Source organism: Strix uralensis, chromosome 2 (assembly GCF_047716275.1).
Source record: "Strix uralensis isolate ZFMK-TIS-50842 chromosome 2, bStrUra1, whole genome shotgun sequence".
NCBI classification, from domain to species: domain Eukaryota; kingdom Metazoa; phylum Chordata; class Aves; order Strigiformes; family Strigidae; genus Strix; species Strix uralensis.
In genome coordinates this window covers 70367675-70431779 of record NC_133973.1, presented here as the reverse complement: position 1 = coordinate 70431779, position 64105 = coordinate 70367675, and the positions used below count along the sequence as shown (strand labels likewise).

The 64105-nt window shown below is 39.0% G+C and overlaps 2 protein-coding genes across 6 annotated transcripts in view; one reads left to right on the top strand and one right to left on the bottom strand.

Annotated features, from left to right (window-relative positions):
- The first annotated feature begins 4633 nt into the window (after window positions 1-4633).
- On the top strand, window positions 4634-53579 carry TFDP1 (transcription factor Dp-1). 4 transcript variants are annotated; one of them, XM_074859187.1, is made up of 12 exons: window positions 4634-4843; window positions 6374-6458; window positions 18945-19011; window positions 35215-35321; window positions 39574-39695; window positions 41034-41199; window positions 41391-41537; window positions 45017-45085; window positions 46432-46583; window positions 47329-47495; window positions 48083-48164; window positions 52231-53579. In XM_074859187.1, the coding sequence occupies exons 2-12, from the start codon at window positions 6447-6449 to the stop codon at window positions 52376-52378; spliced, it is 1239 nt and encodes a 412-aa protein (XP_074715288.1). In that variant the 5' UTR covers window positions 4634-4843; window positions 6374-6446; the 3' UTR covers window positions 52379-53579. The 4 variants fall into 4 exon arrangements, with proteins under 4 accessions (XP_074715288.1, XP_074715291.1, XP_074715287.1 ...); XM_074859190.1 differs by lacking the exon at window positions 4634-4843 and adding an exon at window positions 5366-5505 and having other exon boundaries at window positions 41394-41537; XM_074859186.1 differs by lacking the exon at window positions 4634-4843 and adding an exon at window positions 5366-5505.
- Window positions 53580-63045: 9466 nt separating this feature from the next.
- The window catches only part of ATP4B (ATPase H+/K+ transporting subunit beta), a 6813-nt gene continuing 5753 nt past the window's right edge, over window positions 63046-64105 (bottom strand). The window contains exons 5-7 of one of the 2 annotated variants that reach the window (XM_074860972.1): window positions 64023-64079; window positions 63376-63468; window positions 63046-63207 (exon numbers count right to left, since the gene is read on the bottom strand). In XM_074860972.1, coding sequence (XP_074717073.1) covers window positions 63046-63207; window positions 63376-63468; window positions 64023-64079 — 312 coding nt within the window. The remainder of the gene's footprint in view (window positions 63208-63375; window positions 63469-64022; window positions 64080-64105) is intronic. The other variant, XM_074860973.1, reaches the window with a different exon arrangement.

The window sequence follows — 64105 nt, the reverse complement described above, 5'->3', positions numbered from 1 at the left end:
TGAAAGAGAAACAGGAGCCTCATCTGAGTATCAATGTTCTGTGCCTCTTTGTTGACGTAGACTTGGCTTGCCTGATTGAATATTAGATGTAAGTTCAAATTACTAATCTTACTGGACATACGATAAGTTTGTTTACAATCTGTTGTTTGAGATTGTCTCATAGAAATCTGGAGGTATATTGAGATACTGTAAATGTTACCTGAAATGCAAATGATGGCTCCATACATAATTCCATGTCAAAATGGGGTAGTCTCATGATACAATCTCAGGATAGAAACAACAGACCTTATTCCTGAATGATCAGTCATGCCTGTATGGAAAATGGGGAGAATATTTCACAATTAGTCTACTTAGATATAATTGTAGCTTTTTGGGAACCTTATGCTTGTACTCTGGAATACTCTCTGTCTGTGCCAAGTAGATAAAAGTAAAGCAGACATCCGGAAGCCCTGAAAGGAAAATCTACTGATTTGTTGAAGGTTTGTTGAAAAACAGGTGATCTTTTCTGGAAATTTTTGTTTCAGCTTGTTGGACAGTGGTTCTGTCTCATTTATTTATTTAATGATCAGCATCATTTGAATACAGAAGAGCTGATACAGGGCAGAAGCTTCATAAATGATGATAGGCTATTTCTGTGGTGAAGCTGAGCTTGAGGAGGTGGAAAAGAAGGGTTTGCTCTGTGCTTGAGTAAGCAACTCATTCAGTGTACCTGTTTTGGGGTTGGGTTTTTTTAGCTTGGTTTGTTTCAGGTGTGGGTGTAACTGGTTGCTTGTTTTGTGTGGCTTCCTGAAAATTTGAGTTCTTGCATGTTACCCCTTAATTGCTAACTTCAGTCATTGTTCCATATGAGGGTGAAGGAACAAAAACAGTTTAGAAGCTGGTAGTGTGGGCTGTGTTTATACTCGGCAAGTTATTTCCCTGTCCCCAGGGTCAGATTGGTATATATGGACCCACAACCACCCTACATATGGCACATCATATATAGAGCAGGCTGCTTCCATTCCTCGGTAGGAATATACCTAGTGGGAGCTGTGAGGAAGGTTCTTGCAACTGTGACTGACACGGGTCTAGGACGGCTCAAGGAACGCTGTCATGGGGCCTGGTCCATGGGGCTACGTAGCTTTTTAAAAGCTGTAAGAATTAGTATTTCCTATAATCCTTGAAGATGAGGAGAAAACACCCTCACAATACCTTGTATTTGACTTGTTTTACGGTTGGGGATCCTCCGCTTTGCGGGCAGAGGGGTGTGTGGGGGTGCCTAGCGTGACAGAGTAGTGCTGTATGATGGTGCTTGATGGAGGGTGTGAGAAGCCTTAGCGTGGTCTTGCTGTCTGTTGGAGTGAACCCAGGAACAATCTAACCACAAAAGCACTCCTGGGGTTTGTCTAGGGGAGGAATCTGTAGTGCTGCTCTGTAAACGATCCTGGCAGTGCTCCAGCGTGTGGGCAGTGCCAGAGGTAGAGGAAACTGGACCCCTGAGTGACGGGAGGCAAGCCGCGCTGACAGTGTTTAACATCTTTGTGGGAAACAGCAATAGCTTGTAAGGAGCAGCCAGTACCAAACCTCCACTATTAAGATGATCTGACAGTGAGGGAGGCAACAAAACTACTGAAGCAAGAAGGAAGAGCAGCAAAGTATCCCAAGGGCTGGGAGATGTGTGGCCCACCCTGCCTGAAAGGAAACAAAAGGTAGAAGGGGAAGGCACCCCTCTACCAGCTTCACTGGGTAGCCCAGGAGATGAGCTGCTTTGGGTCTCCCGCTGCCTCTGGCAGTGATGAGCACTGCCAGGTGGGAAGAACTTACTGGCAGGAAGGACAGAAGACTAGGGAAACCTCCTGATCCCCAGAGACCGAACAAATGGGACAGTGGTGTGACCAGATTGGCTTAGGGACAGCTGATCCCACCTTGAGGGACAAAATGGAGATCAGGGAATGGCAACACTTTCAAGGCTACGGTACCAAGCTGTATTTTTTATTTCCTAAAACCGAGCAGAAATTTGGGAATTGGAGATGCTACCTCCCAACAAGGCCTAATGCTGACAAGCTTGTCAGCTGGTATTAGCCCTTTATTTAAGCCAGGACCTTGCACAGGTCCCTCTCTTAAGATGTCATGGCCTCCAGTTCTGAAGGATGCAGGTCAAAATACATCCACATGCATGTCCTCTGGCATCTGTCATAGGTTTCTGTCTAGAGACTAGATGACCTCTTGAAACAGTTTCCTTGTGTCTGTCACATAGTTCTGCCACACTGATGCTGTTTAAAGTTGTGATCCGTTCTCCTTTTCAAGCACACTTAAAAGGGGCAGGCAGGCCACAGAAAACAGCTGTGAACTGGAATAGCCTTTCACTGCTACAAACACAAAGTCCTAAAGCTTTAAAATGCCTGAGAAAGGCATGCTCCGAGATTAGAGAAATGCTGAAGGTTTTTCCACTGGTACAAATACTTCAAATTAGTTGTCAACAACCCTCTCCTAAAGAAAGAAAAACCACACCTGGGACTGGATATGGTTGGGCAGTTAGTAATGTGTCAAAATAAATGCTAGCAAACCAGGACACCCCCTCTTGTTCGTGCTTGTTCAGTTGTCTTGCAAGCAGCTCGAGGCAGAGGTGTGCTTACTGGGAAGCACGAGCAACGCAGCAACATTATGTGACAAGTGTAAATAGAAGAATCTGAGTAACTAAAAAAGGTGGTCTTCAGTCACTGTTTCTTTACTGACTAGGGTCAAGAAAGCATCACTTCTGATGTTTGCAGAGCAGTTGTGTAGGTTGCAAAAGCAGGTAGTGGCGTGAGGTTCATATTCTGTCCTTTGATTGCCACTGCACCTCCATTCTGAAAGCTGGTATAGTTATCTTAGTCCCTATGAATCACAGCTGCTAATGAAGTGTTTTCTAATTTTTTTATTCATAAGTTTGTCAATTTTGCTTTGTACTAGAGAAGGTAGAAGGTTTCAACCCGAGACTTTTTCAAAATTCAACTAGTCTCTTAGGTAGAACTTAAAACAGCAGAGGAAATGCTTTCTATCTTAGCGCAGTCGTTTAATTCTACCTTTTTAAAAGCACACTTGCTTTTTTTTGTAGTCCCTTCTTCACCCTGGGACAGATGTACCCTGTTGAGGGTGCATTCCAGGAACTCCTGGTAGTTGGGATAACAGAACAGTTTTTTCTACGAGTATTAATGTAAGAAGGGGGGTGTGGGCAGGGACTTGAGGTATACAGACAGTTTAAACCCACAGGCATAGCATATGTCACTTGGAGGGTGTAGAGCAGCACCATCAACTAGAGGAGATGTCTTTTAGAAAGCATTTTTTCTGCAGCTGTCTTGGGGTGTTTCATGTTTTTTTCGGTGTGGAAGTTCTTGCCTCTTTCTCAAAAGTTACAAACAGTTCTAAACATATTTTCATTATCATGTTCTTTCTTTGATGTCTACTGCCATCAAGCTTAGTCAAGAGGAATGAGGAAAGGGGGTGATAATGGTCATTATCAGAGCAGGCTCCTGCATGAGCAGCCATAGAACCCCAGAGCAGCAACCAGGGGGTTACTGAGAATGAAAAACTTCAAAGATTGCTCTTTATCAAGAAAATGAAGGTAGCTAGTGTATCCTCATTATTATGAAACACACAAAAAATAAATTGAGTAAGGTATGAAAGTAATCTTGTCAGCTGATGAAATGCCTCTTGTCCGTCATCTGTGTTAGATTGTTCCGCTGTTTCTACATAGCAGCTCTGCTGGTCCTGTCTTCTGTTCCCAACTAGTCGTCCTTCCCAGGCATGACCAGGCAGGGGCAAGGTTTTAGAGAAAGAATGAACCTTTTACTTCCTGCTCCCCTCCTGATCGTGTTACGAACAACCTTGTACCATGCAGGCTTGGTATCGCATGCACCACTGCCTGTAGCTTCCCCCCCATCAAATAGTCTTATATCCACTCCTACAGGCAACACAGCTTTTAAGGTTTTTAATGTGCTGCAGTCTTCACCGTTATGGCTACGCCTTTATAGCCCCCAGTCTGGCTGCTGAAAGTTTTTTGCCAAGAATTACATCATTCTCATGTTATTACATCACATAACCCTAGCTAGCATGTACCCTTGCAGTGGCTGCCCACAGCTGGCACATGGGGCATGCAGAGGGTTCACAGGCTGGAGGTGTCAGCATGAGTGCTGAATTACCGGGTGTAGGTATGGCCTAGTTCAAGGTTGAGAGCAGCAGCCGCCTAACGGAAAACTTTCACTCCTACTTCTATGAAATCCTAATTTTAGCCACGATCGCTGTAAGCGAACTTGCTCAAGTAAAGTCCGGACAAAACGCGATGAGGAAGCACCAGCAGGATGTTGCGGCAACAAACCGCACCACCCTTGCCCCGCTGCCACCCGCGCCCCCAGAAACCCGCTCAGGGGCAGGGGTGGCCGGGGCTCCCTCCTCGGCCATGAGGCAGGCTGGCCCGCCGGAGGCTGGGGGAGGCTGCCCGGCCCGGCGCGGCCCTCCCCGCGCCGGCGGGGCCGAGGCGCGGGCCGTGTCCCGCAGCGATAAGGACACGGCGGAGCCCGGCGCTTTCCCGCCCCCTCACAGCGCCGTGTGGGAGGCGGCTCGCGCCCGCCCGCCCGCGCGCGCGCGCCGGCGACCACGTGCTCGGCGGCCGGGGCCGAAGAGCAATCTCGCGCCGATGCTTCCCGCGCGCCCGCCGCGAGCGCCGCAGGGCGGGGAGTCGGAAGGCGCGAAAATCCCGCGCATGCTCCCTGCACCCGTGGAGCGGCGGGCGGTTGGCTTAGCCGCTCCGCGTGTGCCCGTGCAAGGCACGCTACACCCCCGTGACGTCAGCGCGCAGCGTCACGGCGGTGGGACGCACAAAAGTGTAAGTTTCAATTTTTTTTTTTTTCCTGCCGACGGGGGGGAGGGGAAAAAAAAAAAAAAGAGCGGAGGGAACGGCGGGGTCGCGCGCGCGGTGCCCGGCGGGGGGCCGCTGTGTTCGCGCCTTCCCTCCCCCCCGCCGCCCCCTTCCCCCCCTCCCCGCGGGCAGCCCCTCGGCGGCGGGGGCGCGGGCCGGGCGCGCCGGCGGGCAGGTGTGCGGGCGGGGGGCCGGGAGCCCGCCGGGCTGGTGACCGGCGGGGGCAGAGGCGGGCTGGGAAGTGACAGCCCGCCGGGGAGAGACCCCGCTGCCCTCCGCCCCCCCATTACCCTGCACCCCACTCCCCCCCGCCCCGGAGCGCGGGCAGCGGGGCGGTCCCTGCCGGCCCCCCCTTCGCTCCCCCCCCCCCCCCCGCCCCGCCCGAGCTGCCGTTGGGGCCGTTGGGCTCCCGCCGCCTCCCCCCGCGCCCGCTCCCTCCTCCCCTGCCCCCTCCCGCCGGGCTCGCCAGGCCCGCGCGCGCCGCCGCCGCACATGTGCAGTCGGGCGCCTCCGCAGCAGCGCGGCGGCAGCGGCGGCGGGCGGGGGGTGCTCCCGCTCCGCGCTCCGGGTCCCTGTCTGGGGGCGGCGGCGGGGGATGGAGCCGGTTCTCTCTGCCTTCGGCCGCTCAGGTGCGGGCAGCCCCGGGCCGACCTGCAGCGGGAGGAGGATGGGGAGCATCGGGGCGGCGGACGGGGGGGGGGGGGCGCTGCCGCCGGCGGGGTGAGGAGGATGGGGACGGGGACGGGGTGGCCCCCTCCCCCCACCGGCCGCGGTGCAGCCGCCTGGCGCGCGCGGGCGCGTCCCCCCTTCCTCGTGCCCCCGCCGCCTCTGAGGCGATTAGCGCGGCCCCTCGCTGCCGAGGGGAGGCGGCGCGGGGCTTAGGGCTTTGCCCGGGCGGTGAGGCCCTGGTCGGGGGGCGCGGTGGGGGAGGCGGGCGGGCGGGCGGGCGCTGGTTGCCCGAGGCGCGGTGGCGACGGCCAGTCTCTGCCTCTTGGTGCAGCCGCGGCCCGTCCGCCTGCGAGGAGGAGGTGGAGGAGGAGGAGAGGGGGGTTGCAAGGCCCTGGGGGGAGCTGGCCCCCGGGGCCTACTTGTGCCTGCTGCTGGAAAGGGGGGTGGGGAGGAGGAGGAGGCCGAGGCCGAGGCAGTGATCGCTTCCCCCGCCGCTCCTGCCCGCGCCCTGCTCTGCGGTGTTGCAAGGGGCGCAGCTGGACAGGGACCGGCCCAGCGCGGCTGCCCCGCCGGGATCGGGTACGGGCTGGGGGAAGGGCGCTCCTGCCAGGGGAGAGCTCACCCCCGCTCTCGGAAAGGGAGTATTGCCCACACGTGAGCGGGCGGGGGGTTGTTAGGGGGTGGATTGGTGATGACAGGAAACTTTTTCCTCTTTAAAACCGTTTTTTAAAAAACTAAATTGGTTTTGGTCGTGGTCAGTAATTTCAATTGTAAAAACTTTCCCTCCTTTCATTTTTATAGCTGATGTTGTCTTTACTTGCTTTCTAGAAAATAGCGTCATTGTCTCTGTGTCCTGCAGCCGTCAAGATTTTAAGAGGACTGATTTCTAGTCTTTGGTAACATGGCAAAAGATGTAAGTATATTTGTAGCACATCATATGTGGAAGCGTAGCTCATAGAATATCTTTGTTTTTATTAACAAAAGCAAACCAGGTCATGCTTTATAATAGCTGTCATTAATGAATATATGAAACTTACTTTATCTACGTTTTACATCAAGCCTAGGCTATGTTTTCCTGTAGATGTAACAGCATAAACCAGCTTCAGATCTGCAGCCATTTTTTTTTCGGAGTAATTATTCTTAAGAATTCACTACGCTCATCAAAGCACTTGGGCTGTTGGCATTACATGCATTCATATTGAACACTAAAACAGCTTGGTTTTGAACTGGATTTTAAAAACCCCAGCAAATAGTGTTCAGGTGATGGGGTTGTCGTTGGCTACTGCTGTCAGCTAGCATTGCCTTCCTTGTGTTCAAGGAGGTGTCATGTATTCAAGGGAGTGAAGATGGTTCTGTCTCCGTATGTGATCATTGTTTTGTCTCTGTCTACCAAAAGATGCTAGTTAGTGTCTGTAAAAACAGACTTTGGGGACTTAAATCATAACTTCTGTACCACTGATGTTAATGGCTTTGATTCTGTGGTCTACCGCTTGAACCATGTTTGCTCTTTACCTGTTCCAGTACTTTAAAAAAACAATAAAATTAAGCAGGTTCTACCTTTAAGATGTAATTCATTGTTAATACCTAAAATAATTGGCTTTTGCATTTCCTTATTGAAAATAAGACAAGATACTACTCCGTATTCAAGATAAGGAAAAGTGATACAATTCAAATTATTAAACAGCAGGTTACAGTCTAATGTGGACTGTTGTAACTTTCAAATATTGAGGATTTCCATGAAATAGTGATTGGTTGAACAGATTAATCTTGTAGAGAATTTTAGTAATTCAAAAGCAAGTGAAAAACATCTTAATGTGCGGAGAAGCAACCAGAAATACATAGTCACTCAAAGCTTGCCTGGAAGAGATAAGGGTGGCCAAGTACGTTATAGATAGCAGAGTTCAGGGAATGAAAGGCTGTATAAGCGGGAAGAAAATGAAAGAGGAATGTTAGACTAAGATGAAATTGAAACAGTTCAACGTAATTGAGATACTAAAGTACATTTGTGTAATACTAGCTTTTGGGAGAGAGATCAACCAAGTGAAGAAGTGCTAGCACCTGGAAATACAGGTGAATATCCTAGAGGGTCTAGGAGAGCAGAATGAGAGTAAGACATTTAATAAAGAAACTGTGTTTTTTGAAATTTATTCTAGAAAAGAGAGTAGTTAAGGGAGGAATAACATACATGATAATAAACTTCAGAAATGGAAGAAGATGCTCCAGATAGGAAAAGAAATTGCTTTCAGTATCTTTATTACAAGAATTAATAAGCTGAATTTGGAAAAATTAAAATCTAGGTCAGGTTTTAGGTAAAATTGTAAGTGTACTTGAGCACCGGAACAGGGTAGCTAGAAAGGGTATGAAATCTTAATTGAAGGATTGTCTAACCTGTTCTTAAAAACCTCTACACATACTTAATCCTGCCTCAGGGAAGAAAGATGAACTGCTTACCTTTTTGCAGACTATTACATACCCACCATTACATGATGTCTAAAACGTGTAGTGAATGCTGGGAAATTTCAAATTTCCAGGTCTGATTATGGGCCCTGTTAGGTTTGAATGCTAGAAAATAGAGATGCTAGTTGGTATAACACTTCTTTCGTTTTCAGAAGGGAAGAGAATTATTCCCATATTTTTTTGTCCAAAATCCAAGTTCTTTTCCTAGCGAAATAATGGAATTAATCATGGTAGAGACAGTATCCCTGAAATTCTGGTCACTGAGTCTATGAAGACCTGCACTGCTGTAAGTTTAAACATTCTGACATGGAAATATTGCTGTGATTAATGGCTTGAGGTTCTGCCATGTCACCTATCAAGTGCACTAACGGACTGGGAGATGTAGTGGTGAAGAAGATGGCCTACTTGATGAATGCCCCCACCCCTTCCTTCCCCTTTTCTCAGCAGAGCTGAGATGGCTAAACTGTGGTAAGGGCTGTGCTGCTACGATGCTGAGTCTGGGCTTCAGGTGGCATTTACGTGGCCAAACATGCTTCAGCGCGCTCCAGCCTGGGAACGCAGGCTCGATCTGCATCCCGCTTTTACACTGCTGGGGCAGTGCTTGCTCTGGTGATGGTGAAGCAGGCAGCCCTGCAGAAGAGGAAGGTGTGGAGCCAGGGCGCCGCAAGACAACGTGCTCCTACTTATCCCCTCCTCCCACCTGCTGCAGAACAGCACTTTTCCTTTTGTTGCTGGCTTCCAGCTCTCCTTCTGATACCTCTTTATAAAAGCTATAATTTGAAAAGACCTGTTTGAAAAGTGAAATACTTGTAAAAGTTTACAGACTGAGACTTTACTGGATAATTGAACAGAAGGGGAGTATGATGGGGAATACCAGCAAACCCAATGAAATGTTTTTCTAAAGGATTAAATAATTACAGAAGTACTGATCAGGTAAGCTGGCAAGATAATGCTGATGAGCTGTTTGACCTGAGTCTAAATTCTGTTAAGTACTACTTCAAAATGTATCCCTCTAGTGCTTTTCAGAGTGTACAATAAAGAGAAAATAAGCAACAAAGAATTGATTTTTTTTTTTTTCAAAGTACTTTCCTCAGCAGTGGTCAGGAGGCTATGAGGGAGGAAAAAAAAGATACAGTCATATGTAGCACCTTAATTAAGAGCCTGCAGGTGGAATTTAAGAGCATGATCACAAGTAGTGTTATAGCTGGATAAGCTGGAAAGTAATAATGGCAAAAGAGAAATACTAGCTTGTGAAGGTTAAAGTATCTGTGGACATAGTTTATTTTTTTGAAAACTTACATAAATGGTAGGGGATCTAGAATGTAGTAAGTGTAAAGGTGGGGGGGAAAGAGCAAACTTGTTTTTCAGTGTGATCTGGTAATAGTAATGAGCATAGCCATTTTGGGTTTTATATAAATGAGCGTCGTGTGGAGCTGAGAAGCAATTCTAACAGAATCAGGTGGTTTGACCACAGAATATTGCATTCAATTCAGAAGATCTTAGTTACTAGAAAGACTTTACTCTTGGTGTAATTTAAAGAAAAGGTATCAAAAAACCATGTGTGGATGAGAGAACACCAATTGCACTATCCCAAGGACTTGTGTACCTTGGGAGGGGGATCATTCTATTGCTTGTCAGAGGCTGAATGACAAATTGAGTTCGGTAGAGTTGGGTACAGTTTGACACGTACATTTGCACTGTATGGGAAGTTTGTTGGTCTGAGACAGAGGTAGTCATCGCTTGCCGACAATCTCCAGAAACTCCAGCTTAGCCAGTATTGCTCTTTCTGTGTCACTCTCAGACTTTGCTGAGTCTACTGTAAACACTTCCACTGATGAGAAATGTGGCACCTTCCAGGCAGGAGCTGGAAGAGCCAAACGTACACACCGAGGTCATCAGCTGACTTACACTGCTCACTGGATTTGTGGGATTAATAGTTTGGCAGGGAGTACAGTTCCCAAGGTGAAATGGTGACCTGTCCAGCTTTGGCGTGCTTAAAACTGGGCAGGATGCGACATAGAAAGAAGGAGCAGGAATTACTGTAGCAAGGAATGTTAACTTAATTTTTTGTCTTCCAACTCCCAGTACAAGACTGAGGACTTCTTGCTGGCCACTTTTATATTCAGTTAGATCTTGAGAATTATCTGTAAATTAAATAATATTAAATAATACTTTTTAATATCAATGATTAACATACCCTCCACCACTAAACAGTTTCTGTAGCGTAGCTGAAGATCCAACTTGTGTGATCCTGTTTCTCCTCTCAGTTACTTCTGTTGCAAATGAACTGTTGAGGCCTCTCAAGCAGCCATAAAGAAGGAGAAGCTTGTGGCTCTTCAAGACCCACTGTTAAATAGCAGAGAAGAAGCCCGAGTCGCTTGCAGGAACTGGGTCTGTTAGAGGGGATAGTCCAATGCATGGTGTTACAGCGAGTACTGAGGAGATGGGCTAGACAAAAGGAGCGAGTAAGATTCCTTCTGATCTCGAAAATTAACATATCAAAACGGATGAGTTACGTAAATGAAATACTCTGTATAGTAGCAGTTGCTTATGATTGTTTCGGTTGGTCACCATTATCGCATGAGCTGTTTCTAGCCATTAAAAGAAATATAATTGTTCATGAAGAACATACAGTTGAAAACTAATCTGGTATTTCACAAACTTTTTAAACTGACACACCACTGTTAGCCTTCAGAATTTCTCACAGACTAAAATACCTTTCTTGAGAGCTCTTTGTCTGGAAAGCTCATGCCTTTTACTGTTTCATAGGTTGCCAACAGTGGTGTTGGCTTTGGAACCACTCATTCTAAAATTAGGGTGGTTTTTTTTTTTTTTATTTATGTTTTATTCTAATGTCATCTTTTGCTTCAGTTACTTTATGAGGTATTTTTTTCTTGATCTCTGGTTTGCATAAAACTTACTGTATCTCTTTAGTATTTCATGGTGCTTTTATTAATCTCACTGAGTAGTAGCTATGGCCCACATATCAAACTTTGCCAAGGAAGCCCTGTGCACATATGTAAATCTGAGGACACCGCGTAAGAAGTTCTGCCTGCACAAAGTTCAGCACCTGATCTAACATGACTGTTTAAGAGATTTAGAGCTGTAGGGATTAGCACTGATGGTTTATTTGTGTATTTGGAATACATTTGGGTATCTAATTTAATCCAATGAATTTATTTCACAGTATTAATAAATATTTTGCTCAAAGAATTTTTAAAAAACCCACAGCAAACTAATTTCTTACCACAACTTTACTGAATAGGTCAATAGGTCTGCAAAATTTGGGGAAAGAAGTAGATCTGTGCTGCTATATATTAATTTTGCCAGAACACCACAGAAGTTGTACTTTTTAATGGCTTTCATGTGGTGCTTCTACATGAATCTTGAGCAAGTCTTTGTGGTCTGAAAAAAGTTACATTTGGGATGGATTAAAAAAAGAGCCTAAGGGAAGTAGGAAAAAGATGTATTTTGGATCTTTTTTACATGATGCTCTTCCAGTGCCTAGAAAGTATTGAAGTCTTCAAAACATTTTTCAGACTTTTCTTAAAATATCAGCATGTGTTTCTCCTTTTATGTTTATTTTTGGTTATGTACTGGGAGTTACAGTGAGGCAGACCAGAGAAGTTAAGTCTTTAGTGGATCTCAAGTGGTTCATGCACCTTTTTGATATGATTTTAGTTCAGTGACTTTGCGGTAGCTTGATCTGTTTCGATTTGCCTTTAGTGAGTTCTAAGGTGTTCAGAAGTTTGCAAACTGAAGATGAAATGTTACGAAATTAGGTCTTCTAAAAAGGCATCTCAGTCTGGGATTATGAATATTGTTAAATTTTTTTAAAATATGGGTTTTAGAAGAAGGCAGAAGGAAAGTGATCTTGAAGCTCTCCTTTTTACATTCCAAATACACGAGTTTCCCTTTTCTTCCCCCCATTATGGTTTGTATTTTTGAGTCAGAAGATAGCAACTCAGAAGTTGCCCCTCACCTTGCCAATTTATTTGTGTAAATAAAGCATTTTCTTGTAACCTTCAAGTGTTTAACTTATTAATTGTGTCAGTTAATAGTAGTGGCTCTATATAGATACCTATTTGTAGTATTACTGAGTAAATACTCTGCTGACAACACGCTAAACAAAAATGCAGCTTTTAAAACTTAAGTTACACTAGGGATCACTTATTTTAGTGTTTGTATTTGCTTGCCTGGATATCATTTAATGGAGATTTATTGTGGCTAATTAGAAGTGGGAGGAAAAATGGGCCAATTTTTGCCAATTCTCTGTGTTGAAGTGGTTCTCAGACACACAGCAGACAACGTGATTTTAAAGGTTGACAGTGGTCCATGTCCCCAGAAACACTGCTGGCTACTTGTCTTGTGGTGTGTTACATTGCATTTGCTAAGTGTCCCAGTATTGCATTAATGGTTACACAGACTTGCCTGAAAATTACATTGTGGGCTCCTGTAGACTTATAATACACTGATAAGGAGGTCGGTGAAGCAAGTGGTTTCGGAATGAGTCCTGTTTAACATTACTTGTTGATTTCGGCTGTGGTTCAGATGCTGTTGAGCAAACTGCTGTAAAATGTGATTTGGCTGGAAAAACAAAAGTCTATTAAGGTCAAATCTAGAACATCACCAGGAGCTAGTTGTGGAAGTGACTGCTGCTGGTACCTCTTTGCATATGAGTATTTAGTCCAGGAGGACACAGATGATGACTTTATTTTCTGATTAGTTTATGTGGTAAAAGTGACAAACCAGTGCTTTGGTCATATTCACCCTAGGAATCTTGTGTTCAGTTTTGGTTCATTCTTAGAGACTTGCAGTTTGTTTTGGGGGTGCCAGCTGTAAATTTTGCAAGGATTGTATCAATTGGGCAATTGAATTACTTTAAGAAACAACAAAGTATAATGATTTTAACTCCTGTGGTATTTTTGATCTGTGTGGCTGCTTAGACTGAACCATTCTTTGATTCATCTGCAAATGAATTCTTCGTTTAATTTTTGCTGAATTCCAGATGTGTTCAGATCTGTTCAGAAAGAACAGCCAAGAAAGCTAATGGTCTTGACACATTCTGTAGTAAGGAGACCTCAGGTGTGATTGACAAACACATTAGTCTTGAAGATGCATCATGAACTGAGGATGTGGTATGATCTCTGTTTCAGAAGGCCACTGAGACAGAGTAAAATAACACGTCTGAGAATTTTGCAGGGTCAGACTCCTATAGCCTGACTTCAGAAGTTCTTTTATGTTACTTTATATATGGTATAGTTCTCACTGACTTCATTTGCAAAATGAAATTCAAATGTTTTAAATTTAAGAACTTTCTTTCCTTTTCTGCGATCCTCTACTTCATATCTTAATTGCCTTTTAACTTTTGTGAAAAATGAATTGGATGTCCCATAAAAATAGTCTTCTGCAGTTACGTGATGATTCATTCTCAGAGCATGTTTGCTCTGGTTCCTGAATGCATTGAGAATCCAATGGGAAAAATAGTGTGTTATCATCTTATTACAAATTACATTTGCATATGGATGGGGGTGAAAGAAGAATTAAGTGGTGTTACTTCTGATTATAAGCTTTTTTCCACTTTGTAGCTGTGTTAATTTTCCGTTGTGTTTGTGTGTGTTTGTTGCTTCCTGATACTAAAATATAAGGCAAACAAAAAACCCCCTACACCGTTGGTGAAGTGACACATAGTAAAATTGCATGGCATAGGGCCTGTACATTTATTGCCTACTCTTAAGCGGTAAAATGGCTAGGAATTGTCATTCTGTGTGGATCAAGTTAGGTGCAGTTTGCACAAGATGTGTGGTTGTTTGCTAGAAGGCTTTGCAAATGCCTGTAGACAGCAGAGGCATTCTCCTGATGCCTTCGACAAGCTTGGGGAGGAAATGTACTCTAACAGGAATAATTTTCCTTCCCAATTTCTCTGTTTTATGGTTCTGTCTTTTCTACTTCTTTCCTGATTTGTTTTGAACTTCTCAGTCTGAGTCCTGGTTTATTTACCCATTCAGTCGTAGTTTAGAATAGATTGTATTTGTCTTTCCAGTTCCCATGTTCTTCCCTTCTCAGGATCTGATCTCCTTGTTCTATTAAAGCTCTGTTTTAGGTTCTCGTCAGTTCTGTACCTGTACTTCTTCAGTGACTCCCAGTTCCTCTACCTCAACTCTTCATCTGCCATCTTCATCTGATTTTCTAGCTCACTCTGTCTCTTTCCCAGCCAGTCTCAAGATTGTTTTTCTGTCTGTCCCATGCTGACTCCTGTTCTTTAACCATTGTTGTATATTTGGCACCCACATCTCCTGTTTTGTCATCAGACCCAGTTCTGCGCCTCAAACTAGTGGGTTTAATCTGCTGTTACACTTCACAACTGAAAATTTCTGTTCTGAGAAATAACCTTTTGGCAAATACCTCTGGTTCCGTTTATCTCTACCCTTTTTGCTCTTCTCTCAGTTCTTTTTCAGGGAGTATACTTGAAGTGGGCTCGTTACCTAGAAGCAAGATAGAAGAGGTATTCTGTGGCACAAAAGCACCCTTCTGTTCCCCATATTTACTTATCTCAGAGTAGTGAGGGAGGACCTTCCTCTCCGGTTAAACCTGATAGACATAGCACATGTACTTGTTCAGTCTCGTTTTAGTCAAACTTCTTGGTCATGCTTTTATAGGTTCCCTGTCCTTCAGTCCAAATTCAGCTTGAATCTTTTCTGTTTATTTAAAGGTTTAGTGAATAATTTTATGCCAATTTTTATTAAGAAATTGAGTTGCAAGTCTGGAAAGCTGTGGAAGAAATGATACTTTTGTTGTAAGGGTGTTGAGTTTCTAGTTGCACAACTTCAGAGACCGCAAATATTAGCTTGTTAGTAAGATATGAAATTATTCTGTGATAGCCTGCACTAAGGGATTTTTTTTAATACGTGAAATTCTCTGCATTTTTAGCAAATTTTGTTTCAGATTAACTTTATTCCCAACAAAAAGATGTTTCCCATTTTACTGACTTTCAAACTGAAGGCACTTGTAGTGCTTTTCAGCTTTTACTTGTAAACAAAACAAAAATAGACTTCTCAGTCCTTATGACTGCTGATGATCTCATAGCAGGCCAAAGCTAACTTCAGTGAATTTTTGATATGTTTAGCCTGTCAGTTGGTTTCTTTTCCTCCGGAGTTCTGAATGGGTGTGATGAGACAGCCTAGGTGATGGTTAGGGTCTCCACTCCAGCATCTGCAGTTAAAATTACCAGATTTGCTAATTTATCCAGTGGTCTTTAACCTTCTTCCTCTGATCTATGGAAAGGAGATCTTAAGCTATTACAGTTCAGATGCTATGTTGTGTGTCAAAAGTTATTTTCTAAAATCATTGTTGATTTTGCTGTAATGTGAAAAGGAGAGAGGGTGTATCTGTTGCCCGTCTAGGATACTAGGAGTTTCTCTGTGTAGCCATAGAGAAGTATATGTAGCCAGCATGCCTCTTTGAAGAATAAAGCAATGCTAAGTTGTGGAATTGCACACACATAATAAGCTTTCAGAATCAAATATTAAGAGCATGATATTATTTCAAGCAGCCCTGGTGTTATCGTCAAAGGAAGTAACACATCTTGAAATTGAGAATCATGAAAACATCAGGAAATGTGGAATATCAGAAAAAAACCATGTTATCAGGTGAAAAAAAAAATCAAAATACTTGTTACAAGTGTCTTGGTAAGGCCTGAAAACTATGTGTATTTTCCTATCAGAAAATAGAATTTCCTTGATATCTAGACCCTCCTTGGCAGGAGGTTACTTTTCCATTGGGGAAAATCAAATACTTCTTGCTGGTGTGGGGTTTTTTGTTGGTTTTGGTTTGGTTTGGTTTTGGTTCTTTGTTTGTTGTGAATCTGTGACTCTGATATACCTAATAGGAGCTATGGTCACATTTTCCTCTGTTTTCTTTATTTCTTTTGGGCACTTTGCTATGCTAGATAGGTTATGGAGGAGTAATCCCAGTGTGTCCTCCAAAATAACCTGGCTTGAAAAATAGGGGGAATTTCTTCAAAATGCACACTGATTTTTTTTGCCTATTATTTCCATTTTAGAACAAAGACACTAGAATTTCATATGGGATGGAAGTTTCACTTTTCAGTTTTCTCTTTGACTCAAAACTAGTGATAAATTTTGCTAACTTTAGAATTAAATAGTGTATCCAGATGTGTAAATGTGGAGTAGCAGAATTTTCACTAGAAATCAGTTTTCATTATGAATAATAGCAACTGGGGGTGCTATTTGCTGTGGGATTTGGTAGTATTCTTTCCAGATAGTTTTCTTGGAGTCTTTCCTGGGTGTACTCTTACAAGTGAGTTGAATATTTACCAGCTATTCCAACTGCTGGAGCTGACCCTTTAGTAAGACACTGGTGTGGAAAGGTGGTAGAACTGTAAATGCTGTACTCTTCATCACTGTTGTGTTTGCTGAGGGGATTCTCCTTGTTGTTCAGGGATTGCTATTCTCTGATTTTCCCAAATTGTGTTCTCCTATTGATTAAATGCAGTGTTTTTCCCAGATGTTCTCCAGTTTGTCAGTGACTTGCATAATTTCAGTCACACAAAAGCATGGTCCAGGGCATGTAGCACTAACCTGATCCTTTGTAATGCAAGGTTAAATTGTTTTTTTGGAGTTGCATAGTGTTTTGGATAATATTTTTCACTGTGTATTAAAATTATAATTATGTAGAAAAAAACCTTGAAGCTTATGATATTATTTGATGCTATGGTGTGATGATTGGTTGAATAGTTAAGGATAAAATGAATTAATAGAAATGCGCTTATATTTGAGACCATTCTAGTTTTAAAAAGATAAAAATAGGAAGGGACCAATAAATAATTGATTACTGAATTGCCTAATTTGCTAATTACCGAAATAATGATTTGCATTTAATACTTGAATTTGCTGAATATCATGGCTTAAATATTTGGTTTGGAATTATCACTGTAACTGGCATGTGAACTTGATGCAAGTTTGCTTTTGCATATTAAACTGATGAATGGATTTGATAATTCAAAACTATTAAATTCATGTGCTTCTAAAATGAAAGACATTACAGATTAAAACAGCCATTTTTTTGGTGGTCCACTGATCAGAAACTCAATATATTAAAAGTCTTTCCAGTCTCATTGATATCTTTTTGATTCTCATGGAAAAGAGAATTTGCAGGAATCCTTGAATACAAACCTTTTTTTTCTGCTGTTGAATAGAAACTGAAGTACTGTGTTTAAAGAAATTATCACAGTGAGACTGCACTTCCTGTGTGGTTTAACACTCTTGTGAAATTGAGGTAGAATGGGAGTATAATGTAACACTTACCCAAAAATTCATCTTCCTATAGCACATTGGGTTCCAGTGTTCCGGAATGTCATATTGCCATAGAGTGTAGCTCTAGTAATGTCTTTGTAGATCTAATAACAACATCTTTGTACGTGATACTGATTTCACATTGATGCATATTCCTTCTTTCTTTGAAAGTGTCTGATATAGTCTGTTGCACTTCTGAATTATGTAGTTAAGTGTGATGAAGAGTCAAGTCAGGCTTATGAAAAGCTCTGGTTGCCTGGGAATAGGGCAGTAGAACTGTCATTTGTTCAAGTAAACCTTTGAATCCCTGCTGTGGGCAAGGTGGAGAACAGGCAGTGTTTGTGTACTGGTAAATCGTTGAAGTCTCCTTAAAACAATGCTATTTTGTTACTTTGGGGGGGGGAGGAAATTAGGAGAATGGAGGACAGAACTGCCACAGGCTCTTCATTCTACCCATCAGTTCGACTCTCCTCACTTACATTTTCTTCGTACCACCAGGTCCTCATCGCTGCCATCCCATTACAGGCCACTGCTCTTTATGCTTCCCTTAGCAAAATTTCTCTTCTGCTTACTTCCCAGCCCGTTCCCAATGCTCGGTTGTCTTCTGTCGTCGTCGTCCCCCCCCCCGCCCTTCACCGAGGAGAGAAAGTCTCCCGTTTTGTAAAGTTCCCTGTCTGTCTTAAGAAATCATTTCTGTCATACACCTGGGTAACAGCAGCACCACAGCATCCTCTAGTGGCTCTCTTAGTTTGCTGAACTTCTGGCAAATCATAAGTAAGGCTCTTGAGGTACACTTTTAAGGGAAAAGCTTTGCTGCTGGCTGACAGCAAACCACTTGAAGATCAGCCTGCGAATACCAGCTCTGCACAAAATGTCGCTAGGAACTTTTCAGTCTCTGTAACACCGCATGCCAAATTATGGTTAAGTACAAGTGTTGACTTTCCTGCTGTTCTTTCTAAATGGAAACAGCCTGTGTGTCCTGTGTTCGTTATTTTTTCCAGAGATACCAAAGGATTCCTGCATCAAGTGTTTTGTATCCAAAAATTAATAGTATTTTTAAAAATACCTTCTGCTGTGAGCTTTCTCACAGGATAGTGATTACTTTATAAACTCGTATGTTCTATAACTTTCACTTAAGACCTTTATGTTCTGATCTTTAAAAAAATAATAATTGAAGAGCTCAAGGTGTTTCTTCCTAATGCCTTTTTTTTCTGATTAAAATAGCTTAATGTGCTCTCTACCACCTCTACTGTTGTTGCTATAATGTTTACTTCTGTGATAGGTAAATAGTGTCTACGTAGAGAAAGGTGTAGTTGTAGCGAGCAGTTCCAATTAGAAGGGTATTCAGCTCTCTGTTAAAACAGTGCATGTACATTATAAGACCGTAGGACACAAAATAGCAAAGTCGGTGTAAACTGATTTTCTGCTTGCTTTTAAAGAATATAGTATTTATAAAATCAATATTTTAAAATTTGGCAAATACTATGCCACAAACAGTGCCATTACATCATGGCAGGTTTGTGACAAAATATGAGTAATAGCAGCAAAGACTTCTGGTATGATATCTTCCATCTTTAACAATAAAAAACTGTGTTTGTAAATTTAATAAAAGTTACTTTCTTTAACAGGCTGGACTAATTGAAGCCAATGGAGAGCTTAAGGTGTTTATAGACCAAAACCTAAGTCCTGGAAAAGGTAAGAACACAATTTTTAGTAAGACTCTCCATTTTTTGATTTTTAGTTGTTATGCTGGCTTTAAATTGATTTTTTAGCATAGTTTTTGTAAAGCTTTTCTTAAGTTATATAATCAGCAAGCAAACTGTAGATTTTCTGTGCTTTATAATTGTCTTTAAACTGCATGTGAAGTTCAGTGGTGGTTTGTCATCCCATATGTGATCTTCTCGTTAGTGCAGATTGTGTTTAAGTATAAAGGCCAAGATGGTCTAAAACATCTTTTGGGGCACTATAGTTTAGCAAATGGGAAAAATGCAGGAGTGTAGAAGTTTAAAATGGGTTATGACAGTTTTTATGATCGTGCATCCACACTAGTGCAAGCCTATCTGAAAAAATACTTTGAACAGAACTGTTTTGGACTTGCAGATAATGGCTGTGCATGTATGATAATGTAACGTAATCAAGCAATTTAATAAAACACAGGCTATAAACTTGAATTTGATATGTAAGGTCAAAAACTAAGAGTATTAAAACATTTTGGCAGCTACAAGCTGCACTTTACAATTAGCATAGTTGGGGGAAAAAACAGAAGCACCACTGAGTTCCAGCTGCCTGCAGTTCTGGGCAGCTATGTCATAACCTGTACTGTAACCTGATAATGCTATATGTGAAGATTAGATTTTTGTCCCCTGTATTCTTATGGGAAGGCTGTTTCCATAGTGAGACTAGAACTCTGATTTCCAGTTAAGGATATTCTTGCCAGTTTATGCATTTTGCTGGTGACAGTGTTATTTTTCAGCTTAATAGTTTTCTCCAGTATGTTTACCTACTCGATAAATAACAATCTTAACAGTCTCTAGTTTGACTGGCCAGCTAGCCACTGTTTCCTAGATTCCTCATCAGATGAGCTCTTTGTCCTCTGTATTTTCCTTATTGCCTTTCTTTGAGCCTGTTCAATTGCTTTCATGAACTTTCTTGAATGCAAGTGACCAAAATAGTATATATGATTCCAAGTGAAGCATCAGTCATATTTGTACAGAGGTATCAATAATTTTTCTATGTTTGGTTCACAGGCATCTCACAATAGATTTTGGTGAAATGGCCATTTTCCTTTTGTTGTTGCTTCCAAATTATGATAGTCTGGTTTATTCTTGTGTGTGACAGATGGTGTGCTTTGATAGGCTGTACTAAGTAGGGTGAAATTTATTAGGACAGAGTCACCTACTTCTTGTCTGATGCTCTCATAAACCTCACTGTTGACAAATCTATTGACTTCATGCTGGATTATGCTGGTACTCTCAGATTAACCTGTAGTCCAGTCCAAGTGAACTGTATTACTGCTCTAGCCTTTTATATATACGATTTCAGGAAACCTGTTAAAGCATTTGTTTTCACAACCTGCAGAACTTCTAATTTCTGTCACCACCAACTAACAGTTTTTCTAGGTACATTAAGTATCTTATTGGAATCTCACTAGGCTCTCTATTTGACATTCTCTTGTCTAAAATATACATTGCTTTACAAAAGGGGGCTGTCCAACTAATTTGTCATGATCCACTTTTGATGGAGAAGGCACTAAGGGTTGAATAATTGATAATTATTAACTGTTCCATGTGTATATTTGTAAACAAAGTCACACGACCCTGAACAAAAAAAGTTTGCAGGTAGATACCTGTTTCTTAACAGCTGTATCATTTTTCCCTGCATTACTGATTCCCTCATACTCCCCTGTGGGCAGTAAAACTGATATTTTTGTCAGGACTGATATTTACAGGGAGATTTTACACCCATCTAGGCCTCTAGACCCTGTAACACTCAGTGGAGACCTAATCAAAACAGACAGGGCAGCCTAGACAGCAAGAATTGGAAATGTGAATCTTCCATTATTACGTAGCTGTTAAAGTAGAACTGGGCAAAATAGATGTAATTTCATTGCTTGTAGAATTTCTGAAATAAATTCAAGTGATCAAATAGTTTATTAGTTTATTATAGGCTTGCAGCTCCTCCAGATTGAGAGTCAAGCTCTATTCTCAGTGTATATCACCATGAATAATACAAGCAAACTAAGCTATCCTCAGTTAATTTCTGCACCTCATTGCTTTTAGGGAAGCTTTGTAAATTTAACACACAGCAACTGATTCTTAATATTGAGAAGACACAACTGTTTCTCTTGGCTTGATCGTTTTATGTTTCTTGCCTCTAACTTGTCTGTGTTTTGTATGCAGGCTCTGTTGATCAGCGCTTAAAATAGCAAATATTTTGTCACTAAAGTATGCAGATGTGTATCAGAATTTATTCACTAAAGTAGTACTCATTTTCCGTTGTCACTTTTTTATCATTTTAGGGATTTTTGTGTAGTCTTTAAATGTTAGAATTTTAAATGTAACTACACAAAAGTACTATGTGCTTTCTAAAAGTAGCTGTCTACATTACATGCCATTATATCAAAAAGTCCAGTCCTCTGCTGTCTTGCTAAGTTTGTGCAAAATTTCACAATAAAAAGGATTCAGTCCGCAGCAATAGGTGGAAAAAAACAGAGTAAGCTTTCCACAGGGTAGCAGAAGTGTACCTGGTGTTGTTCTTAGGATGAATTGAAGGAGGTCAGGAAAGAATCTTTCTATTCTTCTCTGATGGTCATCATTAAAAGTGGGGTTTTTTCCTTTCCTTTTTTTTTTTTTTGGATTTGTATTTCTCAAGAGGAAGGAGTCTTTTCTGGAAATTGCAAGTCAATCACAAGGAGAGTTTGAGAATACATTGCATTATTGATACAGGATCAAATCTCCTTACTGTGTCAGATGAGTGGCTTGCGTAGCCTAATCTGTTGCCCTCAACAGCAGTAAATGGGCAGGCTCTTGAGGGAGAATGCAGGAGCCTGGCTACTTTTTGAAGTTCGTTTTCCTTATGCTCTCACAGCACTCAAGGTCATTGGATTAATAATATCAGAGGGTGCATTCCAGCATCTTTTCAGGAAAGTCCAACTTTGAGAGACTTCGCAAATTAAGAATGCTTCAGTTTCCACAGATGTGAAAGGGAGAGGAGCTCAGCTCTCAGAGGAATAATGGTTTTTAGGGGGGTGGTAGAGGACAAAAAATGACTTGTCTGCCAGGTTATAAGGACATGCTTGCAAAAACATGGTTTGGGAGAAAGAGAGCAGAGTGTTTTTCTTAAAATGGTTCTGTAACACTTCATCAGAGTTCTGTAAGGTGAATACAAGACTAAGTGGTAGATGTATGAATCAACTATGAAAGATAAGCAAAGGTTGACTTTTCTGGCCAAAACAGGTGGTTATGCCACAATTCTTAGAGCGTGAACAGCTTTGCTGCAATACTTTCAGAATAGCCTGTGCATGAACTTCTGTAAATTTTTAATCTGCACTGGCAGAAATCTGGGAACTGCGAACGGGTTATTTTTAGACTGAGTTTTGTTAGGTAGGTAGCTGTTATTTCTTTGAATGATGAAAAGGGGACATCACTCATCTTGCTCAGCAGTTATGCTGAACAGTTGTGCTGAGCAAACTCTTGCTCAAAAAGTTCTGAAGCTGTAGAATCTGGGAGAAAGAGGGTATGTTAGGGAATTATCTCTGTATGCTGTCAGAAACAGGTTACCAACCTAGACAGCCTTTTTACTTAAGCTAGTGGGGATATGCTTCAGTCTAATTTTGGAGAGACTGGTCTCAATCATGAACTCTAGATGAGGATTTTTGTTTTAAAGCAGAGGCTGACTTTTTAAGAGGAGAAAATAGTAAAAAAAAAAAAAAATTGCTTAGTGTATAATGCGTATAATTTTGAGTAAATTGGTGATAGGCATAAAATACCATTTCAGAAAATGCTCTAAAAATGTCTTTCTTCAAAAACATCTTTAGTGTGGAGTAAGAGTTATCAATCAGTATGTGGTAGAAATGACCTGGAAGCTTGTGCTTCCTTCAGTCCTTGTGCAACCTCCAGAAGAGGTTGCGTGTAAACTCACCTGTCTTCTGATATCCCTCTGTATTTCCATTACTGGAGTGTAACACCCCATTTAGCCCTGAAAAAAACAGCGTTCAATGGAGCTGCTCAAGCAAGGTGCTAGTTTTCCCTTGTATTAAGATGACACCATTAGCTCTGCTCACTGGAGAAAGATTTTTCTCTCAGCCTACTTCTGTTCCTTCATCACTGAGAATTTAGTCTAGAAGGCTAACTCTTGACTCTTAACTTGACTCTTTAACTCTTAAATCTTGGGAAAGTATAGGTGGAGCAATACACCAGCTATATCAACCCCTGTTTGATCTAAGGCTGTGTTGATTCCCAGATCTCACAAAGGTTTCAGAAAATGTACCATCTAATCATTTTTTCTTCATGATGTAAATGCATATATTTGGGATAAATTTGTTTACTATTTTGAGTATTTGCCAGTCCTTGGATGAGGAAACTTAGGTAATGAGGGTTTTCAGTATGTTTGGCTTCAGGGTGGTGCTGTCGAAAGGCTCTAACTTCTGGAATGACATGAGGTATGACATTTGTATCTTCGTTCAGCTTTCCTGTTAAGTGCAAGGGCTGTGGAGTTTGTAGTCTGGTAGGGTTTAAGTGGCACAAATCTCCAGATTTGGTCTAGAGTGGTGCGGTTTGGTACGACTAAAAAGGTTTGGTGTACTTGGTAGCCAGGAAGGTGGTTTTTTGCAATAACCCTGTTCAGGAGAGAAGCAGCAATGTAACATGCAGAGAGTGTCTGAGAAGGGAGGTTTTTGTTTCAGGAAATCCTGAGCAATGCCAGGTGCTTTTAAAATGTAGCTGTGCTAGTGACCACTAGTGAGTTAACATATGCAGCAAAAGATAGCTGTATACCCAGAGGTCTTCTCACTGATGAACTCTAATAAAGCCACTTGGTTTTATATCTGCTGTTTGTCCTGTGCTGTTTTATTTACCGTCAGCTTCAATTGTGACATTGAGGAGGAATGCTAAATCCCATTGGAAGCAGTTGCAAGTTTCCTTGGCTCATTCCAAAATAGCCAGTTGCAATTTTTTTTCCCTAAAGCCTCAATTTCTGAGAACATCATTACAGAGGGCTCTTTCCTTTGCTTGTTACCCTATATTCAGGATTGGGTTTTGTAGAAGTTGCGCATAGATTAATTCCAGTAAAGTGTCAAATTGTAATCAGAAGCAATGTTTGTAAAATTTTCCAAGGTCAAGTGGAGAAAACTGTAAGGGCACCCAAATTGTGGTTTATAGCTCTAGCCCTTTTCTGGCAATAATAAAAAGCAATCTGGGGGTGCTGGTCAGCAGCAGGCTCAATGTGAGTCAGCAGTGTGCCCTGGCAGCCAAGAGGGCAAACCACATCCTGGGATGCATCAAAACACAGCATAACCAGCCAGTCAAAAGAGGTGATTGTCCTGCTGTATTCAGTGCTGGTGCAGCCTCACCTGGAATACTGGGTGTAGTTCTGGGCCCACAATTTAAGAAGGATGTGAAGGTCCTGGAATGTGTCCAGAGGAGGGCAACAAAGCTGGTGAAGGGGCTGGAGGACAAGGGTCTGGAAGAACGACTGAGGACTCTGGGTTTGTCTAGTTTGGAGAGAGAAGGCTGAGGGGCGACCTCATTGTGCTCTGCAGCTCCCTGAGGAGGGGAGGTGGAGAGGGAGGTGCTGAGCTCTTCTCCCTGGGATCCAGGGACTGGACACATGGGAATGGTTCAAAGCTCCAGGGGAGGCTCAGACTGGGCATGAGGAAACATTTCTTTACGGAGGGGGTGGTCAAACGCTGGAACAGGCTTCCTAGAGAGGTGATCGATGCCCCAAGCCTGTCAGTGTTTAAGATGCATCTGGACAATGCCCTTAACAACATGCTTTCACTGGGTCAGCCCTGAATTGGTCAGGCAGTTGGACTAGATGATTGTTGTAGGTCCCCTCCAACTGAAATAGTTCTATTCTAAATTGCTTTGTCTAAGAGAGAATAAGAGAGTGGTTTAATTGTGGAGTAAAATTCCAAAGTGACTTGATTGTAATTGTTTGCTTCTTGACTACGTTAGTTAGAAGGCAAGAACAATCTCATTTAGATCTTTTAATTGTTATTTTCGTTCATTTCTATTCTGGGATTTAAAAAAAAAAAGCCAAAAAAAAACCCAACCTAAAAAACCCAACTAATTGTTATTGATTCCTGGCTTTGTTTTGGATATCCACCTGGCTAATTGCTTAAACCTGAAATTGCAAAGTTCACCCTGTACATGGACTTTGAGTGATAATTATAATCAGAAGTCATTTTGAGGGTTAGAAAATACATATGGGTTGGAAGGATGGACAGAATTGTTAATAGGTGCTGAACCAGTAAAACTTCCTTATGAGTTTGTGTCTTCTAAAAGTTATTTGGCAATGAATTTTAGAGACTTAGAAATTTTGTTGTTTTGGAAGGTTGCATTTTGAAGAAAACTGCTACATTCTGGTCCTTGCTATATTCAGATTAGTGCTGATATTTAAGTATTAAATAGAACACTTCTAATTCCGCCTGTTGCTTGTGAAGAAATTCAGGTGAAAGAAATTATCTGCTTCAGATGAGTGCAAGGGAAAAGATAACCAATGGTATTTAATGTTGTATTGAAATTAAAGGTCTTAATTTAAAAAATACTCAGAAAGAAAATTTGGATGTTCTGTTATGCCAGTAGGTGGCATTAGAGGTATGTAGCCAGAAAATACTTGTGAAAGATGCCTTTAGCTCCTTTGACCTCTTACCCTTTAAAATTTTATGGGCATAAAGAACTTTAGTTTTATTTTCATTTCAGATTTGATAATTGGAAAAAATTGAAGGCAAATTTTTAGGGTGTATTTTGACTCTTGCATTTCAACACTGCCTAACTGTAAGATTGTCTTTTTCATTTTATTAATATGACAAGAAACTTTTGCAGTGTAACGTTACTGTTAATTTTATTCCGAAGATCAAACTCTCTCTGATTTTTGGCAGTGACTGGAATTGTTCCCCTGAAACAGAAGTAGAGATCTATTTCAGAGCCTGTGATTCATGCTTTAGCAAACAGATACATGCCTGCACATTGGTTATAAAATGCCTGTGTGTTATTGCAGCTGAGGTAAATCCAAACAATTATTATTATCTAAAGTCAAGGTTAGGAAATAAAACTGTTGCTGCAAATAGGAATGATATTTTCATTGAAAAGTCTGAAAATACTTTTTAAAAAGTCTAAAGGTAGACCACACAGCTTATTTCAACACAGACTTGGAAAGACTGGTTTGTAATAGCCAAAGTATTACTGTTCATATCTAAGGATGATGAGGATCACCTAAAAGTGTGAGTTGATGTAAGAAATTGCTTAAGAACTTAGTAATACTACACATGGGGGAAGATTGTCTTTGACAAAGTGCTCAGAATTGCTGTGTAAGCATGTTTGTTGTCCTAACAGGATGGTGTGATTTGTTCAATAAGCAGTTATTTTCAGTTGTCTTGGCACACAACTGGAGACAATCATCTGTGTGTTGTCAAGGCTTATGGTAGGTTGATGCCCTCAAGAAGAGTTGAGTGTTTTCTGAAAACTGGCGTATAACTAACTAATCCTAAAATACCTATGGTGTCTGCAAGAGATGTTAAAAACTGAAACTTCACAGGAGTGACATTTGAGGAATCAGCTCCTCGGATAGAATTATCACCTTTGTCTTCTTTCCCAGATCTTCTAAATACACCCGTTATACATACTCTGTATGTATATGTAGTCTAATAATCTAAAACTAGTCAAGTTGATGCTTTTGTGTAAGGAATTATTTTCTTTGAAGGTGATGTGGACTGGATAAAAGGCACTTTAAATAGTACCTCTAAACTAATGTTTTTATCCTAGCTGTGTCTTCAAGACTTCTCCTGCACTTGGAGGACAGTAGCGGTTCAGGCTGTGATTTAGGGTAGATTATGTAAAGCAAAATGCATGGAGTAAACTAAACAGTCCTTGAGGGAACTGCTTGACACTTGGTTGCTGTTTCACCTCCATCTAGTGTTGGGGTTGAATGAGGTTGTTGTCAAGCATTGCATTGGTCACTGTATTGAGGCAGGTTGGTGGGTTTGAGACTTTAGTATACTGTTTCCTGCTGTCATGATGCTTTGAGGTAGAGAAAGAAGTGGAAGCCTGCTCCATTAATTCATACAGAAAACTTTTCTTGTTATGATGTTGATATGATGCCTTGTTGTTTAGGATGTTTCTTTCAGACCTTACTCTTGTTACCTCTTGTTCAGTGATAGTGTTACTGTAAAAGCTGGCAGTGGAATTGAACTCTCTTAAGACTTGTGGAGTTTCAGAAAGCAGGCATCCTTTATTGCAGCAGGGGATCATTCCACCTAACGTGCATACACTAAAACAAAAGTTCATCCTTTATATACCTTAAAGACATGAATATTCATACATTTTCCAAGAAGTCTCCACCTTTCTGCTTATTTACATAATGCTGGCATTGCAGAACTAAGCTACACATGAGCGGGTGTCTTGGGTGGTTGTGGTGGTCGTTTGGGAAGTTAGTCTCCTACTCCTTTTTCCCTTTTATGGTCATGAGTCTTTTGAGGACAATTTCTTCTCCTTGGATGTTTCCCAACTCTGTTGTCTGGCCAGGCTGTTCTTTCTTATACACCTCGTTTGAGCATTTCTGCCAGGATGGCAGAAGGTTAGGATATCTTCTCTGTACATTTTAATCAATCAGGTCTTGTTAAATACAAAGTTAAACATTGTTTGGTAAAAGAATTTCTTAATATGCCCTCTTTGAGACTTTCAGGTATACACAACTGGGTACAACATGACCGCATAAGGTGTAATGGAACGCTTCTCTTAGCATGAATTGTTACAGGCCTCAATTGTTACAGGCACCAACTGCTTGCAGGCATCAGCTGGCAGGCATCAATAGTGGTGTAGAAAAGTTGAGGACTTCCCTCAGCTTATTTGGTTGTGTCCTGACTGCTGTACCAGCTTTCTGTAGCTCTGAAATTCTCACTTTCTGTGCATTTTCCATCTTGACTCTAGATAATGTTCTGAGCTCTGCTTCACTGCTGTCCAAAACAGGATTCATCTCTGTCTCAGCTTCAGAGATTGTGCACCTGTGTTTGAACTGTGAAGATTTTGAGCCTTCTGGAGATTCTTCCACACTCTAGAGAGCATTTTGGATTTCATTATTTGGAGTCCTCAAAGGCACATCTTTACTAATACTGCTTTGTACTAGACTGTCATGCTGAGGAATCAACTTAAGTTTTTCCTAGGATCTGCCTTCCTTATCTTTCAGTCTCCATGATGAGCTTTCATGAGGTCTCCCATACCTTTAAAAAAAAAAAAAAACCACCACAAAACAAACATGGAGTGTTTGTTAGATTTCTATTGCTTGGTAATGCCTCAAGGAAGAGAACCTGTAGCCTGGTCGCTGGGCAATTTTTGCTGAAGCCCTGGAATAGAAATTAGCTGTGCAAGTTTCTGTGGTAGCAGAGAAGCCAAGTAGAATTAGGCAACTGAAACCTTCAGGTGCCTGGGATAAATTGCTCTAAGGCATTCTGCTGTCAGTTTTATTGACAGCAGCCCAAACAACTGGATAGAACAGTACTTCTGATTAATGAAAGATGTTTCAGAAGAAGCTCATATTTTTGTAATTCTTGCATCTTACTTTTTCCCCCCCCATATTGGAAATAAACGCATTGCATTGTACAGACTCCAAAGAAAGAGTTAGAAGGCTTCTGTAAATCCGCAGTTCTGAATGATTTCAAACTGTGGTTTTCCTTACTGTTTGTAGAAGATGCAGATGCTTTGCTCTTACTTTACTGGGGAGGAGTGTACTAGTAAAAGCATATTGAGCTATCAACTAGATAGCTGAACTAGACAAATGAAGCTTTCTTGAGTAGAATAGTGGCAAATTAAAATAGCTGAAGGTGGTACAAGGACAGATAGAGTCCATGATTAAAGATCAGCAAGTCTAACTTAAGGTCTTTGAGAATACTATTGCAGTGTCTGTAATAAGGCCTGTGGCTTGCAGAGACCCTGAGAGAAATCTGTAGTCTGATAACCCAGAGCTTTTCAACTGAAAAAAGAACCTTTGCAAAAAATTAGGTGGACTTAAGCTACTTTACATTCTCGTGAGAGACCCTGCTCACTTTTTGATTCCAAACTTGATAATTTTTCAAACAATTTTCTGTAGACACCAACTTGGGGTTGGGGGGTGATGTACTGGAAAGAGAGGGGCAGACTGTGCACTGGGCAGACTGTGCACTGAAAACTAGTTTGCTTTTTGTTATTTAGGGTTTTGTTTATTCTAAGCAGTTGGTTTGATGGACAGGTTTGGAGCTGGAATTGCTTTGTCTGTATTTGCTTTACAAAATGGTTATAATACGGAATTTTGTTAGTGATGCTGATGTCAAATTCCCTCTCCTCTTCCTCCTATATCTTTTCTTACCAAAGAAAAGAAAAAATCCACATATGGAAGACTGCCAAAACTGAATCTGTAACATTTTCCAAATAATTCTCTTAGTTTTCATATAATCTTATATAAATCATTTGCACCTTTAGCAGTAAGGTACTCTGGCTTTATAAAAATTCTGTTCCAATTAACTTTTCAGAAAATTCCCAGAGTAAGGAATGTAATGTTCCAGATGACACTTGGCCTTCTCAGAAGTGACAATCGCAATAGAATCCTGGTGTCTGTGTCAGCTTCTTAAATCTTTTTGTTCATGGAATGTCTCACTGGTCTCTTTTGGTCTCTCAGAACAGACCCGTTGCGCTCCTCAGCTGATATTCTCTTAGGAGCTTTATCAGGTTATTGATAGTAATGTTGTCTTGATTTAAGAGTGTAAGTTATACTTTACGTGTATTGAGACTGGCTTAGTAACGCTGCCTTTGAGCTGTGTAGCTGTCGTTAAGCTAGATTCCAGCTGCTCTGTTAAAACCATCAATTTCAAAGCTCATTATGTAATTAAGATAAAAGTTTGTAGAGTTCATAAGAGTGGCTACAAGCATTTGTAGTGCAAAATGTCATCTGCAAGGTTAAATTTTTTTAGACTTTTCTTAAAATAATCCTTTGCTTAATTCCTAACCTTTGATCGTGTAGAGTATTTACTTACAAATTGGTCTGCTGGACAGTTTGGTTGAAACGGTTGCAGGAGATGGTAGGAATTACTTTGTGTTCTGACAAACCACTCTCTTATTCTGTACGTTATTTTTTGGAGTTGTAACAATGCAGAAAATGCTCGCCAAGTTACCTTTTTACCAAATTCAGTTGTCCCTTATACAATATTGCTTCTATGCTAGAAGACAGACTGACAAGACTTAGTTTGTTAGAGACTGCATTATCAGGAAACTGACTTGTTTTTCTGTTGATTTCTGTTGTTGCATCACTCCTGTTGCTCTCTCTTTCACAAGTAAAGAAAACATAAAGGCAGATTACATCAGACAGTGGGACAGCACCTAGAATGAGGGGGATTTCTGCTCCTGAGGGAAGGAGTACCTCAACCCATCCTCCTTGATCTGAAACACCAAGTTCAAAGTCACTACTGTTTCATGAACTGGAGTGGTCAGCTTGTAGAGATCTATTGCTTTGTCTGCAGAGGGCACTCCTTTCTCTAATTTTAGATGTACTCTGTCTTTTTCTGTGGCATCTCAAGTTATTTAAAATGTTCATAATCAGCTGTATCACCAGTCCTTTTTACTGGTAAAAGTCTTCAAGGGACTTTCTTTTTGGTAAAATTCTTGAATTTGTTTTTATATGCACGCCAAGGTCCAGTTCAAAAGTTCTTCCCTAAATGCACCCAGTAACCAAAGAAGGCTATTTACCACATACTCTGTATGGAGAAAGCACCTACCTGGAACAGTTTATAGACAGATAAATAACAAGTTTTGTTAAAGGGTGCTGCTGCTTTTGCTCTGCAAGTTTTTTATAGCATTACTCCTTGATCCCATCTGTATCATCATGTTCTGTTTAGGAGGCATTCTGGGACTTCATATTGATGAAGTTCTACTTCTCTTTAGGTTTAATGATTCCTTGTAAGTTCCTGAGAGTAGTCTTCCAAACTGGTGATGTTTGGGAGACTAAGAATCTACGTAGTAATTATATTCTTCTGTATAAATTTATTTTCTGCTTTTCATGGCGTTTTCCCATGGTTTTTGAAGTCTTCATAAGAAAGAAAAAAAAAAAAAAAAGATGTGTCAGACTAGCAGTATTAACAATATGTTTGTTTTGAAAAGGAAGAAGAGTCAGTGCCAGCAAAACTGTTTGCAAACTCGTGGTTTTAATTTTTACATGCTGTTATGCACACTGTATATTGGCCAAAGTACAGGCTTATTTGGATTGCAGTGATTGCTCTAAGAGTAATAGTAATTAACAAATTATTAGTAAACTTCCTTTGAGAAACTGAGCTGTCAGTCACTTGCAAAGCTAAGTTAATGAAATTATTTCTGCTTGTATACCTGACAAAGAAACAAACAAACCACACACACACAACACCACAATGAAACCAGAGCATTGTGAGCCTTTGATGAAAATGCAGGTGGATATGAGAAGAATGTTTCCACATCAGGTAAATGAGAGAATAGTAGGATGCGCTTGGGCAGAGGCAAATTGAAAATACCCTTTTAAAAAAAAAAACAAGCCACAAACAAAAAACCCAAAACACCAACCAGAACTCTCTTTTTTTTTCGTGCTGTTGAGTAGTTATGCTCTTTCCTATTTAGTATGATACCTTTTATAGGTTGACTTTGACTTTGCTTGGAACTGTGAAGTGTGTGTTACTGTTCTTCCAGTTAGATTGACGTTTCCTTGCCACTCAGTTTGTGCCATAGAGACAAATGTAGCTTGCAGTTTCTGTATAAAGCCAGGTTGTTCAGTTGCATGAATTAACTGGTGAAGCACCACAGGAAATGTCAATGTAATTAAAAACTTTAAAGAAGCATAGTGTGTACTCTTCCCTTCATGTGGATGTTTTAGTTTAAATAGCTATTTGTAGTCATAAATGAATAATATAAGGAAGCTGGAGACCATCTTGTCTAACCTTACAATTAAACCAGGGCCAGCTTTGAAGCACAGAGCCTTCAGTAGCTGAATTTTTATGTATCTCTCCAGGGAACCTCCTAGGCAACCCATTGCTACGTTGTTTACCTTTCTCATTGTGAATTTTTTACCTCATGTCTGGTTGGAATTTGCTTTGCATCAAACTTGTGACTGTTCCCTCTTTTCCTTTTGTTGTGTCCTCTGTCAATAACTCTCTATAACTCTCCATTTAATAGTTTTAGGCAGTGGTTAGCTTCCTACAAACAACACCTCTCGCTCCACCTTAATCTTCTCTTTCATGAGCTGCACACACCAAGCTCACTCAGCTTCTCCTTGCACATCATATGTTCCAGTACCCTAGGCATGTTCGTGTCTTTCTGATGGACTCTCACCTCTTTGTTAATGCCTCTCTTGCACTGTGGGCTCCAAAACTGAACAGTGATCCAGATACAGTGTAAAGAGCCCTGGGCTAAGAGTGAATAATCACTTACTGCTGTACGTACTCTTCCAAATGCCGCCCAGGATGTGGTTAAGTCTTCGTTAGCTTAGGGGTGTACTTCTGGGCCACATTCAGCCTGTTGCCCACCCAGACCCCAGGTCCTTTGCAGGTCTGCTTCCTAACCACTTGACCCTTGACCTCTGCTGTTGTGTGGAGTTACACTGTCTCAAGTGCAAGATTTTTGCTTTTGTCTTTTGACTGCATACAAGTTTTTAAGAAACAGCACAATAGCATAAATAATTATTTTTAAACATACCAGAAGAACAAAGTCTCTGAGTGCATCTGAAGAGTCGATAAGTGATCAAGATGATTAGGAAGAGTCTCACTGCAGTACTGTTCTTTATGAGGTTGTCCTACTGAAGTATTGCTAGAAGTTGTTGTCTTAGGAAAAAAATGATAACATAAATGGTTAGAAATCATCAGAGCCAGAGGATTATCTACTTGTGAATTCTTAGGACCTAGCAGTGGTACTTCTGTTCTGCTAAATCAGTACATGTACAATTCATATAGTATCAGAAGGAAGCCACATATCTTGCAGCAATTTCTGAAGGGCTCAGATAACTGCAGATGAGTAAGTGAGACTTCTATTAGGTAGATAGGTTGAGTGCGTAACAGAGAAGTAGTAGACATATGGACAAATGTGATAATGGACAGGAGTTAACAGGGCTTTTCTAGAGGGAGGGGGAAGGGAAGTTATGAAGTTGCGTCTTTTCAAAGTCATGCTTTGAAAGCGTCAACAAGCATGTGGATAAGGGTTATCTAATCAGTGCAACGTCCTTGGATTTCTTAAAAGTAACAACAAAACCTTGATTATCAAGGTCCTTAATCAGCCTGTTAAACCAAGGTGTCATAGAATGAGAGAGTCCTCCCACAGGTTAATAATTGGTGAAAACTAAACTAGATACAATGAATACCCCAAGTGAGCTATTAGCACTCAAGAAAGGTCTTGAAGTAGGTTATATTACAAAAATGTCATATCGGTGTTTGGTTGGGAACAAGCACATAGAATTTTGAGAATTATTTGGAAAGGAACAGGGATTAAAATAGAAAATTTGCTATGGAGTTATACAATAACATATGACATTCCTTTGTCATGAATGTGTCCATCCCTGTCCTCTGCAAAAATAAATCTCAAAGGGTAGGGGAACTAGAAAGTGTATGGGCAACAAGAACCATCAAAGGTAAGGGAGGGTGATCAAATAGATGAAGCATCTTAACTTTGGAAAGCAGTTGTAACTCTTATACTGGAAACACAATCTTCAGATTGCTTTGTTGTTTGTAAAGCAATGAGGAGGAGATTAATAAAAGACATGTTGACCTCCAGGAAGCTGAGAAGAAGATACACAAGCACTAATAGCCAGGGTAGTTTATATTGCTTTACTGCATTCTGCAGAGAGGAAAAACACACAGAAAACAGACTGTGATAGTGCTGAGTATGGTTGAAAGGACAGGACAGCATAACAGACTTACATTACAAACTAGATTGCTGCTGACTTTCTGAAAGAGCACTGGAAAGTTGGTTAATGGTGGAAGAATGACAGGCTGCTGCATTCTATTCAGATTTGGGGGACTGAGAATTAGGTTCTTGCGTGAAGGTATCGGTTTGACATGGTGTAGTAATAGCAGCTAGAAAATACAAGCCTTTTGGAAAGCAAGGACTTAAGATTTGAGTTGTCTTCAACTTTCTGTAAACTACCTGAATGCGTAAGAGGTGGTAGGCATCAGTGACTCATTAGGGCCCTTTCTGATACAACTGTTGTAAAAATGCTTACTTCATTGCTTTTATATTGGATAATGGGAAAAAGGAAAAGGAATGGGAGTTGTGCCAAGTCCTTCTGGCCCCTTTGGCCCCTTTAAAAGTGATCTGAGGGAAAGAGCTGTTAAACTTCTCACCTGACAACCAAATGACAGATGTTTCAGGAAAATAAATGTCTCTGGTATTTTAAGACTTGTTTGTCCCATTATTCTTTTTCTGTAGTCAGTCTTTGTTGCTGCTTTTTTGCTTTTTTTGTTGTTGGTTTTTTTTTTGAAACTATGGCATGGCACATCAAATTGGTAGAGGATACCTGGCTTGGTATTTTTATAGTTGAATTTTTGTTTTACATGGCTTAAAACTTGCTTAGCTATCAATGCTGATTATGGATGGCTTATGAACAGAAAAAGAGCAGCTTTCTCTGCAGGGTTGGTCTACTGTGTTGCATGTATTTTGCTCATACTGGATTCTTGAAGACTTTTTTTCTTTAATTCCCTGCCTTCAGCTGGGAGGGGACACTTAGAGAAAAGTTGGGAATATTCTCTTGGAAAGGCCCCTGCTAGCCAAATTTTATCTCCTGTAGACCACCAGCATGCCTCAGAAGGGTATATCATAAGCTGGGGCGTCAGGCATGTTTTTCAGGTGGTGAGGGAAAAAATTTCAATAGCCACAAAGGGTAGGGGTAAAAGAGGAAGGGATTATGCTTTCTGTCAGGTGTCCATTGCCTATATTACTCTGCTTTGAGAGAAAAATTGGAATACAAGGAGTAAAACCATGTTCATACTAGGTCACTGACCTGTAAGGTTACATAGGAGAAAGTTTGAGACAAAGTATCATGAATCTTAATTTCTTTTTTTGCTTCAAATGTGTAAATGCTATGTTGACTCTCTGTGCAGTTCAGAGCTAGTTTCTATTAATATGCATTGGTAGTATAGGTGAAACTGCAATTGCTAAAATAATACAATGTGGCTGACCTGAAGCTATCTACTTCTATTTGGTTTAGGGGTTGTTTCTCTACTGGCTGTTCATCCTTCTACAGTAAATACGCTCGGAAAACAGCTCCTGCCAAAAACATTCGGACAGTCTAATGTCAACATTGCACAACAAGTGGTAAGGAGACTCTGTGTTTTGTTTTGTTTTGTTTTGTTTTTTTATTGTATGTACTATTGCTTATACATACTGTAAATCTGATTTGTAGCTTGATAGTCAGTATCACTTGTTATGGGCAGATAGTCCAAGCTTGTTTCTAATTTTCATAGAAATTATGTTAAAACAAATGTTCTTTTGCACAAAGAAATGAAAGATGAGTCTCAAATCAGCATGCAGATACCTGAATATTCAGGGAGCTTCATCTTTTGCTAGAGTTGCCACTTAAAATCAGTGGCTCTTTCAGATTCTGCTTTGAAATTTGGCATAGGGAAATGTAAATGAAGTCCATCAGCACAGTTTTATTGAGATTGACGTTAGGTGGAACAAAATTGAAAACAGAGCTACCTTTCTTAGTGCTTAATTTAGATATACTTTTGCTTTCACGTATTGTGAAATTAGAGATTTCAAAGAATCTAATAATGCAACAGATAATACATAGGTTATGAGAAGTCACTTTTATAGTGATCAAAATTAAAATCTGGTGATCTGAAAAGAGTTGGTCTCAGTTAATCTTCTGGAAAGCAACTGTAACATGTAACCATCTGAAATGGAATGTCTTATATTTGGGTTTCTTCTTGATAAGAAAGCAGTTTCCCATCTGCCTTTCCCTACTGTAAGCTCTAAGTGGTGTTTTATAATTGAGGCTGCTTGCATCTATAAACTGTATCGCTTCAACTGTACAGATGTAGTAGAGATCGTTCACCATGCTCCATTTCCAGCAGCAGTGTTGAACTAACTACTTGCAGCAGCCACTTGAAAGTTGAGTGTAGCAAAATAAATTTAACTGAATGAAACTGCTCTTTCAGTAGGAGGTGTTCTATCAATAAATGTTCAAAGAGGAAATTCAAAGTAGTTAGGCATTCTTTTAATTTAAAATCAGTAACCAGCAGTAGGAGGAGAACGTTTTAACTATAGATCATAGGCCATAGTGGCACAGAGGGAGTCCCTTCAGGGCATTATTGTGAGACTGTGTACGTAGTTGAGTTTAATGTTGAAAATGAAATGTTCTTTCAGGTAACTTACAAAATTTTCTTAAAGCACCAAACCCAGCAGAAAATAATGAAATTAAAAATCATCTGATGCTTTTTTAAACTTTCAACAATGAATAAATTAATGTTGACTACTATGTTTATATACATATAGAATAAATTCTATGTTTTACATCACAATTTTAAATTGACAGATTCTCATCTGTATTATCTATGATTAATTTTACATGGTAACATCATTAAAAATGTATGATTCTGAAATAATAAGTACTCTTAATGGTGGTTTTCTTAGTATGATTACTGTGAGAAATTTACATTTGCAATAATAATTTTTTTTCAGCACTTTAAGTCTTACTCTGAACATACTAGCATTAAATTTTTTGTGAAAGAGGAGGTCCATATCACCATATTTGTATTGACTGTTACCAGTACAAAATTAGATGCTTAGTTGTATGTCATTAAAGAAGAGATGGGAGTTTTGTTTTGTGTATATATAGAGAGAAATTTTGGATAAATTTCTGTTGACTTTACAGTTCTGAAGGGGATAGCAAGAACTATAAATAAAAGTCGCCCCTAGAACATTGAAAATTAAGAGAAGATAAATTTTCTGTCAATCTGCAAAATGGTTTTGGGAAGCAGATTTGAGGAGTTGGCTTGTGACACTGCTCAACTTTCTAACCTTTGAGTGGTAAAAACAGTCTTTTAATACTCACATACTTTGTTTTTTGAGCTTGTGTTCTTTGTTCAGGTAGTCTGATTTCTTTTTCTTAATACTGTCCCCATACAAGTTTTTCTGTTGATTACTGTGGAGCGCGGAGTGTGTGGGCTGTCTTGCTGCTTTCTCTGTTGTCCTGATCTTCTTATCAAGGAGCTAAACTGTAATCTTGTTCTCTTCTGAAGTCAGGAAACTTAAGAGAAACAGCAGGCACTTCTACTTTTGCTTCCACCCCAATCCCTCTGTTTTCTCTTAAAACCATCTTTCCTAATTCTATCTATAAGCTTTCATTTTAGGATGTTCCCAGTGACTCGATACTGCTTAACTCTTTTCATTCAGTCATGGTTGTTTACGAACTTGTGAATAAAAGTTAAGAGCATTAACATTTCTATTAAGGAGCCAATAATACTAAGTAATCCTTAGAAGATTCTGAAACTCTAGACTTATAGTCTTCCTTAATAGTGATACATTAAAGCATGTAATTCTAGCTAGTTTGCAGACTTTTGAGAATTAGAATGAAAATGCAGAACAGGTTTTGAATGTATTAAACAGACTTTACTTTTCCACTCTAGAAATGAGCCTGTGAATTTGTACATGCTTCCCCTTTATTCCTTTGTACTGTTGAGTATTTCAGGACACTGCTGAGCACACTAGATGTCCAGGGTTTGCTGCTGCCAAGTGTTTTGTTTTTCTCCCAGCTGTAATTCCACCACCTCCCCTGTCCTGGCTTGGCTCTCATCTTACTGTGTAGTCATACAAATTCTAGATGTGGCACCACAGTGATGGTGGGGCTGTTTGTGGAATTAGGAAGCTAGGGAATAGAGTGGGACTCTCTAATTTTAGCCTCTGAGCAGGATATTGAATCATCTCTTCCAGTCCTCTGTAACTGCATCCTAGGGAATAAAAACCAGCTAACTGCTTTCCTCTGTTTTCTCTATTGTCTATGTTACTTGAATAGCACACAGGTGGTTTTCAGTCTTTTGAGACATTTGGTGAACCAGACCGGTCAGTAGCAGAACTGATAGTACTTTTTTCATGGTTCACATGTGTCCTGTGCCTGTTTGGCATCCCTCACCCTCGCTCTGTTTCCCACAATCAGAAGTTTTGGTTATGAAAAGTAGGAGAGGAGATCAGTTGACTTTCCATAAGAATTAAAAACATTTTAAGTACGGAACAAAGCTACTGGAAAGGGGAGGAGGATCTAAGATTTTCCAGCTGTCAGAATTGGATGTAACAAACTTGTATATTAATTACTCAGAGAGGTGGCATAATATAAAGAGACAGTTTTTGAGAAAAAGCGCAGGGGTTTTCCTTCCAGGCAGTTGAAATCACAAACATCTAATAGTCACTAGACTACCTTTTGCATTCTGCATTTAAAGGTTGTTCAAATTTCGGTTCATTGTAACTTTCATGCATAAAACATTTGATTCTGGGTTTCAGTTTCTCTGTTTTTACTGTTGTTGAGGCTGAATTATTGAAGCTAGCCTGAGGAAGAAATTTAAAATTTTGTTGGTGAGGCAGAATGTGGCTGCAGGAGAATAGAGCAAGTTTGTGGGTGGTTATGAGTTTAGGTTCATTTGATACTTGTTTCACTTGATGCCAGGGATGCAACCTACTGTTTCCACTGGGAGGTAAATGTACCCCCCAAAAGTAGGCATATCTTTCTACAGAGTAGAAATCTGTACAGTATCATTTTATTTTCCTAAATACATATTCCCTAGAAAGTTACATTTATAACATTTCAGAGATAAAAAACATCATTGCCAAAGGGGGAGTTCTGCTTCAGCTAGTTTCACAGATAAGGAGAGCATGGCTCTAAGTGCAAATGTATATATTACTCATGATCAAATTAGCACATCTTCAGGACTACTTACAGGTAAGCTGGAAGACTGTGATCAGCTGAGCATATGCTTGTAATATGTTCAGGATGGGATGGTTTTGCCTAAGTTGGTCTCACTCACTGCAGTGATAAAGTTGACCTTTACTCTTTCTCATCTCTAACATTGTATTTTGGTTTTGATTCTGTAGTGATAGAGACTGACTGCAGGAGAAAATTTGGCCTTTCTTGCAACAGCTCTGCATTTTCTCTCTGCTTTTACTAATTTTCAGATCATCTTGCTTCATAGGTTTATATTTTAACTGTAATTTACTGCAACTTTATACATGGTCTGGTAGGGTTTCGGGTTTTTTTCCCTTTTTCTTTGGGGGAAGAGGGCATGTGTGTTTTGATCTTATCTAAGTGTTGAACAGTGTTAAGTAATCCTGCAAGCATGAAAAGCTTGTTTAAGAAGAATAAAACATAAATGCTTGTTGTTTAGGGAGTGCTCTAACTATATAATCTGTAATCTGAAGGTTTTTGTGTTAGTGTGTATAAATTCAGTTCTGTAATAGAAGCAGGTAGGAAAAAAGTATTAGTGCTGTTTGTATAATGTATCATTTGAATCATGCAGCATATGAATATCTTGGAATACTTATGATCACTTTCCAAATTATTTTATCTTTACTGTAGGTTATTGGTACACCTCAGAGACCTTCAGCGCCAAATACTATCCTGGTAGGAAGTCCACATACACCTAACACACATTTTGTATCACAGAATCAGACTGCAGATTCTTCGCCGTGGTCTGCTGGGTGAGCAAAATTGAAGTTACAAAGGATTAATAAATTGTTTGGAACTTTTGTTCTAAATGTTCACTGTGATAGTGTATGTACTCTTCAGGCTAGCAGTGTGAGAGAGACAGTCTGTTCACTTTTCCATCAAGTGCACTTCAACATTCAAGTATATTGTATTAAAATCAGGAATAGTCACACAAGAATAAATACCCCCTCATTTGTCGTAAAAGGAACTAGAATATTTTCTGTAAACTCTGATAGATATTCTCACATTACTTACGTTTAGAGAATTTAGCTCCTAGAAGGACACAGGAATTCATTGGACTTGATTCAGTTTTTAATTTGTCATTTCTGTTTTGCTGGTGTTTTTCAAAAAAAATATACAGTACTTTCAGATTGAATAAGTGTATCCTGAAGTATCACTTGAATAAGAATGTAGTCCTTATTGGGAAAAAGTATTGGATACAATGAATGCATTCTTTTGGTGTCTTTTCTCATGCAAGCTTGTTTTTAAGGGTCTCTTGTTAATGTAGTTGCTTTAAGACTAAATTGTATCATCAGTGTCTTGTTACACATAAATAGGTTTCTACTTTGGAATGACACAGTAAAATGAGATGTAGAGAATTGAGAGGTTCCATTGCTGCTACTAATTTTGTTAATACTTATATTTTTCCTCAAGTTACAAGGAACTTTTAAATAAAAAGATGTGGAGAAAACTTTGTTATACTACTTGTAACTTTGTAGTTTTCATAGCAACTTCATATACTGCATAACTTCAAATCTGTGTTTTAGTAATAGTGTAATGTTTAGTGAGTTCAACCAGCATCAGACTTTGTCTGTTCAGTCAGTATTGCACTTACATGGAAAATGCTCAATCAGTCTAATGTAATTTTTGTGGTCAAACTAGATGGGCTATTTAAATTTATAAAACCCCCAAACAACCAAAAACCAAACCAAAGAAAAAAAAAGAAAACCAAAAAAAGTTACTTCCTGTAATTCACTTTTCATACTTTAGCATTTATCCCCCTATCCCCTCCTGTCTTGAAGACTGGAAGATTTTCTTTATTGACTCCTTCAAGGAATATCCCTATTGTTAACTTATTATCTGCTACTGGAGCTAGCAGAGTTGCCAAAAGAATGAATTTTTACTGTGTTTCAGCATCAAGATACTAGAATTGTTAATTATTGTAAATTGCAGGGGAAAAAAATTCTAGGAAAAAGTGTTGGGAAGGGGTGAGAAGCAGAACAGAAGGGAAGGCTTGGTTTTTTTACAGCAGTGTACCTGTATTTGAAAAAGAGACATTAAATATTCCAAAGTTCAAATCTTCTTAAAATATATATTATACGTATATTTAGGAAGCGGAACAAAAAAGGAGAGAAGAATGGCAAGGGTTTACGTCATTTCTCTATGAAGGTTTGTGAGAAGGTACAAAGAAAAGGAACCACCTCATACAATGAGGTGGCAGACGAGTTGGTTGCAGAATTCAGTACCACTGATAATCACATTTCACCAAATGAATCAGTAAGTATATGGGAGGTCAATTACATGTGAACTGAATGGGGGAAGAGAAATTTCTTTTGAGATTTTTGTATTTCTTTTCCTGCTGCTAAATGAAACAGTTCAGACATTACCTGAGTTTGCCCATTTACTGTAATATATTTTCAAATATTTTTGTCACAGGTATGTTTTTGATTAATGCACTATGTCTACAGCAGGCTTATGACCAGAAGAATATTAGACGACGTGTCTATGATGCCTTAAATGTCCTTATGGCCATGAACATTATCTCTAAAGAGAAGAAGGAAATCAGATGGATTGGTCTACCTGCTAACTCGGCTCAGGAATGTCAGAATTTAGAGGTACATGTATTAGGAAGTTCACAGTGGCTTTGTGTTTGAGTAAATGTTTATAGCTTTAATATGTTCTGATACAACATGTGCATTTTATCTTCTGAGATAGCAAGGTAGAATAGTATGGTTCCTTTGATTCTTTTATTTGTATTTGCATAACACACATTTAAGCTTCCAGATTGCTTAAATATATTCTTTTTAATTCTTCTGTGTCAGAAATACAGCTCTGTCACAGATTTTGCAGCGTATGTGAAATGGCTCTGAGTGGAAGTTAATAAAACTGAAAGATTAATGTGTATTTTCAACATTGCAATAGTGGTGCTCAAGAGTCAGGAAGATTGTTTTCTCCAGATGCCAGACAAATAATAGATCTGTGATGATAGATGTTGCATGTAGATCAGTATATATATGCGTTGCTTCTTCTTTGTTGCTGCAGGTCTTAGACGTTTTTACTACATGTCTTGGGTAAGAAGTAAAATGTTTTATACTGAAAGGCATTCATAAGTTCTGACAGGATGGGGTTTTTTAGTATCCTGAGATTTGCAGGTTAATAAAGTTACTGATGCTTACTGAAGTCAATTCACTTTATCAGAATAGAATGAAACTTTGTATTTATTCTTAATAAGTCTAAATTCCCTTCAGCAGGACTGAAAAATCAGTGTAGAAGCTGACAAACTGGAGAAAACATTTTGAAATCTGTGTACAAAGGGCTAATTCTATGGAGATTTTTGTTTGATACTGATAATTGTTTTTTCAGTCAGTACTGTAATTGCTATCTAGATGAAGAAAATATAGGGTATCTAATCAGTCTGAGTGTTATTTAAATATTTATCATCCCAAGTGAAAATTATTAGTTAAGGTAAGAGAGTGATGGTTGGGGCATAAACAGTAGCATGAGTATGGAAGGTGAAATAGTTTGGGCAGCGCTGTGTGTTGAGTAGAGAACCAGCTAGTTGGAGGGATTTTACAAGTAGACCTCTTTGGATCTGTCTCACAAAGCATGGCATTGCCAGTAATGTTGGAGCAAAAGAAAAAGTGTGGCTCATACAGCTGGTTTTGATGTCATGACTGATAATGTCCTAAAGAAGAGTAGGATAATATTAGTACTGAAGTAAAATAGCAACTTAGAATGTAATAATGCACAGTGAAGGTTCGTGTGCTTATAATGGGAACAATGATAGCTTCTGATACCGAAATGAGGACTTACTAATTGGATGTCACAAGAGGAAGGAGTTCTGTTAACCACTGAATAATAGAGGCACAAGCGTAATAGTCTTGAAAATAGCAAAAATTCTAAGATGCGTTGAGTTTAGTTGAGGAAATTGCAAGATTCTTCACTTCCCCATTATCGCTTCATGAGTATTCTAGCTCCTGTTTCTGCAAGTTCTATTGACGTTTAAATTATTAGTGACATTGCCTGACAAGTTTTGCAATAAGATTCTTTTTAATGAGTTTGTGGAGGCTAATGTTTGATACGTGAGATTTGTGAAATTGTCAGGCCTAATAAACTTTTTTTTACTATTCCATCTGATACTGCCTAGTTTCACCCTTAAACTGTTGAAAAATCAAGCCAAATAGTTTATAAGGTAATGTAGGAGTTTGAGGAGTTCCCCATCAAGTATTTAGTATTTTAAGTCTTTTTAAACTTTGTGTGTAAATTAGAATATTAGATTTGATAAAATATGTCCCAATAATGCAAAAAGAGAGGGTGTGAGTCTGTATCTGGAAGTAATATGGAAAGCAATGCAGTTTACATGTATGTGATAGGAAAATATCTCAGGTGAGTTGTGGTAAGTTTTTTGGGGGGAGGCAGTTACTTGACTTATTTTCTAATGCTAAATTATAAGACTTGGTACTACCTTTTTTTTTTTTAAATATGCCTTTTGCAGTTTTTTCAACTCTGTACATTTCTGGGTTTTGTTCATTGAAAACAAACAGAAAACTGCATTCATGTGAATTTTTAACTCCAGTAATTTTGTTAGTTGCATATTTTAAAGGTCTAAACAAAAGTTGATGTTCAGGCCAGTGGTCTTGTCTATCCAGTATTTTGCCTGACAGTAGCAGTTACCTAGGAAGGAGTGTAAGATTGGAGAAAGTATTTAGTGATGTCTTCTCCCGTAAGTTGTGATTCAGGCATAACCTGAGGCAGATAGAGTATCCTTCTATTTAAGAGCCCTCAATTAATTTTTCTTCCACAGATTTTTGCTTTGTACAAAGTTTGCTTTTAATACTGAGTCATTTGTGGCAGTGCATTTCAGGTGCATTAGAAGCCTCTTGTGAAATACCTTTTGTTTTGCTTTGAACATACTATATTTAGTTGATAGCCTCTGATTATTTTTTTTTTTTGATTGGAAGTGATGATGACTTGGTCATTCCTTATTCACTTTCTCCATCCTATTCATGGTTTTATACATACCTCCCATGTTCTCCCCCATTATTTCATTCTCCTTTCTGTGGAGTCCTAGTTTATTCATTGTTCCCTTGTATGGAATCTGTTCTGTACCATTGATTATCCTGATTGCTGGTCTTTTTGAAATAGGAACACCAGACCTACAGAATTCAAGATGTAAATGTTCTGGTTCATACACTGATGTAGTGATAATTCCTGTTTTGTTCTCTGTTCTTTGCCTAATAATTCAAATTTTTGGCTGCTGTGGTATGCTGAGCTGATGACTTTTGTAGATACTGTAATTTAAGTTGTTTACTGAATGTCATTTTTTCTAATACATGCATGGATGAAATTGTTTTCTCACATACCACATTACATTTACGAAAAATAATTTTGATGATGTCATCACTCAATGCTACAAGACACTTCAAGTGTGCTTTATGACAAGCTCTCTTTTTACTATGCCAGGTAACCCAGCATTGTCAGCACATTCTGTCACCTTGCTGTTTATCCCTTTATTCTGATCCTCTATAATTTGAATAACAGTCTGTAAATTAAGTCCTTGTGGGAATCTGCTGGTGAGCTTCCTCCACCGAGTAAGCTGTTTATTTCCTACCATTTTGTCTCCTATCTTTTATGTTATTATTTAGTATGTATTTAATACCGTGAGGACTTAACCTTGGGCTCCATAGCAGCTTCATTTCTTTAAGCATCTTTGATGTATCTTCTCCAATACCTCCAATATCGGTAGACTACATCAAGTGGATTGTTCTGGTCTACATGCTCTTAGCCTCCTTGAGAGAATTTGGATAATTCTTTGAGGCATAACTTCTGTTTACAAAGATGTTTTTACCCTCTCCCTGATATATTGTACTTTATTCCCCAGTATTGTAATTCTGCTCTTTGTTACAGTTTCCATCAGTAGTACTGATATGAGTCTTGATAGTTAGATCTTTAAATTATCTGCAGAAACTTAATGATTGACATCATATGTCCTACCTCTAGTTCTCTGGTGTTGAAATGATTTTAAGGGGAGAAAATGTTGATATAAAACACTACTTAAAATCAACAAACTAACCAATCCTTTTTCTGTCTTAAGGTGGAGAAACAGAGAAGACTTGAAAGAATAAAGCAAAAACAGTCTCAACTACAAGAACTCATTCTACAGGTACAGTCAAGGTACTCTTGTCTATAGGGCAAGGTAATTTATATTTGTATTCCTGTTGTTTTATCCCTGTGAGGGATGGGAAGCTTCTAAGAAGATCAGAGGTGAATTTCAGGATAAAGGATATGCAGTTTTAATTTGCACTGTAGTTCAGCTGGGACCGTGCTGTTGGCCATTGCTATTGGGGAACCTTCCATGAGTTATGATTAATCCTTTTGCAGTTTCAAGTATGTTTAAATGGGATTTATGCAGGCAGGAACTGTAATTCATACTGTACCCTCTGAATTTTCCTGTTCAGTTCTTGTATCCAGAATGTTTTTCTGCGGTAGTGTCCATAGATAAAATTATGTGACTGTAGAGGTCGTCTCTCATAATGCTCTGTGTCTTGCCTTTCTGGGATGTTGCTGTCCCTGCTGTGTTAGTGGCTTAACTGCTGTGAAACAGTTGCTGAACTCCTTCCCAGATTTCCCCTAGTACACTGCAGGAAGCAGTAGTCTGTCCCCTAAATCACTGTGCTGCTGGTTTGCCGGAATGTATCCCATAGTAGTTGCATTATCTATACAGTAGGAATGAGAATCTCAGGGAGGGTGTGCAGAAAGAGAATCCAGACAGCTGTGGGACAGTAATGTCAACAGCTATCTGATTTTTATCAAATGTCTGTTTTGGCTTTGGATTTTGTTTTTAACTCCTGTTTATTTCCTTTGACTCCATGACCAGAAGAATACTTTTTTCTTAGTTTGCTGGCTTACTGTAAGATTTATAACTTGAGTTTCAATAGTTAAGTTAAGTTTTTAGTTCTTACAATTACTAATCTTTAAAATATGAACATGCCATTCTGAAAAGCAGTTTTGGTAAGATATGAGAGTAAAGCCACCAATCTTAGCTCAGTAATTCAGAAACCTAACATCAGACATTCAAATCCCAAATGTTTACTGTTTTTTAACATATAACATATAATTTCAGCAAGAATACAGTATTAAGCATTCAACTGTTGTTGTGGAGTGCAGTAGCTAGCAGAGAATAGTAAACACAGTGGAAGTAGGATGCTATATGAAAATTCCTTTTTCCAATCATTGTTATCTCTTCATTCTGTCCAAGGAACTGTCCTGATGTAGTTCTTAAAACATGCATTTTTTTTCTCAGTTAAATTTTACTGTGGAGTATTTGTCAATGCTATCATTTGTGTCTCTTCTTGCATCTTAACATGCAGGAATATGGTGAACACTCTCTGTCCTTTTCTTCATTTACTTGCTGCAACCATTGCTGGTATTCTTTATCTGAGGGATCATTTTGTTAACAGGATCTTCAAGGTTTAATTCATACTTTCATATCACTATTGCTTTTTCTAGCAAATTGCCTTCAAGAACCTTGTTCAGCGAAACCGTCAAGCAGAACAACAGGCAAATCGACCGCCACCTTCCAATTCTGTCATCCATTTGCCATTTATTATTGTGAACACCAGCAAGAAGACAGTGATTGACTGCAGTATTTCAAATGACAAGTGAGTTAAAGTTTTCTGTCTGGCTTTTGGTACAGTTTTATGTCCATGTTAAAGTGTTCATCTGGATTTGTTAAAAATGAAATACAGATGGATTTATTTGTGCCTTTTGTAGATTGAGAACATGCATTTCAGACAGATAAAACTTAGTCATGTTGAATAGAAGCAATCTGATAGAGCTTTTTAATAAACAGTATAATTGCATTCACATTTAACAATGTATTTAAGACTTACTGTCTAGAGATGTTAGAGGCAAAGTAAGGCAGCCGTGCTGAAGTTTTACATCATACTTTACCAGGTAGTGTTTTCCTTTGACTTTAACTTGATGAAATGCAGCCAGCAGAATTGAAAATGGATTTTGTGTTCAAAAGTGCTGTTCCCTACTTTTGGTTCACTTTTCACCTCCTAAATAAAAGCTGAATGTAGCAGTGATTTTTCCTTGCACTACTAGCTTATTAGAGAAGCTTAAAAACATGAAAAAAAATTACATGGTAGGCAGAGGAATGGGAGTAAAGAAAAAACTATCAAATATGCAATGTTTGGTGAAATCTCTGTATCTTTTAAATGTGTTAATGATTTATATACTGTGTATAATGACAGGTTTAGTCGCTTGCTGTCAAATACATAAATACATAAATCTTGAAAAATTGATTGCTTAATGTGTGTTAAGCTTTTGAAATGTTGCAATTCCCAAAACTGGAAAGGTAGTTAAAGTAATTAAAGCTAACTGAGACTTTTTCCTCTCCAGGTTTGAATATCTATTTAATTTTGACAATACTTTTGAAATTCATGATGATATAGAAGTACTAAAACGAATGGGAATGGCTTGTGGGCTAGAATCTGGAACCTGTTCAGCAGAGGACCTAAAAATTGCAAGGAGTTTGGTTCCTAAAGCTCTGGAACCATATGTGACAGGTTAGTTACTCCGAGAAGAGTTGTTTTGTTTTTCTCCTTAATATGGGACTCAAGGAAAAAACATTAAAACATCTAAGATCATTTAATTTCCACTGGTCTGTGGTGAAGATTTCGAAGAAGTTCTCAAATATATATGCTTTTTAGTGTAACTTAGGGAACAAATTAGAGAACAGACTGTTGCTGTTTGCAGAAGCATGTTTTGCGTTATACCACACAAGTAGATCTTTGCAGTGTGTAATTCTTTTAAGAGGACAGTATTTATAAGTTGATCTGCATAGGCAAAAGATAGTAAGTGCAAACATGGTCATGGCTTCATTTTCTATTGTTTTATCATTTTCATTATATAAGAATACTGAATGCATCTGATTTGCTCACTATAAAATGTTTTTTTAATGTATTTTGAAATTTTGCTGTTGAACTATATTCTTGTTTTTTTAATTATGCTGATTTGGATATAGTACATCAATATGTTTTGTTGTTTTGGTTGCAAGACTCCTTTTCTGGTCTTCAAAAGGATTAAGCATTTTCACTGAATCAGATGAGTGTGTTTTGAAGGATTCTTGAAATATGTATTGTTCATTTTACAGAAATGGCTCAGGGATCAATCAGAAGTGTATATGTCACATCTTCATCAGGTTCTGCATCAAATGGCACAAGATTTTCAGCCAGGTGAGATGAAATTATCAATAAGTTTTCAAAATCTGTGATCATCAAAGAAACTTAATTAGGGATCAAATACTTCATGAGACAAGTTCTGTTTTGATTAAATACGGTGTGGATATGTGTTTAAGTTTATTTTCAGACATTACTTTGAGTAGTGGTGGTTCTTACCAGTGTCATTAAAGAAATCTTTTCCTGTATAGTGGAAAAGAAATTGATTTGAGTGGTGTTAATCTTGAATGTATTTTTTTTGTTTAGTTTTGAGTTTGTGACAAGAAAACCTACTTCCCTAAAGATACAATATGGGCAAGATTCTCCCTTGGTCATTAGTGTCTAACTGAAAAAAAAGGTTTTGGTCTTTGGGTTTTAAACAGCATCAGAAGCTGGTAGATTGGTAAACCATAACTTGTATTTAACTTTGTGTGGACATAGGTAATTTCTGAACTCATTTTTCTCTTGCTCTGTAGGACACTTTCCCTTACTTGTTAGTTTCTTGCTGTTGCATTAATCAAAAAGATGTCCTTCTGTGAGGTCTACTAAGTTGTAAAATGAGTCAAATATCATTGAAATGTATAACATTGTTAAAAAAAAATATTCTAATTGAGCAAGCTGATTAGCTGAACAAATTGTCTGTAAAAGTGTTCATTTTCTACCAGTTGTTTCTGTTGTGTCCAGAAACTTAGCCTTATCTGAAAAGTTAGTTAAATTTCTGTTATGTATGTAACACAACTAATCCAATCTGGGCAATTCTAGAACTGCAGAATGATTTCAGTTGGAAGGGATCTTCAAAGATCATCTAGTCTACCCCCACTACGATGGGCTAAGATGTCTTTCACTAGATCAGGTTGCTCAAAGCTCCGTCCAACCTGACCTTGAACACTTCTGGTGATGGGGCATTCACTGCTGCTCTGGGCATCCTGTTCCAGTGTCTCACCACCCTCATCATAAATAATTTCTTCCATACATCCAATCTAAACCTACCCTCTTTCTGTTTAAAACCATTGCCCCTTGTCTGTCACTGCAGGCCCTGGTAAAACTTCTTTCTCTTTATTTCTTATAAGCTCCCTTTAATTAGTGAAAGGCTGCAGTAAGGTTTCCCCAGAGCCTTCTCTTCTCCAGGCTGAACAACCCCAACTCTTGTCAGCCTGTCTTCATAGGAGAGGTGTTCCAGCTCTCTGACCATTTTTATGGTCCTCCTTTGGAACTGCTCTACCAAGTCAGTGTCTGTCTTATACTGGGGACTCCAGAGCTGGATGCAGTATTCCGGCTGGGGTCTCACGAGAGCAGAATAGAGGAGGAGAATCACCTCACTTGTCCTGGTGGCCACGCTTCTTTTGATGCAACCCAGGATATGGTTGGCTTTCTGGGCTGCAAGCATACATTTCTGGCTCGTGTCCAATTTTTCATCCACCAGTATTCCCAAATCCTTCTCCACAGGGCTCCTCTTAATCCGTTCATCCCTCAGTCAGTACTGATACTGGGGACTGCTCCGACCCATGTACAGGACCTTGCCCTTGGCCTTGTTGAACTTCATGAGGTTTGCACGGGCCCACCTCTCAAGCCTGTCAAGGTCCCTCTGGCTGGCATCCCGTCCCTCAAGCATATCAACTGCACACTTGGATTGATGTCATCCACAAATTTACTGAGGGTGCACTCAGTCCCACTGTTTGCCATTAACAAAGATACTAAATAGTATTGGTCTTGGTATGGACCCTTGAGGGACACCACTTGTTACTAGTTTCTGTTTGGACATTGAGCTGTTGACTGTAACTCTTCGGTCATGGCCATCCAGCCAATTTCTTATCCATCAAACTCATATCAAAGTCCATCCATCAAACTAATCTCTCTCCAATTTAGAGATAAGAAGGTTGTGGGGGACTGCATCAAAGGCCTTCCAGAAGCCCAGGTAGATTACTTCTGTAGCTCTTCCCTTGTTCATTGATGCATTCACTCCATTGTGACACTAGATTACTCTTAGGTTTGCCCTTGGTGAAGCTGTGCTGCCTGTCCCTGATCACATCCCTGTTTTCCATATGCTTTAGATTAACTTCCAGGAGGATCTGTTCCATGATTTTAGTGGGCACTGAGGTGAGGCTGGAGAGGAGGGGAAAAGTTCTAGATTATTTCAGTGCTTTCCACAACAATGACTGTTCCGTCATGCTCTGCTGTGTAAATTATTTGGGAAATTGCTATACCATTGAAAAACTCCTTGTAGATGATAGGGTTGAATGCAAAGCAAAAAAAAAAAAAAAAGTGCAAGGGATGTATGGGAATAGCAGTGGTGAGGAGCACCATTCCTGCTGCCCAAAAAAGTGTGGGGAATTCTGCCTGTTTTGTGCTAGGGAATTGAAACTTGAGTGAATACTGCCAAAATATCTTTAGAGAAGCAGAACTTATGCGGTACATAAAATCTACTGTTTTTACTAAGGTTCCTTCTGTGATAATGAACATGGTGTTAATGAAAAAGAGCCCATGTATTTTTTAAGACTTTTAAATTTGAATAGGCCAGTACTAGCCAGAGGCCAGTAAAAAACCAGAGGCTGACTGTGGTTCATTATCTTGCTGAGAAGTACAAGAAGTACCACATCTGTTTCTTAGGAGGTTGGAAAAAGGGAGTGACAAATTATGTTTAATTATAGTATATATATATAAATATTCATGGAAATAGGAAACTACAAGATGTGTAGCCAAGGCAAATATAGGCTGTAAATTTATTTAGCAAGCTCTCTAAAGAAAGTCTGCAGAAGACTGAAGATGCTGTTACCAATGCCTTCATCCCAGTTTCTTTGTCCTACTAGGATACTCAGGTTATAAAATCCAGTTCCATTTTTATCAAAAAAAGGGGAGATGAGTTTTTGGGTTTGTATTTTCAAAGTTCACAGGAACACAAGAATAATCTCCATTCTTTTTTGTTTTTGAAACTGCTTCTGCAGATAATTATGGAGAACCTGTTACAAGCCACCTGACTACAGCTATGGCTTGCTATAGCTTAGTATCTTCCTTTTGAAGAAGTGTGCAGAAGGGCAGAAACTCATTCTGTGTGATGATAGGCCATTGAATTAGCTCTATAGAACAACAGTGTGCATGATTGATTATGTGCATTAGCTGGATTAAAAAATTACTAACAGACATATTTTAAATCTGTTTTTTAATGATGAATGTCTTTCAAGCTGGAGATGCTATTTCTGTGATTTTTAGAAAAACATTTTTTCAAGAATTTGTGACCAAGTTTAATTGTTTATCAAACTATTGAGAAAGTAAACGATAAAAAAGATTGACAAAATGTCAAGTAATAATGGAGGCAGGAATGTTTTGGCTCTATTAAAATAAAATACTTCTGGATACAGTTAATTCATCTAGGAATAAGACATTTCAGACCATATCTACAATGTGTGTGTGTATTTTGGAAGAAGAACACATTCAAGTAAGAAAGTGGATACTCTCTAAATCTACTTGCTGATCCAGGAGGTAGATTTTCAGTGTAGGGATACTCTCACAGAGGGAGAAATGTGAGATGCTGAAGACAATGTGGTTTTTGTTTGTTTGTTTGAGTAGTTTTAGCTAAAAAAGAAAAGCATAATGAGAAGAAAACAATTTCAAGTTAAAAATACAGCACATATTACATTGCAAACTACCATTGCTACAACAAGGAATTGAGAAGCTATTAATTCCTCAGTTTTCCCAGTCTTTGAATCAAGATTAGTGCTTTTGCAAGACATGATTCTCTTGTGATGGAAGTGTCCAGTGCTACATAAAAATATGAAAGGGTTTAGCTAGCTGTGTAGCCTTAACACTGAATGTGCTTTAGAAGAAACCTGGAAAGCATACTTCTAATGCGCCTGTGAAAGGCTTTAATCTTCATATTAAACCTGAAGGAAAAAACATAATAATAACCGTTTCAAAATTACTTTAACTGTTTCTGCTTTTGAGAAACAACTTAGACATATATTAAAGACAGTTTATAAAGTAGCAGTGGCAGATTCATTAAAGGAATGAATTTATGACTATATTTAAGAGCACAGTAAACTGGGAAAAATAATTCAGCAATGCCAACTGGCCTCTCTTTTTTTTTTAGTGACTTTTCCAATGGTGGAGATGGGATGTTGGCTACCAGTTCCAATGGATCTCAGTACAGTGGCTCCAGAGTTGAAACACCAGTTTCTTATGTCGGGGATGACGATGACGACGATGACGATTTTAATGAAAACGATGATGACGACTGATGCCCTTTGCTTGTAGACTATTTTTTGTTAAAATTCAGCAAGCTTCAGGAATAAATTGTTCTAGGGAGAAGTGTCTCAAATTACTTTGCCCCATCCCTCAAGGAGAATATTGGTAAGCAGTTCTGAGTTTAGAAATTGCACCTCTGATAAGCAAACAAGGATTGTTTTATGTAGGATATTTTTAAATGTGGTGTGGATGTGTGTTTTTGATACCAGTGTGTTAATGCAGAGCCTTTATTTACTCTTGTTTTAGGGGTTTTTGGTTTGTTGGTTGTTTTTTGTTTGGGTTTTTTTTTTTACTTGAAGGAAAATGGATTTTGCCCCAAATGTTCTTGCGAAGTTTGCTAAAAAAAAAAAAAAAAAAAATGTAGACACATGATTGAGAAATAAAATGCTATCCTTCTGTGGAAAATGAATACACTGAATGGCAATTTATTTGGAGTGTATTTTGATTATGCCACTGTTTGAGGGATAGTGTGCTAATGTAGTAGTGTTTTTTGTTAATCACGCAGTGTCCAAAGAACCAAACAAGAAAGATACGTCCTACTTTTTTACATGTTAAATTCCAGAAATGTTGTTGTGAACTTATTTTCCCTTAAATTATATCTAACATTATGATTCCATCAAGTTTATATACTTTTCACTGTATGTTGGGACATAAGAATTACAAAGTTTTTGGCAAATGTTTACTGCCAGTTGGTGCAGCTATATAAAATGTCTTGAAGGTTTGGAATGATTTATTGCTTATGGTAAAATTTGCCTGATTTCTTACAGGCAGACTTTGGAAACTTTTTATTATATAGTTGTTTACATACTTATAAGTCTATCATATAAAGACATGTACTGAAACAAATGTTTGTATTTGTTTCATAAGCATCTTCCTGTAATCTATTATAAAGTTGAAATTAAATATAGAGAATGTTTTAAGTTTTTTAACTCAAAATTTGTCAATCATTTTTAATAGTTCATTTTTATAAAAGGAATTTCAGGGCAGGTGGTAGTCTTTTTAAATTTATTCACAAACAATTAACTGCACAAATACTGTCAGCTGCCTATTCTAAGACAGTAGTCTTTTTATTGAAACACAAATAAACTTTTCTGTAATATTTTATGGAATATAAAGAGACTATAATTGTTTGACTTGTTTAACCTTGGCACTGTTAGTTTTTATTAATAAAACGCGCATGGGCATTTTTAACAAGCTCTGTGGTTTTTCTAATTTTAGGGTTATTTTAGAACATTTAACTTCCTTTCATCACAAGACCTAGAATTAACTGTCTCAGGATACTGCATCTACACTACAGAGGACCTAGATTTTTTGCTTTGATTTAGTAATTTGTCATAGCTCTTGGTAACTTACGAGGCAAAAAACAGTATCTTAACCTGTATACTCTCTTCTTTCACGTCTCCTTATTTCAATCATGTTGCTCCTCAGCATGTCAGGCCAATCTTAGTCCTCCAATCCAGCTTCTCTGTTTAAAATCCCACACTTACTGTCCTATCCTTTCATCCCATATCCCTCAATCCTGGCTTTCCATCATATATTCCCATGCCTTCAGAACAGGTCTTCATCTACTTTCCGTATACTTCTACCTTAAAACTTTTTGTTAGATCACATCCTCTGCGCTCACCTGAAAGTGCAGGTTACTGAACTGGCTCAGTCACTCTGCAGCCTGCTGCCAGAGTCAGGATTTGTTGCTTCCACAAACTCCAGGGAGTCACTGCAAAGACAATTTACAGTCTAATAACTGCTCTGTCTGTGGTAAGGGCTCCTGGATGCACTTAAACCCTGTGGTAAATATGAAGTGTGGATGTTTTTTTTTTTTTTCTCTGAGGGGTTATGCCTTGACAAATCTTCTGTGGTAAGGAGATGTGGGTGCTTACTACAGAGCAGTTAATACGCAGGGAACGTTTTCTAATTGTATCACACCCTGTGAACCAAGCAAATTACTAAATTTTATGGGCCTGGGAAAACTGTTTGGGGGATGTCTAGGTGAGTGCTTTGTTTCTTGCTGAAGATGACATTCTTTGCAGTGCTAATGCTAGAAGCAAGGTTCTTGTGGATGAGTCAGCTGACTCAAATTATCTTTGCTGTTGAACAGCAGTTGTATCTACACAGTCCAAAAACAGTTATCAAGGAACTTTTAACAGTCCAAGGGTGTTATTCCAGTTTTCCCTTGCATTCTAAATTTCCAGTGTATGATCCAAGATTTACCTGCAAAGAGTAAATACAGGGATGTTAGGTAAGAAAGGCTTTCTTTTGGTTCTTACCAGTGGAACAGACCTCAGATGAGAGAAGGTCAAGGTGAGCGTAAAAGTGTGGCAAAACATACATTTCAAAAGATGTTACTTTGCTTGCTTTTGTTTGCTGATGAATCTCTGAAATGGAATTTGAGAGTTAAAACAAATAGCATTGGAGTGGTTTGGGGGAATGAGTCTATGTTATATTTACAGTTGGACTCGATGATCTTAAAGCCCTTTTCCAACCTAAATGATTCCATGATTCTATATTACCTTTGTTTCAGGAGAGCTTTCTAGTAAAGGCAACAATCAATAATTTTAATTACTTGCTAGATTTTGAGCAGGTACCTCGTCATAGTGTTTAGGTGAAGGAGGAAGGGAGAAAAAAAAAGAGAAAAGACACCAATGGTGAGGGAGGAGGTGGAAATGAGGAAAGGAGACTTGAAGAAGTGTAGGAGGAGGGAGCCAGAAAAGAAAGAAATGATTGAAACTTTACAGAGGGAAAAAAAGCAGAAGAAGGTGTAAGTAGGCAAGAAATAATCGGAAAACAAGAGAAGACTAGTCAAAGACTACAAAAAAGACTACTATTAGAAAGTTTAAAACAAAAGGCAGAGAAATGCATAGAACAGATGTAGTAATATCAGGCCTGGTATGAAAGGAGCTGGAAAGTGGGAGATAACTTTAAACTATATGGTTCTGATCTCTGAAAAGTGTGGTACCACACACACAGCTGGAAAAGGAAGATCGAAAGCAGGAACAGAATGTAAGAGGAAATCATGGACAGGAAATTGTTGGAAGTAGAAAATACTGTAAGGAGATAGAAACTCACATTCTATTTAAGAAAGATTAAATGATAGTAAAGGTAATGAGAATGGGAATAAGGGCTCAGTTTGGGGAAAAACATGACAGGGAGGGGACTTAAATTTGTCAGCACTCTTTTGTGATCTGAAGAAGAGGAAAAGTTGCAAAGTGTGTATTTATATCTCTGAAACGTCCTGCAGATAAATCGTGGGAACAGTCCCTCTTTTACTGTTTTTCTAAAGTGATACTGAGCTTTGAAAGACTGTCTCTCTATTTTGACATGTATAATAAGTTAAGAAGAATTTCTTGAATTGTTTCAATATTGAACTGTTTTGCTTTTCCTGTAGGAATTTGCTTGTCTTAACTAAAGAAAAGCAATTATGACTTTGGAAACTAACTAACTTTTTTTTTCCTTCAATTAAAGACAACTATCAATCCCATTTATTTTTTCTTCTCTACAATAATCATCTTCAAGGTGACTATTTATTAAATTGTTCATGGAAGGAGGTAACCGTCACAAGATAAATCTCTTCATTTCTTTATAAGGGAATACATGGGTTGTGAAATGTTCACATTAATGGGAAATCTGAAAATTGGATGCTGCTTTAATATAAAAAGGGTAAAAGGGGGGGAAAAAGAAGTGTTGATGTTGTTCTAGTGACATGATCATCAGTAGAAAGGAGACTATATACACTGTTCTTCCCAGATAGTTCCTTGTTTCCTGTAGGGATTTGCTTTTTCTTGTCTGCTTATGAGAAGTAGTAGGCTATTGATCTTGACTACTACATTGAGTTAACAACTTTAAGCCCTTATCAGATCTGTCTGCTTCCAGAAAGGTGCAAATATTATCACACATGCTTTATTGTTAAAGCCTTGCTTTACCTTAATTATCATTCATTTATCAGGAAAGTCAAAGACAAGTCAGCACAATGAGAGCAGCAACTTTTAATGTCACTATTTTCTAAATTTGGGATTTAAACTTTTTCCAAGTTTTCTCTTGGTCTCTGATTCCTCCTTGAGCTTCCATGGATTCTGGAGGGTTACCAAGATTCTCAGTGAGCTGGAGCAGTTGCTGTATAAGGAGAGGCTGAGGGAGAGGGGCTTGTTCAGCCTGAAGAAGAGGTGTCCTGAAGAGACCTAATGGCAGCCTTCCAGTACTGTGAGAAGGTTATTGCAAAGATGGGGTCAGGCCACAGTGGTGGATGGTCAGAGGATGGGAGACAGCACGCACAAGCTGAAACGAGAGTGTTTCCAACTGGATTTAAGGAATAACTTAGGATGGTTAAGCTGTGGAACAGGTTGCCCAGAGAGGTTGTGCTGACTCCATCCTTAGGGTTTTCAAGACCCGACAGGATAAAAGCCCTGAGCAGTGTAGAGTCTGATGTCACGGTTGACCATGCTTTGCACAGGGATTGGACTATCTGAGGTGCCTTCTAGCCTGAATTACCATACAGATCCCATAAGAGAGGGGAAAAGAAAACAAAAAGCACATTAGAAAATACCATATATTACTAGCATGAACAGACTAACAAGTGGGTCATCTGGCTTGCCTGTGTACCAAAGACTCAGCAGAAAAAGCATGGAAGCTCAGCTCATATTCAGAAGCCGTCAAAAGTTACCAAACTCCTACAATGGAAAAGGTAGTTAGATGAGTGGGTAGAAGTGAAGACTGTCTCCCTTTAAGAAGAGGTTTCTGAGAAGCAGAGATACAGCTGATGCTGAGAGCAGAATGAAGAAGGGCAACAACTGACATAGCATGGGCATTTCCTACTAGCATTTGGTTACACCGGTAATTCTCATCTGGCATGATGACAGTTGTCACCTGGGTGCATCTGCCTCTCCGTCAGAGAGCTGCTGTCCCCAGAGAGACATTCAAAGTAGGTCAACACTAACAAGTGAAACATTAATCAGAGAAAATCGTGGTTATTGATTCACAGCTTTGCTGTGATAAAGGCAGAATGCCCTGATGTGGCAGAGAATAGAGAGACTGGTGTTTAACAGAAAATCACCTGTGTAATATCTTTACATGTGCTTTTCTTTGTTCTGCTATGACCTCTTTTGTTTGTTAAATTTTTGGGTGTTTTGAACAGGTTGAAATCCAAACTTAGGCTCAAAGATTTGACAATCTTTTAACATGTCACTGTGTACAACATTGCTGTAAATAGTGCAGTGATACCAACCCTAGCCTTCAGGAGAGCTGGTCAGAGCAGAATGGAAAGTTTCTGCGTTGCAGCACGTTAAAAGACAGCAAAATTGCAGACTTTGGGCAAGGTTCGTGTCTTTTATCATGTAAACTTGAGAGAATTCATTAAAAATAAAGCAGAACATTAAGCACATACTTGAAGCTTAACTCTCTTAAACAGGCAACCTAGGTAATTTCTGCTAGGTAGTGTGAATCTCTACATTTCTGATGCTGATTTTTAATGAGCCTTGAAATAGTAAGTTCATACAGACTAAAATAATGCTAGAGTGCCAGTTTTCAAAGTGATGTGAGGAAGTCCTGTCCAAATGTGGCCTAGACAAAGGTCAGCCCTAAACCTCATATTAGAAAAACTGTTGAAGAAAACAGCTAAAAGAAAATTAAAAGCCTGAAAGGTTAATTATTAATGACAAATAGGTCTTACCAGATTAATATGGGAGGAGATTGCAACTTTTTAGCTGATTAAGGAAACTATGGATATGTTTCAGCATCTTTAAGCCTTTTCTGTTTCATTGCATTCTGATTTTAAATACATGTTTTACAGTATCAACAGATCGTATGTTAAAGGGTTATGAACTGTTTACTGCTGAATCAAACATAGTTTTTGTGTCAGTGTGACTGAATAGCTGCATCAGGTAAGATTGTACTTAGGTTTAACGTTTTCTTCAATTACCTAGAAGAAAATTAAAAAAATATTTTTAAGTGATACTGGTTAGAAAAGAAGTAAACAATGAAAAGGATAGATGAATGGATTGCTTCGCAAGCAAGGCACGTCCAAAAAAATGTTATGGTTAAAGTATACGTCTTTTGAACAAAGAATTGAAGCTACGCATATAGGAGGTAAGACTATATGCTGAAAATGTAGGATCCTAAAAATGATCTGGGTGCTGAGGTGGACAAGAACTGCATATGTCTCCTTCACGGTGTTTTAAGGAACTAGCTAATCTGATTTTCGCTGTATAGCTAAAACTAATAATGGATTGGGAAGTGATGTTACATACAGATACATACAGGGAAACCAATAGTGAGCAGCTACATACTTGTTAGCATCATCATTTAAAAAGGGTATTGGAAAAATTGGGAAGGACTCAGAAAAAAGTCCTTCCCCCTGTTATATGATACATAAGGTCAAGATCTTTTAATAAGAGATTGAAGGAACTCTGTTCTGGTTTATTAAAAAAAAAAAAAAAAAGAAAATACTGGATTTATGTCAGGTCATACAGAAAGATGCCATTTTAAACAGGCTCATCAGTATCAGAGAGAAAAGTGACACAAAATTTAAGGACTGGGACTTGAAATCAGAATAAAATTAGTTATCTAGTTGATAAAGATGGTAATAAACGCCAGAAAATATTTTGATTGGAATGATAGAATTCCCACATTGATAGCAGTAAATACATAAATACACGCATTAATGATGAAGGTTGTTATCCCAAGTGTCTCTCCAGAATTCAGTTCTTTCTCATTTTAGACAGTGAGAGAGATGTAGTGGGATCCTAAAAAGGGAATTTTCAGCGCAATTTCTGCTCTTAGCATAATGAGAAGTGTCATACATCCATTGTTGCCACTCTGATACCAAGAAAAAGAAATTGAAAGAGAAGAAAAGTGAACAGTCTTTGACCCCAGTGAGAGAGAGTTTTTCAAATTAAATTGAGGAAGAGGACACCTTGTTCTTTCATGCATATTCTTATTTTATGTTAAACAAGATAATCGTGTTTGAGCTTGAACTTTTGTATCTGAAAGAAATTAAGCTTGGGAAAGCAGTATATGTGCAAAGCATAAAATATTTTCTGCAAGCAGTATTGATGCAGCTGTTACTCTACATCCAATTACTGAACGTAGGACATGGGTAGACAGCTTTATTTGCTGCAGAATCAATCTCTGCCTGACTTTTATTACAGGTGAGAGATTAAAACCAGTTACATGAAATGATGAGAGGAATTCCCAAGTGCAATAACAATGACATCATGTGAAACCATTAAGCAAAGACTTAATTATTAATATATAGTACTTAGCAATTCTGAAAGGTAGAGGGCAAACGTTTTGAACTTGCTGTAGTCTCAGCACAAAAAATCCTTTCTGCATCAAGGAGCTTGTATTCAGTGTTTTTCTGCACTCTGTTAATTTTTCTTCATTTTTAATAATAGACGTTAGAACTTCACACTTCAGTTTTTGGCTTTGCCAGTCATATGAATATTCATAAGAATAGATGGGGGTGTCGAGAGGAAGATACATCTCAAAGCAACTGCCCTGTTTCTGTTCTCTCTGCACTGATCTTCAAGAGCTTGATCCCTTTAAGGGATAAGTCTGGAAATTAAAATCTCTTGGATATAAAAAATCATGGTGTCAATAACACTAGTTTCATGGCATCTTCCCTATTCCTCTTCTCCCGGCTAACCTCTGTTGCACAGCTGATAGGAAAAAGAGCAGACAGTCCAGCACTGGCAGCCACCCAGGTGTCTCCTCTGGTAACGCCTGCTCGCCCCCTCCGCTGCTCCGGAGACACGGGCTCACTGCCTGTACTGTCAGATGGCCGAGTTGGTCAACATCTAACTAAACTCAGGAATTTGTTTTTACTTGTATTTGGTTCTTAAATACGCTGCTTCAGTTTCCTGATCAAAAACCCATGTAGCCTGACAGTTTTTCCCCATTTATATTATTTGGTCTAATCAAATATCACTAGTGTTGCACCTGAATTAATGTATATCTGTGTATATGTATACATCTCTATATATCTACATATGTATACATCTGTATATGTTCTTGCATGTGAGCGTGTCTGTCTCTCAAGGAATTGAAGACTTGCAATGGGAGTGCTTAAAAGAGTGATAAATTAGCCAGTTTTAAACTTGAAAACAAAAAATACTGAATTTCTTAACAACACACTTTGTGCTAACTGTTATTTCTTGCATATTATTAATTGTTAGTTCTATGTATATAAAACTGTTAGGCTCTAAGACTTGTACGCTAAATTAACTGTGACTAAACACTAGCACAGAGCTGCTGCTGTAGAGCTGGCACTGGTGGCTGAGGTCCTCCTCAGTCTCCAAGGTGAAAGCAATAAGGCTGGAGAGCTCTTCCACCAGAGAAAGAGCTGTCTTCATTTCTCCCCTGTCATTGGTGATGTTTTATGCTTCTTGGCCCCTCCCCCCACCCCCAGGGGGAATTCAGCCATTCCTTAACTTGGTTTTGCTTTTACCAGTCATGCCTCTTGTGCTTTGGGCAGGGTAACCCTGCCTGTTTTCCTTCCCCTGTGCTTATTTTGGTCTTTATCTTGTAACGTCTGTCACTTGAATGTCTCCAAAGCGCAGCTGAGCAAGCGTGTCTTTGCTGCTTTGATGGTTATGTTGCTCACTACGTGAAATGCTTGTGTGTGGGGTTGGGCTGTGCTTTCACCGTATTACAAAATCTTGCATGCTGGTCATTCTGCTATTTAAGAGTGCTTATATTTGGGTTCCAGGCAAGCTAATATTAACTATACCCAAATTAATACACATCGAACTTTCACAGAGCTTTTCTACTTCACCTACACTATCTGCAAACCTTGCTCTGTATTATTATTATTTGTAATTCCAGTAAAGAAAAGAGAATCACCTCAGATGGGTAAAAGCTCAAGAGAAATCTAAATTCAGGGTACAATCTTTATACTAAGGAACCAGATCCAGTGGGCCTGCATACCCTTTTTTTGACCTCAGAATGGATCATCCTTTGGTCAACACAGGGACGCTTCCATCGTTCCTTTCATTGTACTTATCCCATCAAAGGTCTTTTTGTAAAGGTGGCCTAGGCTGTCATTCTGAAGCTGTGGCTGTGCAGACACCCAGTCTGTAGAAAATTTGTTCAGCATCTTCCTGTGTTGTGCTGTAGTGCTAACAAAAATGTGAGCTCATAATACTGCATTGCTTGATTCGAATGTGCAAATTGAAGATGCCAAATCAAATACAGTCAAGCAGAGAAATCTGCCTATGTTAGAGACACCAAAGGAAGAGTTCTTGGTTTTCTCAGTAATGTTTAGATGTTCTGTTTACAGGCAACCTTGAATTACCTTTGAGCATGAATTACTATTTTGTTATCAAAAGTATTTTATGATTTTATTGTTTTCCATGTTATTTTGGAAAAATGCACAGGGGGAGACCTGTGTTCCAACAAGGATATAAAATTGATTTTCATTCAGTCTCTTAGAAGAGAGGCAAAGTCCCACTGTAAAAATTGAAACATGAAAGGCCAGCGGAAAAAAAAATTCTTACGAAGATGCATTTTCTTATTGTTTCTAAAATGCAGAATTCCCATTTTTTCTAAGAAAGGCTCAAATACCATTTGTAGTTTTGAAGGGGAAATACTCCCCTCCAACTGAATTCTTTCTGCAAGATGGCTCTCTGAATGGCACTGTAGTAAAGGAGGTTGACCTGTTATATCTTCCCATTTCCTAAAACGCCCAGGCAGTGAGGGTGTAAAATTATTTCTTCTCATGAATATCTTTTTTCTGTACAATGTTTACTCTCTGGCTGAAGCATTCTGGACTTCATTTAGCATAAGCATACTATACAGACAGCAATCTTGTGTCTTTGTATCGTATGTGGTAGAGTTAGACTTCTCAAATTTTAGATTCACGTTACTTCAGCATCTTCCAGATTACTCCAAGTAACCCAAAACTCATTGCAATAAAGGACTAGTCTGCTAGGAAGAAAAACCCAAATGACAACCTCTAATAGTTAAATGAACACAGTTCTACTAGATACAACTAGTTGTTACAGTCTTACTGGTCATTTTTATTAAGTTACATACATACAGAAGTCGTAAGTGGTACAATAAAATCTGTAAGGTAGAGGACAGATTTCAAGTTCACTTCTTCTGCAGTCATTGATTTATCAACTAAAAAAATCTGGCTTGGCTGACTAGTACAAAAAAACAATGCATTGGGATACAGATAATTTTAATATACTTTCATAATTTATATATCCTATACAAGAGAGATTGAGGATTATATTGCTTGCTAGTATTTCAAAGTATTGATTTCTTTTTCTAGCTAATTATTTCTCAATATCCAATATTAAGTATCATACATCGGTTATTATGGTTTGAAAAGTGACAGAAGATGATGTTTTGATCCTATACGTATTTTCTTTGAAGGCACAGCTGCTCAGTTTAGAGGAAATGTTTTGTACAAATATTTGCATGAAGGCAGCAACATACCGTAACCATGGAATATGAAGCTATGTACATTGAGATAACCCTCATCTCCTTCACACACTGAGAGTGGTATCTTGATTTTTAGCTATATGGGTCATCTTTCACTAGAAAACGTCCCTTTGCACTGTCATTTGCGTAAATTTATATGGAAATCATAGAAAATAAATATGGATGAATGTGATAATAGGTAAGTTTACTCTTTGCACGTGTTTTTCAGAAGTGTCTCTGTTGCTGCTCAGTCTTCTATTTTCAATTTAAATTCCACTTTTCCTTCATATGGGTCATGAACATTATCAAAGGTAATTCCAGCTCCAATGATTTTGCACACTATTTTAACTTCTACATTCCTTGTAATGTTGAGAAATTTCACAGCTACCAAAGGATTGCTGTAGCTGGGCTAGGAGGGGGGAAAAAAAAAAGTAATTTTACACTGCCAGTTTAAAAATGAAGTCTTAAAATTAGCCTTCTCTCCAGTTCTCATAAGATTGCAGAGATGCTCTGCAATATGTTTAATCTTATACAGAGATAAAGAAGAAAAGTGATACTGAAATTCATGAGCACCCACCTGTGCCTTTTTTCCATAGTAGGGGAAGTAGTGCAGGTTGAAGGTACCATTCACGGGGTAGTAGTCCACCTCCAGTGGGCGAGACTCATCACCCTGTTTGTAAAGTGAGAGAGAAGCTTCGCTGGCTAGGCAATCATAAGCCAGCCCTGGGCAAGTGTTTTACTGCTGCTAAAAGCTGCGTAGTGCGTATTAAAACTCAAATTCAGCAGTCGGTTTAGCACTGGTCTTATTTTTCAAGTAAAAGTGGAAATCCCCTGCTGTTGCTCTTGCCAAGAAAAACAGGCAAGTGTTCTTGCATAGCAGTTGTGAATTCAGTGAATAGGGACCTGCTGAAATGTGCAGAGAGCCTGAAGAAGCTGCTCTGAGGCATGAACTTCACTACTGGGAGCTGAAAGCAAACAGCGAATGTTCTCTGCAGCATGGAAAAACAACTTTTCAGGTGATTTAAAATAAAGCAAACTTTTTTTTTCTTCTTAGGATGTTGTCTGGTGCAAGAAATTGCACAGAACTGAGAATATTCCCAGTACTTGGCCAGAATTATCTGATTTTCAGAGCTGCAGGGTAATCTTGCTGGTTGCAACTGCATTTCACTTGCTATCAAAGCTGCAGTGCTTGAAATTTTTGAGACTTGTACCTTATACACTTACCACATACGTGCAGTCCACCCTGGGTGCAGTGCCATTGCCAGGGAAAAATTTGATAATCTGAAATAGAAAACACACATTTGGTC

Excerpts from the sequence above, each read along its gene's own strand:
- TFDP1 (XM_074859187.1), top strand. Across the intron at positions 19,012-35,214 it reads AAACCTAAGTCCTGGAAAAG|GGGTTGTTTCTCTACTGGCT; the intron begins GTAAGAACACAA and ends TATTTGGTTTAG. Across the intron at positions 39,696-41,033 it reads TCTTCGCCGTGGTCTGCTGG|GAAGCGGAACAAAAAAGGAG; the intron begins GTGAGCAAAATT and ends ACGTATATTTAG.